Below are 72,089 nucleotides of genomic sequence, written 5' to 3' on the forward strand. Positions count from 1 at the left end.
CCAGTGGCAAAGTGAGCAAAGGACTCACGTCTGAGCATATCCTGCCACACTTATGGCGCCAAAAGTGGTACAAAAGGGGGTGGTGATGGACAGAGCATCTGAATCAATCAAACACTCACACCCAGTCAAAAGATCTGGGTTTAATCCATCACCGTTCTTTAGCCCACTCTGCCACCCCAGTTCAGACATGGCTATATGCAAATCAGTCTGATCCTGTGTCTCATGGGAACAGTCCAGCCCGAACTGCCAAGCCATGTCTTCCCTGGACCGGCAACAAGCTCCCGAGGACCGGTTTCTGGCATTCCAGCCATCTTCACCCTGGCTTGCTTGAATCCAGTGGCAAAGTGAGCAAGGGACTCACGTCTGAGCATACCCTGCCACACTTATGGTGGCCAAAAGCGGTACAAAAGGGGGTGGTGATGGACGGAGCATCTGAATCAATCAAACACTCACACCCAGTCGAAAGATCTGGGTTTAATCCATCACCGTTCTTTAGCCCACTTTACCACCCATGTTCAGACATGGCTATATGCAAATCAGTCTGACCCTGTGCCTCATGGGAACAGTCCAGCCCGAACTGCCAAGCCATGTCTTCCCTGGACCGGCAACAAGCTCCCGAGGACCGGTTTCTGGCATTCCAGCCATCTTCACCCCGGCTTGCTTGAATCCAGTGGCAAAGTGAGCAAGAGACTCACGTCTGAGCATACCCTGCCACACTTATGGTGGCCAAAAGCGGTACAAAAGGGGGTGGTGATGGACGGAGCATCTGAATCAATCAAACACTCACACACAGTCAAGAGGTCAGGGTTTAATCCATCACCGTTCTTTAGCCCACTCTGCCACCCCAGTCCAGACATGGCTATATGCAAATCAGTCTGACCCTGTGCCTCATGGGAACAGTCCAGTCCGTACTGCCAAGCCATGTCTTCCCTGGACCGGAAACAAGCTTCCGAGGACCGGTTTCAGGCATTTCAGCCATTTTCAGCACGGCTTACTTGAATCCAGTGGCAAAGTTAGAATGGGACTCACGTCTGAGCATACCCTGCCACACTTATGGCGGCCAAAAGTGGTACAAAAGGGGGTGGTGATGGACGGAGCATCTGAATCAATCAAACACTCACACCCAGTCAAAAGATCTGGGTTTAATCCATCACCGTTCTTTAGCCCACTCTGCCACACCAGTTCAGTCATGGCTATATGCAAATCAGTCTGACCCTGTGCCTGATGGGAACAGTCTAGTCCGAACTGCAAAGCCATGTCTTCCCTCGACAGGAAACAAGCTTCCGAGGACTGGTTTCTGGCATTCCAGCCGTCTTCAGCCCGGCTTGCTTGAATCCAGTGGCAAAGTGAGCAAAGGACTCACGTCTGAGCATATCCTGCCACACTTATGGCGGCCAAAAGTGGTACAAAAGGGGGTGGTGATGGACGGAGCATCTGAATCAATCAAACACTCACACCCAGTCAAAAGATCTGGGTTTAATCGATCACCGTTCTTTAGCCCACTCTGCCACACCAGTTCAGTCATGGCTATATGCAAATTAGTCTGACCCTGTGCCTGATGGGAACAGTCTAGTCCGAACTGCAAAGCCATGTCTTCCCTCGACAGGAAACAAGCTTCCGAGGACTGGTTTCTGGCATTCCAGCCGTCTTCAGCCCGGCTTGCTTGAATCCAGTGGCAAAGTGAGCAAAGGACTCACGTCTGAGCATATCCTGCCACACTTATGGCGGCCAAAAGTGGTACAAAAGGGGGTGGTGATGGACAGAGCATCTGAATCAATCAAACACTCACACCCAGTCTAAAGATCTGGGTTTAATCCATCACCGTTCTTTAGCCCACTCTGCCACCCCAGTTCAGACATGGCTATATGCAAATCAGTCTGATCCTGTGTCTCATGGGAACAGTCCAGCCCGAACTGCCATGCCATGTCTTCCCTGGACCGGCAACAAGCTCCCGAGGACCGGTTTCTGGCATTCCAGCCATCTTCACCCCGGCTTGCTTGAATCCAGTGGCAAAGTGAGCAAGGGACTCACGTCTGAGCATACCCTGCCACACTTATGGTGGCCAAAAGCGGTGCAAAAGGGGGTGGTGATGGACGGAGCATCTGAATCAATCAAACACTCACACCCAGTCAAAAGATCTGGGTTTAATCCATCACCGTTCTTTAGCCCACTTTACCACCCATGTTCAGACATAGCTATATGCAAATCAGTCTGATCCTGTGCCTCATGGGAACAGTCCAGCCCAAACTGCAAAGCCATGTCTTCCCTGGACCGGAAACAAGCTTCCGAGGACCGGTTTCTGGCATTCCAGCCGTCTTCAGCCCGGCTTGCTTGAATCCAGAGGCAAAGTGAGCGAGGGACTCACGTCTGCGCATACCCTGCCAGACTTATGGCGGCCAAAAGCGGTACAAAAGGGGGTGATGATGGGCGGAGCATCTGAATCAATCAAACACTCACAACCAGTCAAAAGATCTGGGTTTAATCCATCACCGTTCTTTATCCCACTCTGCCACCCCAGTTCAGACATGGCTATAGGCAAATCAGTCTGACCCTGTGCCTCATGGGAACGGTCCTGCCCGAACTGCAAAGCCATGTCTTCCCTTGACAGGAAACAAGCTTCTGAGGACCGGTTTCTGGCATTCCAGCCGTCTTCAGCCGGCTTGCTTGAATCCAGTGGCAAACTGAGCAAAGGACTCACGTCTGAGCAATCCAGCCCGAACTGTCAAGCCATGTCTTCCCTGGACCGGAAACAAGCTCCCGAGGACCGGTTTCTGGCATTCCAGCCGTCTTCAGCCGGCTTGCTTGAATCCAGTGGCAAAGTGAGCAAGGGACTCACGTCTCAGCATACCCTGCCACACTTATGGTAGCCAAAAGCGGTACAAAAGGGGGTGGTGATGGACGGAGCATCTGAATCAATCAAACACTCACACCCAGTCAAGAGGTCAGGGTTTAATCCATCACCGTTCTTTAGCCCACTCTGCCACCCCAGTCCAGACATGGCTATATGCAAATCAGTCTGACCCTGTGCCTCATGGGAACAGTCCAGTCCGTACTGCCAAGCCATGTCTTCCCTGGACCGGAAACAAGCTTCCGAGGACCGGTTTCAGGCATTTCAGCCATTTTCAGCACGGCTTACTTGAATCCAGTGGCAAAGTGAGAATGGGACTCACGTCTGAGCATACCCTGCCACACTTATGGCGGCCAAAAGTGGTACAAAAGGGGGTGGTGATGGACAGAGCAGCTGAATCAATCAAACACTCACACCCAGTCAAAAGATCTGGGTTTAATCCATCACCGTTCTTTAGCCCACTCTGCCACACCAGTTCAGTCATGGCTATATGCAAATCAGTCTGACCCTGTGCCTGATGGGAACAGTCTAGTCCGAACTGCAAAGCCATGTCTTCCCTCGACAGGAAACAAGCTTCCGAGGACTGGTTTCTGGCATTCCAGCCGTCTTCAGCCCCGCTTGCTTGAATCCAGTGGCAAAGTGAGCAAAGGACTCATGTCTGAGCATATCCTGCCACACTTATGGCGGCCAAAAGCGGTACAAAAGGGGGTGGTGATGGACGGAGCATCTGAATCAATCAAACACTCACACCCAGTCAAAAGATCTGGGTTTAATCCATCACCGTTCTTTAGCCCACTCTGCCACACCAGTTCAGTCATAGCTATATGCAAATCAGTCTGACCCTGTGCCTGATGGGAACAGTCTAGTCCGAACTGCAAAGCCATGTCTTCCCTCGACAGGAAACAAGCTTCCGAGGACTGGTTTCTGGCATTCCAGCCGTCTTCAGCCCGGCTTGCTTGAATCCAGTGGCAAAGTGAGCAAAGGACTCACGTCTGAGCATATCCTGCCACACTTATGGCGGCCAAAAGTGGTACAAAAGGGGGTGGTGATGGACAGAGCATCTGAATCAATCAAACACTCACACCCAGTCAAAAGATCTGGGTTTAATCGATCACCGTTCTTTAGCCCACTCTGCCACACCAGTTCAGTCATGGCTATATGCAAATTAGTCTGACCCTGTGCCTGATGGGAACAGTCTAGTCCGAACTGCCATGCCATGTCTTCCCTGGACCGGCAACAAGCTCCCGAGGACCGGTTTCTGGCATTCCAGCCATCTTCACCCCGGCTTGCTTGAATCCAGTGGCAAAGTGAGCAAGGGACTCACGTCTGAGCATACCCTGCCACACTTATGGTGGCCAAAAGCGGTACAAAAGGGGGTGGTGATGGACAGAGCATCTGAATCAATCAAACACTCACACCCAGTCAAAAGATCTGGGTTTAATCCATCACCGTTCTTTAGCCCACTTTACCACCCATGTTCAGACATGGCTATATGCAAATCAGTCTGACCCTGTGCCTCATGGGAACAGTCCAGTCCGAACTGCCAAGCCATGTCTTCCCTGAACCGGCAACAAGCTCCCAAGGACCGGTTTCTGGCATTCCAGCCATCTTCACCCCGGCTTGCTTGAATCCAGTGGCAAAGTGAGCAAGAGACTCACGTCTGAGCATACCCTGCCACACTTATGGTGGCCAAAAGCGGTACAAAAGGGGGTGGTGATGGACGGAGCATCTGAATCAATCAAACACTCACACCCAGTCAAGAGGTCAGGGTTTAATCCATCACCGTTTTTTAGCCCACTCTGCCACCCCAGTCCAGACATGGCTATATGCAAATCAGTCTGACCCTGTGCCTCATGGGAACAGTCCAGTCCTTCCTGCCAAGACATGTCTTCCCTGGACCCGAAACAAGCTTCCGAGGACCGGTTTCAGGCATTTTAGCCATTTTCAGCATGGCTTACTTGAATCCAGTGGCAAAGTGAGAATGGGACTCACGTCTGAGCATACCCTGCCACACTTATGGTGGCCAAAAGTGGTACAAAAGGGGGTGGTGATGGACGGAGCATCTGAATCAATCAAACACTCACACCCAGTCAAAAGATCTGGGTTTAATCCATCACCATTCTTTAGCCCACTCTGCCACACCAGTTCAGCCATGGCTATATGCAAATCAGTCTGACCCTGTGCCTGATGGGAACAGTCTAGTCCGAACTGCAAAGCCATGTCTTCCCTCGACAGGAAACAAGCTTCCGAGGACAGGTTTCTGGCATTCCAGCCGTCTTCAGCCCGGCTTGCTTGAATCCAGTGGCAAAGTGAGCAAAGGACTCACGTCTGAGCATACCCTCCCACACTTATGGCAGCCAAAAGCGGTACAAAGGGGGGGGTGATGGACGGAGCATCTGAATCAATCAAACACTCACACCCAGTCAAAAGATCTGGGTTTAACCCATCACCGTTCTTTAGCCCAGTCTGCCACCCCAGTAAAGACATGGCTATATGCAAATCAGTCTGATCCTGTGCCTCATGGGAACAGTCCAGCCCGAACTGTCAAGCCATGTCTTCCCTGGACCGGAAACAAGCTCCCGAGGACCGGTTTCTGGCATTCCAGCCGTCTTCAGCCCGGCTTGCTTGAATCCAGTGGCAAAGTGAGCAAGGGACTCACGTCTCAGCATACCCTGCCACACTAATGGTAGCCAAAAGCGGTACAAAAGGGGGTGGTGATGGACGGAGCATCTGAATCAATCAAACACTCACACCCAGTCAAAAGATCTGGGTTTAATCCATCACCGTTCTTTAGCCCACTTTCCCACCCCAGTTCAGACATGGCTATATGCAAATCAGTCTGACCCTGTGCCTCATGAAAACAGTCCAGCCCGAACTGCAAAGCCATGTCTTCCCTGGACCGGAAACAAGCTTCCGAGGACCGGTTTCTGGCATTCCAGCCGTCTTCAGCCCGGCTTGCTTGAATCCAGTGGCAAAGTGAGCGAGAGACTCACGTCTGAGCATACCCTGCCACACTTATGGAGGTCAAAAGCGGTACAAAAGGGGGTGGTGATGGACGGAGCATCTGAATCAATCAAACACTCACACCCAGTCAAAAGATCTGGGTTTAATCCATCACCGTTCTTTAGCCCACTCTGCCACCCCGGTTCAGACTTGGCTATAGGCAAATCAGTCTGACCCTGTGCCTCATGGGAACAGTCCAGCCCAAACTGCTAAGCCATGTCTTCCCTGGACCGGAAACGAGCTTCCAGGGACCAATTTCTGGCATTCCAGCGGTCTTCAGCCCACCTTTCTTGAATCCAGTGGCAAAGTGAGCGAGAGACTCACGTCTGAGCATACCCTGCCACACTTATGGAGGTCAAAAGCGGTACAAAAGGGGGTGGTGATGGACGGAGCATCTGAATCAATCAAACACTCACACCCAGTCAAAAGATCTGGGTTTAATCCATCACCGTTCTTTAGCTCACTCTGCCACCCCAGTTCAGACATGGCTATATGCAAATCAGTCTGACCCTGTGCCTCATGGGAACAGTCCAGCCCGAACTGCCAAGCCATATCTTCCCTGGACCGGAAACAAGCTTCCGAGGACCGGTTTCTGGCATTCCAGCCGTCTTCAGCCCGGCTTGCTTGAATCCAGAGGCAAAGTGAGCAAGGGACTCACGTCTGCGCATACCCTGCCAGACTTATGGCGGCCAAAAGCGGTACAAAAGGGGGTGATGATGGACGGAGCATCTGAATCAATCAAACACTCACAACCAGTCAAAAGATCTGGGTTTAATCCATCACCGTTCTTTATCCCACTCTGCCACCCCAGTTCAGACGTGGCTATAGGTAAATCAGTCTGACCCTGTGCCTCATGGGAACGGTCCAGCCCGAACTGCAAAGCCATGTCTTCCCTCGACAGGAAACAAGCTTCTGAGGACCGGTTTCTGGCATTCCAGCCGTCTTCTGCCCGGCTTGCTTGAATCCAGTGGCAAACTGAGCAAAGGACTCACGTCTGAGCAATCCAGCCCGAACTGTCAAGCCATGTCTTCCCTGGACCGGAAACAAGCTCCCGAGGACCGGTTTCTGGCATTCCAGCCGTCTTCAGCCCGGCTTGCTTGAATCCAGTGGCAAAATGAGCAAGGGACTCACGTCTCAGCATACCCTGCCACACTTATGGTAGCCAAAAGCGGTACAAAAGGGGGTGGTGATGGACGGAGCATCTGAATCAATCAAACACTCACACCCAGTCAAAAGATCTGGGTTTAATCCATCACCGTTCTTTAGCCCACTTTGCCACCCCAGTTCAGACATGGCTATATGCAAATCAGTCTGACCCTGTGCCTCATGAAAACAGTCCAGCCCGAACTGCAAAGCCATGTCTTCCCTGGACCAGAAACAAGCTTCCGAGGACCGGTTTCTGGCATTCCAGCCGTCTTCAGCCCGGCTTGCTTGAATCCAGGGGCAAAGTGAGCGAGAGACTCACTCCTGAGCATACCCTGCCAAACTTATGGCGGCAAAAAGTGGTACAAAAGGGGTGGTGATGGACGGAGCATCTGAATCAATCAAACACTCACACCCAGTCAAAAGATCTGGGTTTAATCCATCACCGTTCTTTAGCCCACTCTGCCATCCCAGTTCAGACATGGCTATATGCAAATCAGTCTGACCCTGTGCCTCATGGGAACAGTCCAGCCCGAACTGCCAAGCCATGTCTTCCCTGGACCGGAAACAAGCTTCCGTGGACCGGTTTCTGGCATTCCAGCCATCTTCAGCATGGCTTGCTTGAATCCAGTGGCAAAGTGAGCAAGGGACTCACGTCTGAGCATACCCTGCCACACTTATGGCGGCCAAAAGCGGTACAAAAGGGGCTGGTGATGAACGGAGCATCTGAATCAATCAAACACTCACACCCAGTCAAAAGATCTGGGTTTAATCCATCACCGTTCTTTAGCCCACTTTGCCACCCCAGTTCAGACATGGCTATATGCAAATCAGTCTGACCCTGTGCCTCATGAAAACAGTCCAGCCCGAACAGCAAAGCCATGTCTTCCCTGGACCGGAAACAAGCTTCCGAGGAACGGTTTCTGGCATTCCAGCCTTCTTCAGCCCGGCTTGCTTGAATCCAGTGGCAAAGTGAGCAAAGGACTCACGTCTGAGCATATCCTGCCACACTTATGGCGGCCAAAAGTGGTACAAAAGGGGGTGGTAATGGACAGAGCATCTGAATCAATCAAACACTCACACCCAGTCAAAAGATCTGGGTTTAATCCATCACCGTTCTTTAGCCCACTTTACCACCCCTGTTCAGACATGGCTATATGCAAATCAGTCTGACCCTGTGCCTCATGGGAACAGTCCAGCCCGAACTGCAAAGCCATGTCTTCCCTGGACCGGCAACAAGCTCCCGAGGACCGGTTTCTGGCATTCCAGCCATCTTCACCCCGGCTTTCTTGAATCCAGTGGCAAAGTGAGCAAGGGACTCACGTCTGAGTATACCCTGCTACACTTATGGTGGCCAAAAGCGGTACAAAAGGGGATGGTGATGGACGGAGCATCTGAATCAATCAAACACTCACACCCAGTCAAGAGGTCAGGGTTTAATCCATCACCGTTCTTTAGCCCACTCTGCCACCCCAGTCCAGACATGGCTATATGCAAATCAGTCTGACCCTGTGCCTCATGGGAACAGTCCAGTCCGTACTGCCAAGCCATGTCTTCCCTGGACCAGAAACAAGCTTCCGAGGACCGGTTTCAGGCATTTCAGCCGTTTTCAGCACGGCTTACTTGAATCCAGTGGCAAAGTGAGAATGGGACTCACGTCTGAGCATACCCTGCCACACTTATGGCGGCCAAAAGTGGTATAAAAGGGGGTGGTGATGGATGGAGCATCTGAATCAACCAAACACTCACACCCAGTCAAAAGATCTGGGTTTAATCCATCACCGTTCTTTAGCCCACTCTGCCACACCAGTTCAGTCATGGCTATATGCAAATCAGTCTGACCCTGTGCCTGATGGGAACAGTCTAGTCCGAACTGCAAAGCCATGTCTTCCCTCGACAGGAAACAAGCTTCTGAGGACAGGTTTCTGGCATTCCAGCCGTCTTCAGCCCGGCTTGCTTGAATCCAGTGGCAAAGTGAGCAAAGGACTCACGTCTGAGCATACCCTCCCACACTTATGGCAGCCAAAAGCGGTACAAAAGGGGGTGGTGATGGACGGAGCATCTGAATCAATCAAACACTCACACCCAGTCAAAAGATCTGGGTTTAATCCATCACCGTTCTTTAGCCCACTCTGCCACCCCAGTAAAGACATGGCTATATGCAAATCAGTCTGATCCTGTGCCTCATGGGAACAGTCCAGCCCGAACTGTCGAGCCATGTCTTCCCTGGACCGGAAATAAGCTCCGGAGGACCGGTTTCTGGCATTCCAGCCGTCTTCAGCCCGGCTTGCTTGAATCCAGTGGCAAAGTGAGCAAGGGACTCACGTCTCAGCATACCCTGCCACACTTATGGTAGCCAAAAGCGGTACAAAAGGGGGTGGTGATGGACGGAGCATCTGAATCAATCAAACACTCACACCCAGTCAAAAGATCTGGGTTTAATCCATCACCGTTCTTTAGCCCACTTTGCCACCCCAGTTCAGACATGGCTATATGCAAATCAGTCTGACCCTGTGCCTCATGAAAACAGTCCAGCCCGAACTGCAAAGCCATGTCTTCCCTGGACCGGAAACAAGCTTCCGAGGACCGGTTTCTGGAATTCCAGCCGTCTTCAGCCCGGCTTGCTTGAATCCAGTGGCAAAGTGAGCGAGAGACTCACGTCTGAGCATAGCCTGCCACACTTATGGTGATCAAAAGCGGTACAAAAGGGGGTGGTGATGGACGGAGCATCTGAATCAATCAAACGCTCACACCCAGTCAAAAGATCCAAGTTTAATCCATCACCGTTCTTTAGCCCACTCTGCCACCCCAGTTCAGACTTGGCTATAGGCAAATCAGTCTGACCCTGTGCCTCATGGGAACAGTCCAGCCCGAACTGCTAAGCCATGTCTTCCCTGGACCGGAAACAAGCTTCCGGGGACCGATTTCTGGCATTCCAGCGGTCTTCAGCCCACCTTCCTTGAATCCAGTGGCAAAGTGAGCAAGGGACTCACGTCTGAGCATACCCTGCCACACTTATGGCGGTCAAAAGCGGTACAAAAGGGGGTGGTGATGGACGGAGCATCTGAATCAATCAAACACTCACACCCAGTCAAAAGATCTGGCTTTAATCCATCACCGTTCTTTAGCTCACTCTGCCACCCCAGTTCAGACATGGCTATATGCAAATCAGTCTGACCCTGTGCCCCATGGGAACAGTCCAGCCCGAACTGCCAAGCCATATCTTCCCTGGACCGGAAACAAGCTTCCGAGGACCGGTTTCTGGCATTCCAGCCATCTTCAGCCCGGCTTGCTTGAATCCAGAGGCAAAGTGAGCAAGGGACTCACTTCTGCGCATACCCTGCCAGACTCATGGCGGCCAAAACCGGTACAAAAGGGGGTGATGATGGACGGATCATCGGAATCAATCAAACACTCACAACCAGTCAAAAGATCTGGGTTAAATCCATCACCGTTCTTTATCCCACTCTGCCACCCCAGTTCAGACATGGCTATAGGCAAATCAGGCTGACCCTGTGCCTCATGGGAACGGTCCAGCCCGAACTGCCAAGCCATGTCTTCCCTAGACTGGAAACAAGCTCCCGGGGACTGGTTTCTGGCATTCCAGCCGTCTTCAGCCCGCCTTCCTTAAATCTAGTGGCAAAGTGAACAAGGGACTCACGTCTAAGCATACCCTGCCACACTTATGGCGACCAAAAGCGGTACAAAAGGGGGTGGTGATGGACGGAGCATCTGAATCAATCAAACTTTCACACCCAGCCAAAAGATCTGGGTTTACTCCATCACCGTTCTTTAGCCCACTCTGCCACCCCAGTTCAGATATGGCTATATGCAAATCAGTCTGACCCTGTGCCTCATGGGAACAGTCCAGCCAGAACTGCCAAGCCATATCTTCCCTGGACCGGAAACAAGCTTCCGAGGACCGGTTTCTGGCATTCCAGCCGTCTTCAGCCCGGCTTGCTTGAATCCAGTGGCAAAGTGAGCAACGGACTGACGTCTGAGCATTCCCTGCCACACTTATGGCGGCCAAAAGCGGTACAAAAGGGGGTGGTGATAGACGGAACATCTGAATCAATCAAACACTCACACCCAGTCAATAGATCTGGGTTTAATCCATCACTGTTCTTTAGCCCACTCTGCCACCCCAGTTCAGACATGGCTATAGGTAAATCAGTCTGACCTGTACCTCATGGGAACAGTCCTGCCCGAACTGCCAAGCCATGTCTTCCATGGACCCGAAACAAGCTTCCGGGGACCGGTTTCTGGCATTCCAGCCGTCTTCAGCCCGGCTTGCTTGAATCCAGAGGCAAAGTGAGCAAGAGACTCACGTCTGCGCATACCCTGCCAGACTTATGGCGGCCAAAAGCGGTACAAAAGGGGGTGGTGATGGCCGGAGCATCTGAATCAATCAAACACTCACAACCAGTCAAAAGATCTGAGTTTAATCCATCACCGTTCTTTATCCCACTCTGCCACCCCAGTTCAGACATGGCTATAGGCAAATCAGTCTGACCCTGTGCCTCATGGGAACGGTCCAGCCCGAACTGCCAAGCCATGTCTTCCATGGACTGGAAACAAGCTTTCGGGGACTGGTTTCTGGCATTCCAGCTTTTTTCAGCCTGGATTCCTTAAATCTAGTGGCAAAGTGAGCAAGGGACTCACGTCTAAGCATACCCTGCCACACTTATGGTGACCAAAAGCGGTACAAAAGGGGGTGGTGATGGACGGAACATCTGAATCAATCAAACACTCACACCCAGTCAATAGATCTGGGTTTAATCCATGACTGTTCTTGCCCACTCTACCACCCCAGTTCAGACATGGCTATAGGTAAATCAGTCTGACCCTGTACCTCATGGGAACAGTCCAGCCCGAACTGCCAAGCCATGTCTTCCATGGACCAGAAACAAGCTTCCGGGGACCGGTTTCTGGCATTCCAGCCGTCTTCAGTCCGGCTTGCTTGAATCCAGAGGCAAAGTGAGCAAGAGACTCACGTCTGCGCATACCCTGCCAGACTTATGGCGGCCAAAAGCAGTACAAAAGGGGGTGGTGATGGACGGAGCATCTGAATCAATCAAACACTCACAACCAGTCAAAAGATCTGGGTTTAATCCATCACCGTTCTTTATCCCACTCTGCCACCCCAGTTCAGACATGGCTATAGGCAAATCAGTCTGACCCTGTGCCTCATGGGAACAGTCCAGCCCGAACTGCCAAGCCATGTCTTCCCTGGACTGGAAACAAGCTTTCGGGGACTGGTTTCTGGCAATCCAGCTTTTTTCAGCCTGGATTCCTTAAATCTAGTGGCAAAGTGAGCAAGGGACTCACGTCTAAGCATACCCTGCCACACTTATGGTGACCAAAAGCGGTACAAAAGGGGGTGGTGATGGACGGAGCATCTGAATCAATCAAACTCTCACACCCAGCCAAAAGATCTGGGTTTAATCCATCACCGTTCTTTAGCCCACTCTGCCACTCCAGTTCAGACATGGCTATATGCAAATCAGTCTGTCCCTGTGCCTCATGGGAACAGTCCAGCCAGAACTGCCAATTCATATCTTCCCTGGGCCGGAAACAAGCTTCCGGGGACCGGTTTCTGGCATTCCAGCGGTCTTCAGCCCACCTTCCTTGAATCCAGTGGCAAAGTGAGCAAGGGACTCACGTCTGAGCATTCCCTGCCACACTTTTGGCGGTCAAAAGCGGTACAAAAGGGGGTGGTGATGGACGGAGCATCTGAATCAATCAAACACTCACACCCAGTCAAAAGATCTGGCTTTAATCCATCACCGTTCTTTAGCTCACTCTGCCACCCCAGTTCAGACATGGCTATATGCAAATCAGTCTGATCCTGTGCCTCATGGGAACAGTCCAGCCCGAACTGCCAAGCCATATCATCCCTGGACCGGAAACAAGCTTCCGAGGACCGGTTTCTGGCATTCCAGCCGTCTTCAGCCCGGCTTGCTTGAATCCAGAGGCAAAGTGAGCAAGGGACTCACGTCTGCGCATACCCTGCCAGACTTATGGCGGCCAAAAGCGGTACAAAAGGGGGTGATGATGGACGGAGCATCTGATTCAATCAAACACTCACAACCAGTCAAAAGATCTGGGTTTACTCCATCACCGTTCTTTATCCCACTCTGCCACCCCAGTTCAGACATGGCTATAGGCTAATCAGTCTGACCCTGTGCCTCATGGGAACGGTCCAGCCCGAACTGCTAAGCCATGTCTTCCCTAGACTGGAAACAAGCTCCCGGGGACTGGTTTCTGGCATTCCAGCCATCTTCAGCCCGCCTTCCTTAAATCTAGTGGCAAAGTGAGCAAGGGACGCACGTCTAAGCATACCCTGCCACACTTATGGCGACCAAAAGCGGTACAAAAGGGGGTGGTGATGGACGGAGCATCTGAATCAATCAAACTCTCACACCCAGGCAAAAGATCTGGGTTCAATCCATCACCGTTCTTTAGCCCACTCTGCCACCCCAGTTCAGACATGGCTATATGCAAATCAGTCTGACCCTGTGCCTCATGGGAACAGTCCAGCCAAAACTGCCAAGCCATATCTTCCCTGGACCGGAAACAAGCTTCCGAGGACCGGTTTCTGGCATTCAAGCCGTCTTCAGCCCGGCTTGCTTGAATCCAGTGGCAAAGTGAGCAACGGACTCACGTCTGAGCATTCCCAGCCACACTTATGGCGGCCAAAAGCGGTAAAAAAGGGGGTGGTGATGGACGGAGCATCTGAATCAATCAAACACTCACACCCAGTCAAAAGATCTGGGTTTAATCCATCACCCTTCTTTAGCCCACTCTGCCACCCCAGTTGAGACATGGCTATAGGCAAATCAGTCTGACCCTGTACCTCATGGGAATAGTCCAGCCCGAACTGCCAAGCCATGTCTTCCCTGGACCAGAAACAAGCTTCCGGGGACCGGTTTCTGGCATTCCAGCCATCTTCAGCCCGGCTTGCTTGAATCCAGTGGCAAAGTGAGCAAGGGACTGACGTCTGAGCAAACGCTGCCACACTTATGGCGGCCAAAAGCGGTACAAAAGGGGGTGGTGATGGACGGAGCATCTGAATCAATCAAACACTCACACCCAGTCAAAAGATCTGGGTTTAATCCATCACCCTTCTTTAGCCCACTCTGCCACCCCAGTTGAGACATGGCTATATGCAAATCAGTCTGACCCTGTGCCTCATGGGAACAGTCCAGCCCGAACTGCCAAGCCATGTCTTCTCTGGACCGGAAACAAGCTTCCGAGGACCGGTTTCTGGCATTCCAGCCGTCTTCAGCCCGGCTTGCTTGAATCCAGAAGCAAAGTGAGCAAGGGACTCATGTCTGCGCATACCCTGCCACACTTATGGCAGCCAAAAGCGGTACAAAAGGGGGTGGTGATGGACGGAGCATCTGAATCAATCAAACACTCACACCCAGTCAAAAGATCTGGGTTTAGTCCATCACCGTTCTTTAGCCCACTCTGCCACCCCAGTTCAGACATGGCTATATGCAAATCAGTCCGACCCTGTGCCTCATGGTAACAGTCCAGCCCGAACTGCCAAGCCATGTCTTCCCTGGACCGGAAACAAGCTTCCGAGGGCCGGTTTCTGGCATTCCAGCTGTCTTCAGCCCGGCTTGCTTGAATCCAGTGGCAAAGTGAGCAAGGGACTCATGTCTAAGCATACCCTGCCACACTTATGGCGACCAAAAGCGGTACAAAAGGGGGTGGTGATGGACGGAGCATCTGAATCAATCAAACACTCACACCCAGTCAAAAGATCTGGTTTTAATCCATCACCGTTCTTTAGCCTACTCTGCCACCCCAGGTCAGACATGGCTATTTGCAAATCAGTCTGACCCTGTCCCTCATGGGAACAGTCCAGCCCGAACTGCCAAGCCATGTCTTCCCTGGACCAGAAACAAACTTCCGAGGACCGGTTTCTGGCATTCCAGCCGTCTTCAGCTTGGCTTGCTTGAATCCAGTGGCAAAGTGAGCAAGGGAATCACGTCTGAGCATACCCTGCCACACTTATGGCGGCCAAAAGCCGTACAAAATGGGTTGGTGATGGATGGAGCATCTGAATCAATCAAACACTCACACCCAGTAAGAAGATCTGGGTTTAATCTATCACCATTCTTTAGCCCACTCTGCCATCCCAGTTCAGACATGGCTATATGCAAATCAGTCTGACCCTGTGCCTCATGGGAACAGTCCAGCTCGAACTGCCAAGCCATGTCTTCCCTGGACTGGAAACAAGCTTCAGAGGACCGGTTTCTGGCATTCCAGCCGTCTTAAGCCCGGCTTGCTTGAATCCAGCAGAATCCTTTTGTACCGCTTTTGGCAGCCATAAGTGTGGCAGGGTATGCTCAGATGTTATGACATTCTTCTAGCTGAACAAGACTGACCACCAGAATTTGTCAGGGAGTGGCCACATGGTGAAGACATCATTATGCCAGCCTTCTCCAACCACATTCAAATTCATTTAAAATATACTTATACCAGGAAATAGGCAGTGGCCCAAGCTCCTGCATTATATAAAAATCATGTTGGATGGGATGAGGATTCTCATCACCATAAAATCCAGTTTAAAAATAAACCAACTGCTCAAAGGCAGTACCCAGTTAAGCAAGAAGCTAAAAAAGAGGCGAGGGAGATATTAGATCAACTTGAATACCAAGTGATGATTGAAACATGCACCTCGTCAATGAACAATCCTTTGTTTCCTGTCTCCAAACCAGACAATACGTATCATCTAGTATTGGTTTACAGACATCTAACTCTTGTTGCAAAACTTTTGCATTACAAAATGCACACAGTGCAGCCTTAATGAATAACATTGTGTGTAAAAAGAACAAAACCACATTAGATATTTCAAATGGATTTTTCTGTCAAATCATTGCACCAGAAAATTTGACCGCTTTCCAATATGGGGGCACAGCGTCAATTCTGATATCTCCCTCAGGGATTCAAGAATAGTTCAGGGTTATTTTCAGCTAGAGTAACAGAGTTACTACAAACATAGGATGATGAAGCTTTATAATATGTGGATGACATCTATCTAACAGACAATGACTTGGATAGGCACTTAAACAGGGTGAATACAATTATATTGAGATTCGCCTCTGAAGGGTATAAATTCAATTTTAAGAAATCGAGAATCGCCCACCTCAAAGTCCTATTTTTAGGATATGAAATATCGAGTGAAGGCAAAAGCCTAGCAGCAAACTTTTCTGGAGAAGTGTGCGCTGCTCCAACCTTCAAAAACGCTGAAAAACATAGTCAATTCTAGGTTTCCTAAATATTGGATGAACTTACATTCTAAATTACGCAGAAATGGTTAAACCTCTCTACGAATTAAACAAACCTGATTTTAAAACAGTTATTTGGGCACAAAAACACACAGAAATTTTGCGTTCATTGCAAACAGACATGTTAGCAACAAAACATTTGCAAACACGCGTAAACGTACGCAACTTAGTGATCCGAATCATTCCAGGCAATGCAGATTGGAAAGGGGAGGCCACTCGGTCCCTCCGAACGTATGGATGGGTGCCCCGATCCCCCGGCAAACCAATTATGGGTGGGGGCGTGTCCCGGCTGGTATGCCCGAAGCGGCGTGGCCAGAACACGCTCCTCCCGCTCAAAAAAGGTTGTCCTAAACACCCGCCCGGAAGTCCGTGCACTGATGGGCGTGCTTGAGGCGGGGCCCCGCCCTACCGCAGCTGGATAAATGGTGAGGGAATCCAATGAAGCTTCCTCTTGTTCCTGTGCTCTGAAGGCTGCACCACTCGTCGCTCGTGAGCCCTCAAGGGAACAAGCTGCACTTTTTTGAGAACTTGTAATCTTTGTTTTTCTCTTTCAGTCATCAAGGCGTAGCTGGAGATTGAGTCGCTGCCGTAGGACAGGTCGTGTGGATCGAACACGGACATGCCTGGCAAGAAGCCCGGAAAGAGCTCCGAGATGGAAAGGATGCTGCGCATGTTGGTGAACCAAGTGGCGGTGATGGACCGAAAATTCGGTAAAGTAGACCAGCTAGATTGCGGCTTAGCGGCCCTCAGGAAACAGGTGGAGGCCCAGAATGCCCCTTGGGACGACCTAAGAGGGTCATAGGACCGGCTTTGCCGAACGTCACCCCAGGGGACAAGGGTAAGAAGAGGAAGGGGAAGACGGGTCCCAGCGAGGCCCCAGTTCCAGTAGAAACTCCACCAATTCCAGTAGCGCCAGCGACCAGCCCGGTAAAGGAACCGGATGGGGGGTTGCCTATCCCCGTGGTTATCACGCCGCTGGTGGATGACCAGATGCCCCCGGAATTAGCGCTTCAGTTAGCGGCAGTGTTACCATGGCTAAAGAAGGGAGCGGGGATCTGCGGCTGCGGGAGACCCGATCGAAGAGGCCAGAATAATTATCGAGCAGTTACGGCAGGCAAGGGATGCCGGGACAGCGAATGTGCCTTCTATTTCCCCGCAGGTGGCGTTGGTGGTCACGGCTGACAACCAAGAGAAAACAACGGACCCGGCTGGAAGCACTGCAGAAGCCGGTAAGAGATCGTTACCGATGGTGGGGGAGGGCGCGGTACCCTCAAGGCGGGAAAGTTTGGCTCAACATGTTCCCATGGTTACGAAAGAGATGGTGTGGGCCAACAAGTATATTAACATGTTTTCACTGTTGACTGATCATTGTGAGTTAGAGTATGCAAAGACCCAGAAAGATTTATGGCACCCCAGTGTATGGCGGGCCAAGATGGCAGAATTCAGGGTCGATGAGATGATGATGAACTGGATCAGGGCCTTTTCTATCTTTGTGGCGATTATCGCAGAACGTACACCAGAGGTGTTGAGTGACTTGGCATGTTATCAGAGCAGGATCACAAATTTCCATGCGAAGTATGGGGGTGATGAATGGAAAGGCTATGATATGGCCTTTAGAAAAGCGAAGGAGTTTAACGAGGCCTTGACATGGGATTGTTTGGATACAGTGTCATGGCATGCGCAGCTCTTGCCAGGACCAGCGAGTGCTTCAGGGTCGAGCAAGAACGGCTCCGGGGTATTCCCTCAGAGGCAGTCACAGCCCTTCGGGCGAGCTCCGGGGGGGAGTCCCAGCCTTGGTGGGGCGGGAACGGAATCAAGCAAGGGGTGTGTTGGGGTTTTAACAAAGGAACTTGTAACAGGCCCCAAGGAACGTGTAGGTTCCAGCAAGCGTGCTGGGGCTGTGGAAACTGCTCACACCCGGAAACCAGTTGCCGATCTAAGGCCAATGACGCAGGAGGAAAGGGGGGTCCCAAGCAGGATTGATACGGTGCCTCGGAAGCAAACATCTTTGCCCGTAGATATCTTGGCTTTGACCCCTTGGCTAAACGGATACCCTGATCATGCGTCCGCCGGGACTCTGAGGGATAGCTTCTCATATGGCTTCAGGATCCCAGCGGGCAATTTTCGTGGGAACACTTCCTGTAAAAACCAGTTGTCTATTCAACACAACCCAACAGTTGCCGCCAGAAAGATAGCAAAAGAGGTTAGCATGGGGCGAGTGGCAGGACCATTTGGCAACCCACCAGTGGTAGATTTTGTGTGTTCCCCATTAGGAGTGGTTCCGAAGAAGGACCCGGGGGAGTATAGACTCATTCACAATCTATCGGCCCGAGTGGGGCTTCAGTAAACGAAGCGATTGACCCCGAGGTATGTTCGGTAAAGTATGCATCGTTCGATGACGCAGTAGTACTGTTGAATCGCCTGGGCCCCGGTGCATTTTTAGCTAAATCAGACATTGAATCTGCATTCAGGTTGCTCCCAGTACACCCTCAAGACCAGCCCCAACTGGGATTCACGTTTCAGGGGAAATACTACATGGATATGTGCATGCCAATGGGTTGTTCAATTTCGTGTGACTATTTTGAAATGTTTAGCTCGTTTTTGGAATGGGTGTTCACGAAGGCCACAGGGCACAAACATGTGATGCACTATCTGGATGATTTCCTCTTTCTTGGCCCAGCAAGCACTCGGGACTGCGCGCGGGCATTGCAGGACTTCTGCATGCTCATGCGGGGTTTTGGGGTTCCATTGGCGCCAGGTAAGACAGTGGGGCCGACTACCTCCCTCGAGTTTCTGGGTATAGAACTAGACTCGGAGGAGGGGTGTTTCCGTTTGCCGACGGAGAAGGTTGCCAAGTTTAGGGCTTCCCTGGTACAGTGTCTCCGGACGGAGAAGGTGACCCTGCACCAGTTACAACAGAAAGTGGGTCAGCTTAATTTTGCATTGAGAGTGATACCGATGGCAATGCAGATTCACATACTTAACTTTTAATGAAGGTGAAAAAGTACCAATAGCTTACAAATCACATTTGTACACACAAGCAGAAATGAAATTTACTTTAACAGAAAAAATTCTGACAGCGGTTCAAACTGCAGTAGCAAAAGAGAGAGCCCTCGCACAGAGTAAACAGATTATGGTTGTTACACCTGTACCTGCCTTAGAGGCAGTGACAAAAGCGAGCATTCCAAATGCTAAAGCGTTACATCCAAGATGGATACAATGGGTTAATTCTCTTGCTGCAACAGACGTTGTATATGTTTTTGATCCATATTTGAAAACACAAGCATTTCTACAATACAAACAAGAATGTCCTCTGCCTGCTGAAATTCTGCCTCTAGATCAGTAAGAATGTATAATTTACACTGATGGATCAGCTCAACCAGCTACAGAGGGTAAACAAGCCTGTAGTGCGGCGTGCGCGATCGTTAAAGGTCGTTGGCACGATGGACAATGGTCACTAAAACACAATCTTTAGGAGATTGAACCGCTCAGCGAGCTGAACTACAAGCATTCAAGATGGAGCTTGAGAATATGTGACCGCGAATTCCCCACACTCATAGTGTGCAATTCGTATTATTGTGTTCAATCTTACAATGAATACTTGCAAAACTGGATTCAAAATGGTTACAAAGATGCAAAAGGTGGCACAATCAAGCATAAACTGCTTTGGGAACAAGTAGTTTAGTAATGACAAGGACTACAAAACACTCATGTTATACATACACTGTCAAATCTGCCAAAAGATGAAAGTCTCTACAGTGAAGCATCCTGCGCAAACACCCCTGTTAATTTCATATAAACCATTAGCTTGCGTTTACCTGGACCACTGCGGTCCCTTACAGAGGGATGGTAACTATATATCATGGTCGCAGTGGATTCGTGTTCAAGATTCATTTGGATGCGCCCTCAGCGCTCGGCTGACGCTCAAATTGTTATAAAAGATTTGCGAGTCTTAATCTGCACATACAGAGTTGGCACTCTACATTCTCACCAGGGTCCTGCGTTTAGTTCTCAAGCTTACAAGGAGGCCATGGCCAAATTTGGCGTTGCATTATGGAACTCTAGTCCATTCCATCCTGGGGTAAATTCGGTAGTGGAGAGAAAAAACCGAGACAAAAAGCAATCTATAACAGCTAGGGTATTAGGCTCGGTTGACGGGTGGGTAAAACATCTAATAAGTGTCCAACGTAGTCTTAACAATCTTCCAAGAAGTTCTCTAGGGGCTATCACTCCATATGAAGTCCTTTTTGGGACCAGATTGTTAATATCGGACCTCGATTGTCAGACTTCGGTGGTAGACCAAAAACCCTTTGATATCAAAGACCATTTGGCTGTTTTACAGGACTTAAATGAAATAAGAACGAAACAAAGTAACGTGTTCCTGAAGCCAACCACCACTGAAGAGAATCCGACCGTCCCAGCAAGGCTTGTCTGGATTCCTAAGCCTGGGGATCTAGTCAGAGAGAAGATCGCAGACAAGAAGGAATTTGGGCCTTCTTACAGACAACCAGTATCTGTCCTAGCAATCCACGGATCAAGAACAGTATTACTGTCGCCCTTTGCTGGTAAAAAGGAGAACAGCTTCGTGTCCATCGACCTGGTCAAACCATATCATGTGGCCGATCATAAGCAGTAGACCAAGTGGACTCCGCCAATGTAGCAGATGCCCTAATCTAGCTACTACACAAGAGGTTCAAACTGAGAGACTCATCACGTTTGAAGAATCTGCAGTGAAAAAAGAAGGACTATGCAATAAAGCTATGGTACTTGTACCTCTTGAGACCCAAATAACAGTTTGTCAAGAAACACCTGTCTACAACGAAGTTGCATCAGACTACACAAATGTATCGTGATCAAGTGGTTCCAGCGATTTCAATGAATCCTGATGCAATCCCAACAATTGACAGAACAACCTCTGGTTAACTTTGATATGTTTCATTAACTTTGATATGTTTTCCGAGTACCCCAGCGAACCTGAAACTACGCTAGTAAAAATAACTTTGAAAGAACAAGCAACAGACATTTTTCATGACTTGGAAAAGACTTATCTGGTTTCACTATGGATTGAATTTTGGATTGTGTTGGATGTGCTATTTCTTCTACTTTTGTTGACTCTGGTAATAACTTGGGGACTGCTGATAAATCGAAGATATGTTAAAAAGGACACAGCAAGTAAAAACATCAACTTACTACTCAAGCCACACATATCATCTCATTGTGAATAAAGAGACTTGTCATCAGTGAACATCACAGCCGTTCCTATACCTGGTGGTATAGCTTAGGACAGAACTGACTATGACATTTTTGGCACGTCTGAGCTGTTGAAGATTCCACACCAGTTCAAGATTTCATTGAATGACTGTTTCATCTAGTACCTTTTCTGATCATTGGGACTTCAAGACTGTTAATAATATGATGTCAGACTTAGAAATGTCTGCTGTATTTGCAAATCGTGAATACTTAGAAGGTTCATCAGATAATGAACAAATGTACTATTATAATCACTATGGTCATCATTTCTTGCACAAATCTGCAGACCCTAGAAATGTATTGATGTATAACCATTGGGAACATTGTCCTATGCCACCAAAGGGTAGCTCAAAAACATTTTTGGGATAATGTCCATACTTTTTAGGTTTTAATGTTTCAAATCCAGAATCATTTTACTTTAAAAATATTAATAAGACAGGAATGAAAAGTATGTTGACAAATACCAATCAAATGTATTCTGCAGCCTTTTATGCTCAGCTGTCTTCACTAGGTTTTGACTTTTGGAAAGACAGCATTGAGACAAAAACTGTCTGGGGCACAAAAGATTGACAAGTGCAGGGGATAAAAGCTTTATTTAGAGCCTGTATCATCCCTGAGCAAATTATGTTTTTGAATGGCACTGTCCAGAAGACATTTTGTCTTGGATTAGCCAAGATAAAAGACCTACAAATCTGTCCATACCTACACCTACACCTAATAGCAATAGCACTTCAGAGGGGGAGGTCGACGTACTATTTTTCATCACAACAGAACAGATCCAGATTGGAAAAAAATGGTTAATCTGGCCCACAGACACAAACAACTGTCAAGATAGATTACTGAATAAAACACAGGGTTCACATTCGCTAGGCCAGATCCATGATATGTTCAGAGAAAGCATCCAGGAATAGTTGCATAGATCTACACTTAGGGATGTTAAACAACACTTATCTTTACTTAAAGATGGCGATGATCTTGGGGAATTCTTGCTAGGAGCAAGAAAACCGCATCATAAACGTTTTATATATGCCGGTATCTATGCTGCTTATAATGAAGCATGGAATATTACACAAGCAGAGACTGCAGAAGGAATACGAGAAACTGATCATATTAATTTAAAGAAAACTCTCTCTGTAGTTGACAATGGGTTAACGACTCTGTCGTCCAGGATCTATTCTTTGGACAGCATAGAATCCTCCACCATAGACATCATGGAACAGGACCTGGTCATGTTGCAACATGGTCAGTCGCAATTACGTTCTATCATGCTATTAGGTTGGACGTAACAAAACCTACATTCAGGCTATCTGCCTTGGCGTTTAATCAATACTACGTCACTGTTTTCAGAATGTAATCTCACTGATAAACAGATAAAACTGGCACAGAGGGGAGCAGACTATACAGTGCTGAGCCACAGAATGGATTAAACATGGAACAATCACTCTGCCTGTTACAATTTTCCATTTTCAATATTGCCTAAAACACATTCCAGCAGGCACATATGAAAGGTTGGGTAAATAATACATCAAGACATCCTGGGAATTACCATCCACACACAGATGTTGGAGTGGGGGAAAAGAAGTGTTTCTCAGTGGTAAAAATTGTGAAAACGCACTAAGTTGTTCTCTCCTTTGTCAGGGTATTAATTTACACGGGGCCTGCAACAGTTCCTTTAACAACTTATCCTGCCACCTGCAAGGTTCACCAGCTGCAGTGATTGATCCCATTTTTGGACAGCTTTCTAATGGAAGTTACCTCAGGTTGAGCAATCATAGCTGCTGTGTCAAGTTGCCAGGTTTACCCTATCTCGTAACTGTGTCAGCCAGGGTCACTTGCTGTATGCAAGTATTGTTTTCAAAAACCAAAACAAACTGGGAGTTGCCTTTATGGCCTTCACTGAACATCTCTTCTATACGAATGTGATACTTTAAGCAGAATTAAAGTCATTCTTTTACAGAAAACTGTGCCACTGACCTCGGCCAAAGAGACCTATGATCTGCAAGTCGCAAGGACTTCTGCAGAGATACATGCCCTCTTAACTACAAATTGCCCTATACATTTCTCGGAAATGCTGAGTCGTATCTTAAACATGTCTGATACAAGTGGTATTGTACATTTATTTAAGACAGTTTTTTTTGGGTCTGTTAGCACCCTTTGAAGCAGTCCTAGGAATATTTCCAAACTTCGTGCACTCTGTGTTTGGCGGATTGCCTCTCATTTTGGGACTCGCTGCAGGGATACTATTTTTGCTCCTACTGCTTCGATATGGCAAGCCAATCCACAATCAACACCCAGTTCACCATGGAGACAACTCTACTGGCGATGAAGTGCACCACTACTATTTATGTTGAATTTGTTTGTTGGTTTTAGCACTCTGTGCACTCTCCTACTGCTAGCCATTGCTAAAGTGATTCTGCTCTTTCCTTTAAACATGGTAAAATACACCTGTGTGGCATATTTAATTTAGTTATGTCACTTGTAGAGTGGTATAGCATATACTCTGGGTATGCAAATTAAATGCTACTGGTGGGCCTGCAGCTCCTATTGAACCACCCACTTATTTAGCCCTGTAAAACATGTCCTAGGCCTGCAATTGCAGAGTGCATGGAGTTTTAAACTTCCAATTCGAATTTGCAATATAACACCCTTGCCAAGCCTTAAACTTCATTTTCATTGCATATATGTTACCCCTAAGGTAGTCCTTTGGTAACCCAGAGGGATGGGTGCATTGTGATTAAAAGGTCGGACATGTACTTTGAAGTTTCACATTTCCTGGTAGTGAAAACTTCTTACTTTTGTTTTTCACATCTGTGAGGCCTACCAGTGCCATAGTATAACATTGTGTTGCCTTATTACATTTATTAAGTGCTAACTGTAGATTGGGAACAGGTAGGCATTTCGGTACTTGTGTTTGAGAAATTGTAATGGAAAATCCTATTCCATGGCAAAATTGGATTTGCAATTAAATAAAAATTTTGAAAATGTAACTTTTAGAAATTTGGAATTTTCCTGCCCCTGTTTCTTGGTGTCTCTAGCCTGTCCTCGGTTACAAGACTGGATGTAGTTGGCAGCTGAACTTTGTGAATGCCTTCAAAACAGTCACACAAAAGAAGGGTTAGGTGTACCTGAATTGGCCATCTGCTGGCAGGATGGGGATGGCAGACCTGGGCACAGATCCACTTGCAACTGTATATAGGCCGTGCTCAGCCTTCATATTAGGGGCTTTTAACCCCTGCATTATTCCTGCAGCCAGCTTAGAGCCAAAGCAGAAGAGCCAGGACATACCAAACACTTCAAAGAGAAATCTCCAGAAACTAAAAATAAAATAGAGTCCTCATACCCCACTCTTCAGTACTCTTAGAGAAGAGTCTGCTGCTTTGGCCTGTTGTCTATTCAACAAGACTGCTGTACTGCTCATGAAAGGACTGTGGTGCTGAGTGGAACCTGCATTGAACCCTCAGAGGCCTGCCCTTGTGCTTGAGCCCTGATTCTTCACCTGATCCCAGGACTACCAGAGTGAACCAAGGGCTAGTTGACATGCCTCCTCTCCAGAGAGGCATAACAGGCTCCCACCATCTTGGACCTGCACCTGGACACAGCATGAGAGAATCCTAGCCCCCCCCCCCCCCAAGTGGTGCCCCTACAGTCCTGGTCCCTTGGTGGTGGTTCTGAAGGTGCCCAGATAGCAAAAATCCAGAACTTGGGACTTTTGGAAAATATTTGGCTAAAAACTGCTCATAGAACTGAGTGAAGAGTTACCTGGACCAACCTGCTCATCTATCCACCTTAGGTGCCTCACAGGTCAGTCTGACTTGACGGCTGCTTCCACTACGTTCTTCTCCACAGCAACAAATCCTCTTTAGTGGTCCTTCGCTAAAGGGGCCTCTGGCCTCCTGAAACTCTCATTAGTTATATCCTCTAACTGTGCCCCACAGACAATTTTGGACTTGTCTAAAAAGAGACTTACATCCTGATTACGAGCTCCCGAACCTGTGTAAGAGGTGCAGTGGGGGTGGTGGACTGCAACACCAGTGGTCTGACTTACGTGTGTGGCAGTTGATCAGTGAGGGGACCGGTGCAACCATTAGCAGTCCACATTCCACAGCAGTGGCGAGCCGGTCCTGCGGTCTCAATATGCTTGCTGATGTCGCTGCAGCACTGCAATACATTTTACAAGTTTCCTCTCAGTCTCACTTTTCAAAGCAGTGAGCTTGTCAAAAAAAGTGAGGAGAGGAGGAAACAAAGGAGGCCCTACATGGTCCCCTTGAGCTCTGGACCTAAGGATACATACAGGGGGAGATATGGTGTGTACCCCCTGTGTGCATGGACCCCCTGTTCCTGCATGCTGTGTAGAAACAACCTTTAACATTCCCATTGCGGTGCCTTTTTGAAAGGTACCGCCATGGTAATGCTAAAGGACCACCCTCCAAACTACAAGAAACACTCTGGTGGGCGGCAGTGAGCTTTGGTGGTATGGGAGTAGGGCAGCAGTGTGGTGGTCCTCTCCTGCACCACCAAAGTCGTAATCAGGCCCTAATTCCAAGCAAAGAAATCTTCCCTACAAATTTATCCAGCGGCTCCCTGATGATAACACCTCCTCCTTGGATACCACCTGGGGCATTGCCCCACTGAACCTTACCTTCGCAGTCCAAAGGTAACCGTTGACCAGGCCCAATCCTCTGTTTTTATCCGACCCAGAGTCCATCGTGGTCAGCCATATTTTTTTCATTTACCCAGCTCTTGTGCAACTAGAAAGCTTATTACGCTTAATATGAGTCGAGCAGCCTTGGGACCACTGTAGCCACCAGGGATCAGAGGTCCTTGGCTGTAGCACTGCAGTATTGATGCTGCAATTCGCTTGGCGGGCCACTGTGGCCCCTGCAAACATTTTACAAGTTTCCTCACAACCAAACTTTTCATGGTGGTGCGGCTGCCATGAAAAATGTGGCAGTGCAGAAACAAAAGGGTGCCTACTGGACCCCTTCTATCTCTGTGCATGGTGTGCATGCAGGGAAGCACATGTTGTGCCCCATGTGTGCATGCACCCCAGTACCTGCACAGCATTGACTGCAGCAGTCCATGGCAGGCAGGTACTGATTCTGACGCTCCCATTGCGGGAACTATTTCATAGGTACCGCTGAGAGAATACCAAAGAACCGCCCGCCAGACAGGAGAAAACTCCAAAGCTGGTAGGCAGTTCAAACACAGATTTGGCGGTGCTGGAGCGGGCGGTCCCGCTCCCACACCACCAAGTTCATAATAAGACCCTAGATGTCCATGGTTGGAGCTTTATCTTCTAAGTGCTAGGTTTAACTAAAAATGTTAGGAATTTACAACTCTGGTTATACTGATTGTATTTCTACTTCTTTTTGTGTCAAATAATTAACTGCATTTTACTCTATTGTTTTTCGTTGGTGTGGAATTTCTTCATGTGGTGTTTTCACTCTGTTGCTGTTTGTGTGCTGCATAAATACTTTATACATTGTCTATAAGTTAAGCCTGACCGCTTTTGTGACAAGATACCAGAGTGTTAAGTGACAGGGGTTTTGGCTGTTGCAGCAGCGGCCTGTGCAGGTAAGAGCGATGGGGCAGTGGTGGCCAGGGATTTCGTAGAAAACGACAAATAAACATTTAATATATATTGAATTTTCCCTTGTGGTCATCTGTCTAATTCCCCCCAACCCAGGCCCACCACTCTTATCTGCATGGGCAGTGGTTGGGCTGTTGATTGAACAGTCCTCCCCCCGCTATTGTTTTTACCAGCAACCCAATTTCTCTCAGACAACCAGGCCTCCGATAGTAAAAAAAAGCATTTGGGGGCTAGCCACCAAAAGGACAATTTAACATTACATTTCTACATGTCCTACTCTAAAATATCATGCCCCCTGCCATGTGGGTGATAAGGTCTACATAGAGTTTACTTATAATATTTAATACAGATGTTTTGACCTTCCAAAAGAGTTCTTTTGACTGCCTTTTTTACACTGTTCTAATCAGCCAGCACTAGTGGATGGCACAATGCAAGCTGCAGTACAATAGTGGCATTCAACTTCTAGACCTTGGGTGCTATTTTCGCCATATACTAGGGAGATTTCTGATAGACAATAAAAGATGTATCAACATATTTAAACCAATGAAAAATATATTAAAAATATATAGCCCATAACTTGCAAAAATACAAATAAAATATAAGCCATCCACTATGACCAAATAAAGTCTAGGGGAATGAATGAAAACCTAAACAACATTTAAAAGGCAAAAACAACACTCCTGGAAAACTGCCAAAAACAAGGACAAATAAAACATTTGATAAAACATATTCAAAACTATTTTTGGTAATAAAACACATCCACCATTCAAAAATAAAAGTTATATTTCTTTAAAAACACCTGTAAAAGACAACACAATGCAGGTAAATAAAACAAAATAAAAATAGAAAAAATGTAGCATACTTTATAGCAATAAAAAACACATCCAGTAAAACAGAACTAGGCCCCACTGCATGCATATCAAACTACAAGGAAGCCCCATACTAACTATAAGCTAAAATACCTCTAAGCATACTATTACTGTCAATCTACCACTCTCAACATAGAAGGTACAGAAAATAAACTAAAACATACCTTTAACAGAGAATAGCAATAATGGACTGCTAATCTCGGGAGTCCCTAGAGTCCAAAACCAATTAAAACAGATTGTATATATAAAACAAATAGCAGAATAATTGAAAAGAAAAAATGTTTTCCTAATATATAGACAAATGAAATGAATACATGCAAATAATGAAAGTTGTCTCTAAAAATGAACTAAATGTCTAAAAACTAAAATATAATTTATATTTGTATATATTTTAAAATATATTATTGTTTAATAAATGCCTTATGAACATTTTACGTATAAATATAAAATACTAATAAAATAAATACAAATGAATTTATTTACAGCATTTTTAATAGAAAGAATAACAATAAAATGAATACACATGTAAATGCGTATTAAATGTCAAGAAAAATAATTTAAAAAATATAAATAAATATGTTTTACGGCTACTTCTTGAAAAACGTTTAATAAATAAAGCATATTAATTTCAACACAAATATTATAATAAACAGTGCTTTTTTTAAAAAAGGTTAAAACATGGAAAACATTTTACAGAACAAAAATTATGTTCCACTTTTAAATAAATACAATTTAAACTATTTTCATTAAAAAAAAATCCAATTAACAACAATTTTGGTCCATTACAGTAAGTATTCCCATTTCAAAATTAACACAGTGGGGAATGTGTTGATGCGTGGGTTTATCAAATTTGGTTATCAGTTAAGGGGAGTACTAGGGCGAGCACTAACCACAATCCTTGTCAAGGTGAACCACCAAAGTCATTAAATGAACCTGAAGTCTACCCCCTGGTATCTAAAGTACAGAGCAGAAATGCTTGACTTAGAGGCAATGTGTAACATATTTATGCAGTACCAAAGAAGTTAAAACACTATTATAAATTGAGGAAAATAGAGTAAATGTTTTTTAAAATGTTAAAATGTTAAAATGTTAAAAAGTAGCACCAAAAAGCGATAAGCAGCAACTGTGGTCAACTGGTTGTGATGGACCTGAGCTAGGGACGATTATAGGCTGACTGCGATGATGCAAGGATTGGATACAAGGCTCAGGTTCGAACTGGTCCAAGGTTTTACCTTGGGTTTAAAAATGGAAGCCAAAAATCTTCAGTGATTTAAGGCAGCAGGTTGTTTCTAAAGAGACCACCACGAGGCAGGATGGCTGTTGCATGAGGTTCTGGTGAAGCTGAACATTTTTGACGGGAAAGCTGCATGTTGAAGAAATATGAATATTACACTAAGGAAAGGTCCCTCAGAGGCCGAATACTTTTGGTGACTTCGCCAGTGAAAATAACTTCACTCGTACTTCGCCACCTTTTGGAGCTTGGGAACCTTCAATTGGGCAAGCTGGATGCCATCTCTCTGAGGACCCACTGTTGAGGATTTTCTGCCTCAATAAAGCTCAGAGAGGGGAAACCTGCATTTTTTGCCAAGTGGCTTAAAAAGTTTTTGGAACCAAAAACGTTTATATGTCCTAAGGTTTTCAAGGGCTGTAGGAGAAGCTCACCAGACCCTCCCAATGGTACAAGGACATCAGAAATAGCACTTGGGGTCAGGCCAGTTGGGCAGTTGCAGAATGGGCTTCTCTTAGCTTGTTGAGTCTATGTAGTCCATGTAGCTTGAATTGGTGGTCAGATTTATGACCCTTGGAGTCCAAGTCTGTGTCCTGGGTATATGTAAGAGCAGTTACAGTCCCCCACGGCTCGTCTCAGGTCTCAGACTGCAGGTTCAGTCCCCTTTTCATCTTCCTTAGGTCAAGGAATGTTCTGAGGAGGACACTAGAGACGGCACAGTTATGCCTGGCACCAGCTTGTTGGAGGTGTTAACTTCTGGCTCCTCCATAACCATTTGGGGCAATAAACAATTCACCAGTCACCTCTCTGCGAAGACCAAGAATGGTGAAACCCTCTCCCCTAGCGCAGAACTTGCAAGCCTACTGCAGAGGTGTTGCCAAGGAAATGAGTAGCCCTTTCCCTGTGGTCACTCCAAGCCACTTCTGAATGTAACTCCCTCCCTGCTGGGTTTGGTGCTTATGTGATTAGGGGAACAAAAAAAGAATCCCTTCCAGGGGCCGTATTATGGCATGCAACTAATTTTCCTGGTTAGGGCTACGCGTATCTTTCAAAAAGTGCGTTCAGTGCTACCCAGGAAATATGCCACAAAATAGTAAATGCACTGCTCCCAGGACAGCCCCAAAGTTGCATTGTCCTGGGGCAAGCTCATTCAGGTGGAAAGCAGAGCAGCTGCTTTGAAGCCACTCTATGCTTCTCTGTGCAGGCAGCAACCTGCCTGCACTTTAAAAGGATTAGAGATCCACTTGCAGGTGGGTGCAGTGAGGGACACACCCTAAAACCTAGGCTTTTGTCTCTGTTCTAGGAGCAGTTTTCCCACCCCATTTGGGACTTGGACCCTTAGAGGGTTTCTGTCGGAGGATACTCTAGGCAGAAAACAGTAATTTTTAAAAGTCCCTTTCCCTAAATATTTTATAAAAAAATCCAACTTCAACATTCAGTTGTGTTTTTAAATGTTTAGCTGTGCTTCTAGTTGTCCCCTACCCTGACATAGCACAATTAATGTTTAACATTGCTTCCAAGTGTTTCGCTATGAAACCGACAATGCTTGCCATTAACTTTCTACATGTTCTATTTTTAAATACCATGCACCCTGACGTATGGGCTTTAAGCCATACTGACTTATTAATATTTAAAAGGAAGGCTTAGACCAGTGAAAGTGTTTATTCCGACAGGATGAATTGCAGTTTTTACACTGTTTAAGTCAGGCTGCAATGGTAGACCTGAAGCCATGTTTATAGACTGGCACTGTTGTAGGCGGTGCTTCAGTCTACTAGTTGCCTTTAACTTACAGGCTTTGGTTACACCTTTTACCATATACTAGAGTCTTATAGGAAAGTTAAATATGTCAATTAGAAGTGTACTAACTCAATGAGATAAAAAGGGGGAGCACAGATACTTTACTACTGGTTGGCAGAGGCAATGTGCACATAGTTTCCCATCCATCAAAAAGAGGGCTCAGTAAATAGTAGAGAAACATAGAGTGACCGCAAAAGAAAGGTGGATTTCCTACAGTTATACTTTTAGGGGGGATTTAGTTTACTATACCCACCCCAAAGTTAGCTGCACTGGGGACAGTGGTGGACTTTGGTGGGGAGAGGGTTTCCATACTATTCATACTCAAAACATATTAGGGAAAGTGTTACATTTTTTGGAAGGTGGGTTTCAATGTACTATATCATCTCCAAATAAAAACACATTGAAGAATGTGTTGTTGCGTGGGGGACTATCTTTACTAATTCCACTCCAAACTCAACAACTTGGCATCTTTTAGCATGTTTCACCTGAGTTTTTGCTTTCTGACCTCCGGGTTTTGACTTTGTTTTTGCTGGTGTAATGATTCTGTGCACTTTCCTCACTGCTGACCAGTGGTAAAGTGCAAGTGCTCCTGTGGTAAAGTGTGTTATGGATTGGTGTTTCCATGATTGGCCTATTTGATTTAGGTGTCAGTCCCTAGTAAAGTGCACTGCACGTGCCAGGGCCCATAAATCAAAAGCTGTTGGTGGAGCTGCAGCACTGGATTGTGCCGCCCACGCAAACAGACCGTGAAGTGTAACTCTGGCCTGCCATTGCAGAGCCTGTGTACAGTCTGGGACTGCCATGTCAACTTGGCAAGTGCACCCAATTGCCAGTCCCTAAACCTTCCCTTTTCTACATGTTAGTCACCCCTAAGGTTGGCCCAAGGTACCCCTGTGGGCAGGGTTCATTGTATGTGAAAGGTAGGACATTCCCTGGTGTGTGTGTGGCATGTCCTGGTAGTGAATTACAGCCAATGTAGTTTTTCACTATTGCAAGGCTACCTGTTCTCATAGGCCAACATGGACAGTTTGATTATAACATCTTATAATCCTAACTGACCTAGGGAACATGGTAGAAAAACGAATTTAGTATGGTTGAACTCAGAATGATATACAATGCATCTTTTAGTGAAGTTGGTTTTAATATTCTGTGTGGGAAAATACCACTTTTAGAAAGGAGGTATTTTCCATCCAGCCTGCCTCTGCTAGGTTGTGTATTGCATGTCTGGTTAGTGAGTTACAGGGGCTGAGGTAGCTCCAGGAGACAAGGTGAGTCAGCCCATGGCTGAATAGGCCCATCTGCATGTAGACAGAGGACAATAAGATTTGATGGTATAAATATTGGGGCCCAAACCCCAGAACATTGAAACTCTTTTGGATAAAGAAGACTGCCAAGAAGAAGAGCTGGATAAGCTGTGTGGAGGAACTACCACTTGGCTGTGTGCTTTGCTGTGTTGGCCTGCAGTGGCTGCTTCTGTCTTGGGCAGTGAAAGGACTGGCTTGAACTTTCTGCAATCTCTTTTTGTGAGTTTCTCCAAGGGCTAGAGGTAGAGATTGCCCCCTATTCAAGAAGTCTCAGGAACAGCAAAGACATTAAGGTCTTCTACCCTCAGCACTGGGAACTGTGTTTTTGTGCTGCAACAGAAGAAAAGCAACGTTGACGTCTACGTACTTCATTTGTTTTTATCTGCACCTCTCTTGCCTCTTTCAGCGCATGTGTTGCTTCTTTCTGTACTTCTCTTGCCTCCCTCTACACCTCTTAGTTAGAGGTAGTTTTAATCCCCCTGCTCTATGATGTACTAGGGCAATACAGGGGAGGTCATGCCATTCACAGGCGTACCCCGACCCATAGGGTACCCTAGTGTGTTTAGGTGTTTTCACTTTATTCAAAATGTCTTTCAGCATAGCACTGACTCAGGGCCTGGTTAATCAGAGTCAGTTACCACCAGTACCCATCAGCAAAATGTTGGGGCAGAGAATGACTTAGCAACAAGGCCTCGTTCTGCTCGTCTCTTGGTTCTTTGTGCACATCTTGTGCTTCTTTCTGCTCCTTTTTTCGACTTTCTGGACTTCTGTTGCCTCTTTCTGCATTTTTCTTGCTTCTTTCTGTGCGTTTCTTTCTCTTTCTGCACATGTCCTACCTCTGTATGCATGGTTAGAAATTAGCATTTAGAAAAACCTTTGAAATTCACTGACAAAAACCATAGGTTTCATGGACGTTTTAGTTAAAAATTAGCATTTAAAAAACCTTTGAAATTCGCTGACAAAACTTTAGGTTTCAAGGACATTTTAGATAGGAATTAGCATTTAAAAAACCTTTCAAATTCACTAAAAACAATAGATTTCAGAGACATTATAGTTAGAAATTAGCATTTAAAAAATCTTTCAAATTCACTGAAAAAACCATAGGTTTCAGGGACGTTATAGTTAGAAATTAGCATTTAAAAAATGTTAGAAATTCACTGAAAAAACATAGGTTTCAGGGATGTTATAGTTAGAAATTATCATTAAAAAAACTTTCAAATTCACTGAAAAACCCATAGGATTCAAGGACATTATAGTTAGAATTTAGCAACTAAAAAAACATAGAAATTCACTGAAAAAAACACAGGTTTCAGGGACGTTATAGTTAGTTGAACATTTCACTTGTACAAAACCAGAGAAATTCGACCTTTATAGTTAGTTGAGCTAAGTATAACTTGCGACCCCGCAATGCACTGCTGATGACATCATATATTACATCATGGTCAATGACATCACTGATAACCTCACTGATGACATCTCAAATGACATCACTCATGACATTTATATCCTCTTCATGTTGTTTCAATTTGAGATTGCCTCCCACCACTTTGCCATTTCTGACGCAAAACATCAAAAGGATCCTAGCTTTACTACTACTAAATGCTTTTTGTTAATACCAAAAGTCGTAAAAGTTAGTATTTTGTCCCAGTTTAGTAGTAGTAAAGTTAGGAATCCAACCTTACTTCTACTAAATCCCTTTTGTGAATACCAAAGTGGTAAAGTTAGGATTTTGTCTCAGATTACTTTTGTGAATTGGGCCCCAAATTTGGGAGAAAGCTAGCTATTTGTCCAGAAAGAGTAATTTTTAGTATTTGGTGGAAATCCCTCTAGTCATTTTAGAGTTAATAGAAGAAATCCAATTTTGGATATCTAAGGACGAGAAGCCTCTGCAAACTCTCCTGATCACGTCCTGAGATCTGATTGGCTGCCAACACTTCAACCAGGAAGTGTTGGCAGCCATCTTGTGACTCAGCTTCAGCCGTGCCCCAGAAAAAATATTTAAAAAAGAAAAGGGGGCAGGGTAGGAACACCTTGACCACTTAGCTCTGGTCCTGGAGTCTCAGATGGACCCTACAAGAGGTAAAAAAGCACTTTTATAAAAGTTTCTGCTGCAAGATCGGGACTGAGCCATCAGTCCAATGCAGAAAAAGCACAAGCATGGTCTCCTGCTCTTGTTTACATTATAGCCCCCAGGTGGTCCAGGTCCCAGGGGCATCTGGGTATTTAAAAATAAATGGAGGGGGGCACATGGATCCTCCCAACTAGGCCTGTTTTTATCCCTGGGAACCACCACCTCCCAAGGGTTTATTTTAATATTGAATGGGGACCATGCAGGCCCTCCTCCTGAGGCTTTGATATGCCCCAGGGACCACCACCTGCTTGAGGCAAATTTTAATGATATGCGGGAGGCCATTTGGACCCCCTGGGCATGGGGGACTGCCACCTCCATGGGAATAAATTCTAAATATATACTTGGAGGTTGCCGCCCATGCACAACAAAGGAGGGGGGTCACCTGGTCCCCCTCCTGGAGTCATATATGGCCTTGGGGACCGCCTCCCCCAGGGCCGAATCCCTATGTCCTAGACCAGGACATAGCTGTTTGTTCTGGCTTGGCTTGGGGTTTTAACAGCTCATGCCATGACAGAGCAAACACAAACTCCACTCCCAGCAAGCTGGAGCTGTCAAACTGCTCCTGCTTTTTGGAAGCAGACGAAACAGATTAACTAACTTCTCTCACACGCAGGGAGCTTCATGTTTAGCATCTCCTCATGTGTGAGAGCAATGCCAGCGCCCGCTGGAGGTGGGGAGCCAGCAGGGACCACGGGGGCAGTCCCCAGCGCTGCTGGCTGGGTGCTCTGGGTGGGCTCCAAGGCACCTATTTTTTCAAGGCTAAGTCATGGGAGATGGGGTCCCCGGGGCCAAAATCAGCTAAAGTAGGGGGGAAGTGAGGCCCCCTTCCCAATTCATTTGCGACCAGGCCCGGGGAATGGGGAGCCAGGGGCTGAAATCTGTCCTTGGAGGAGAACCGCCCTACCCTTCTACTAATTGGGCGGGCACCATTGCTCACCTTAAGAGTATGTCAAGGATTTCTTGCCTTTTGCCAGGTTGATGGACAGCTTACTGAGGAATAGGAGGACATCTTCACCAAACAAAGAAGCACTTACTTCATAAAGCTAAGTGGAAGTACCCTTGTTTGGTGAAGATTTACCTCTTTGTAGTCTCGTTGTCCTGACTATATCAGGATTCATGTTATCACAGATTTCTGGAAAAAGACGCAGAAGAATCAATCACATTGCCCAAATGAGCACAAGGTCACTAGAGACATTTCCTTGTGGTCCATTACACAGATGTAGTGTAGAATACACAACGGAATTTTACCCAATGAGGTAGCAGTTACTAATTAACCAGTACTCTGCTTGAGAAGAAATTTTGTGCAAAACTGTGGGCTCTTCTTTGATAAAGGGGCAATTGCAGATCCGTGGAGGACAAGTCACTTGCACATCCACTGAAAGACCCACTAAGACACTCACAGACCCACTCACACCCACTCACAGACCTACTCAGACACTCTCATATGCACTCAATGCATATCCACTCAGTCACTCTCACACTCACTCACAGACTCACTTACCCATTCAGACACTCATGCACCCACTCACAGATCCACTCAGACACCTACACCCACTCAGAGATTCACTCAGACACTCATGCACGGACTTACAGTACCACCCATACTCTCTCACACCCACTCACAGATCTATTCAGACTCATGTACCGGCTCACAGACACAATCAGAGACTCACATGCCCACTCACAGATACACTCAGAGACTCACTCACTCACTCCCAGACCCATTGGGACACTCATACGCCCACTAATAGACCCACTTAGACACTCACACACCCACTCACAGATTCATTCAGACACTCATGAACTTACTCAGAGACTACCTCAAACACTCATGGAGGACCTCCCAAATGAGATCAGACACTCTCTCACCCACTCACAGACCACTCAGACGCTGACTCATGCATCTACTCAGACACCAACTCTGACACTTACACACCCACTCAGACACTCATGCACAACCTCAGAGACCTACCCACCGAATCCACTGACCCAGACGACACCGCCCACAACCTCAGACACTGGATCGATTACTGCACCAACACCCTCGCCCCGCTCAAGAAACCCGCAGACAGCCGCACCAGCAAGAAAGCCACCTGGTTCACCGAAGAACTACAGACCTCAAAATGCACCTGCCGGAAACTGGAGAAGAAATGGCTCCACGAACGAACACCGGACAGCCACACAGCCCACAAAGACGCCACTCGCAGACACCACCACCTCATTAGACTCGCCAAGAAATCTTCCTTCAAAAGCCGCCTGGACAACATTGCACATGACAGCAAAGAGCTCTTCAGCATCGTGAAGGAACTCTCCAACCCCACCGCCAATGCCAACGATATCCCACCCTCCCAGGAACTGTGCGACTCGCTGGCCACCTTCTTCCACCGCAAGATCATTGACATCTACAACAGCCTAAACACAATGACCAGCCTGACAACTCCTGTTCCCACATCACCTGCGACCCCCACCCGCCTCAACAGCCTAAACCCGTGGACCAACATCAACAATGACAAAACCCACAAGGCAATGAATTCCATACAGTCAGGATCGCCGTCTGACCCCTGCCCCCACTACATATTCAACAAAGCCGACGCAGCCTTACACCCCAACTTCTAAAAGTGATCAACACCTCCTTCGAGACAGCCACATTCCCAGAAAGCTGGAAGCACACTGAGATCAACGCCCTCCTCAAAAATCCCAAGGCAGATTGGATGAGGAACAGCCGACTGAAGCTTAACTCAGACAAGACGGAGGTCCTCATCATAGGCTCCACCCTCTCAATGTGGAATGACTCCTGGTGGCCGACACCCACCGAAAATGCATGCAATCTGGGTATCATCCTCAACTCCTCCCTCTCCATGTCAAAGCAGGTCAACGCCGTCAATTCCTCCTGCTACAACACCCTCTGCAGGCTAGACTACGACAACGCACTCTACGGAGGAATCCAGGCCAAACACCAACGACGAGTGCAGCACATTCAAAACGCCTCCGCCCGGCTGGTCCTCAACGTCCCTCGCCGCAACCACATCACCCCCACCTGAGAGACCTACATTGGCTCCCCTTTGAAAAGAGGATCACCTTCATGTTACTCACCCATGTTCACAAAGCCCTCCACAATACCTGACCAGCCTACCTTAACAGCCGACTCAGCTTCTACACCCCCACCCGCCATCTCCGCTCCGCCAGCCTCTCCCTAGCCGCCGTCCCCCATATCCTACAAACGACCGCCGGCGGAAGATCCTTCTCCTTCCTCGCCGCCAAGACCTGGAACACCCTCCCCATCCGCCAGTGGCAGACCGAAGACCTCCTAACCTTCAGGAGACTACTCAAGACCTGGCTCTTTGAACAGTAGCAGCATCCCCCCAGCACCTTGAGACCCTCACGGGTGAGTAGTGCGCTTTATAAATGCACTGATTGATTGATTGAGAGATCTACTCAGACACTCACACCCACTCAGAAACCCATACAGCCACTCACACACCCACTCATGGGCCTATAGAGCAACTCAGACCCATAAAACCATTTACACACCCAGTCACAGACCCATACTGCCACTCACCAACCTATAAGCCACTTACACACACACTCTCAAAAGTTACATGTTACAGTTAGGAAATTTAATTTTAAAAAACCCTCGAGATTCACTAAAAACCCCAAAGGTTACAAGGATGTTATAGTTAGGAATTAACATTAAAAACCTTGGAGATGCACTGAAAAAAAAAACATTACAGGTATGTTATAGTTATAAATTCAAAGATTTATAACATTTACAATACCTCTGCACACCTATGATGCATTAGAAACATATGCGTTTTATTAACACTTGCACTCATTAACTGGATACAGGCTGTACAAAATAAGGTAGAAAAGTAATATGGAATTTACCCACCCCTATTTAAGCTATAAAACAAACTAAAGCACTCATTGGATGATGCCATCAGTGATCTCATCAATGATGTCACAGAACATGTCATGAGTGATGTGATAAGAGGTCATGAGCAGTGCATGGCAGAGGCACAAGTTAGGTGAATTTCTGTTTTTTTAGTTCCAAACATTAACGTTGAGATTGACAAATTCACCTAACTATTATGTTACTTTATCCTTTCATTATTTTAGGGAATTTTTAATTTATTTCTTATTTTTTACCGAAAACAGATCTTTTTTCACACCTGATTATGACGGTATCTTAAACTTTGTTTTTTAAGTGAATATATATGAAACTGCTGCCCTTTTATCCTTCCTCCTCATTATATGCTTTTGCCTTCCACTATGGCTTGATGTTGGGATGATTAGAAATTATTTACCTCTTTGCAAGTTTGTTTCTGAAAAGCAAAATGTTTGATGGACGACCATTGAAACTGACAGCAGGCTCTCACCAAACCTTTGTTAAATGGAACAGCTGTGATGCAGTCTCGGCTGGCGATCCAGGATGGTGGAGTGAGGACGCTAGCGGGAGGTAGCTAAGTGGGAGGCTCTGCTTTTGCTACTGACGGCTATTTGGGAAATGAAAGAAATGCACCTTTGAGACAAGAAAATTAGCAAAAAGGAACTTTACTTACTGAGGTGATTGCTGAGTCTTGGCGGATGCTCTGGTTGCTCCTGGGCTCTTTGCGGGTCACTCGTACTGCGATCTCGCGGCTGGCCGGTGGGTCATGCTCGGCTGGACTGGGCTGCGATGGCATTGATCTTCGGTTGTTCCGATCTTCCTCGCAGATGCACTGGAGCTCCGAGGGATGGCGCCGAAAACCTTTCTAAGGAGTACCCGGGCTAATAAGAGCACACTGGGGACGGTGGCAGTCTCTTTCCCTACAGCTCCTGCAGCGGTCTTAGCGGTTTCAGCAATTCCCACTATTCTGACCGCGACCGTGACCACGAACGCAACTGCAACCGTGAGTGATTCCACCATTGGGGCCGGTGTGTCTGTTGTCTCATACGGAGGAGCAGACTCATTGCTTATGGGTAAGCCGGTGCTTTGACCCCCAACTCTGCTAATTCCGGGAGGTTCCATCAATAAAGGCACCACAAAGGAAAATAGTTTAATTGATACAGTGGTAGTTGCTGTACCAGGGAGCAACAAAGTAGCTATTTGCGCAGAGCAGTCAGATATAATGGATACCCCAGTTCAAGAAGAAAATGAGAGGCCGGTTAAAAACAATGTTAATGCTGCGGTTGAGGGAGGGTTGGGGTTAGCTCTATGGTCAACATACGTTGAGCCTTTATACCCTGTTACTGTAATACCCACTGACCCTATAATTATGGCTGGTAATGATATATGTACAGCCCCCAGGCTGGTGGAGGAAGGTTTGGCGGGGAATGGTGAAGCAGGCTCCACTGAAGAGTATGAAGAGGATGCTGATGAAGAACCCGTTAATTCCATTTCAGACACAGCTAAATTTTGACGGGCAGAAGGAGCAAGGCTAAATCTAAGTCTAAGTCCAAAATTAAAAATAAAAGAGGGAAAGCCCCTGTTGCTGTTAATATGCCGGCAATACCGAATCCCTCTGCCTCCAGAAAGATACTTATTGAAAAAAGTCCCTTAAGGAAGTGTATTCAGGTGCAGGGGCTCGTGAAAAATATGACTTTCCGTTTGTCAGGTACCAGCCCTACGGATCTCGACTCAACTAGTAACAGTCCTGGTTCACTTGAGGATTCCTCTTTCAATGACACTGTTGACACTCTCTCGATGCCCTCCATTAACTCTATTTTGCCATCATCGGTTGCGGTGCCACTCTTATTTACTGGCTCTGTCCCAACTTCCCCTATCCCCTTCGCTGTGTTGGCATCTCCAGGTGTTGTAAACAAAGTACCCAAAGTCATTGCAAGCAATACTAATAAAATGTCTATGTTAAAATCTATTACTCCCCCTGCTTCAATTCTTTCTGTGCAGGTGCAAGCACCTGTGTTATCTGATATACCCAACACAGTTACAGCTAGGATACATGAGCAAGAAGCTAACATCTCCCCGCAGGACATTATCTTGCAAACTTTAACCAGCCATTGATTAGAAGCACAAGAACATTTTCTACAGCTGCGGGAGAATAACAGCAAGCTGCAGAACTCTTTGCAAGAAATGACTCTCAAACTAGGAGGGGGTGTCAAAAGATATAGAGGATTTACAACAGCGGGTGGTAAATATAGAAGAAGGGTCAATTTGCACTGAATTTGCCATGAATCAACATGATGTACAGATTATTTCTTTACAATTGAAGGTTGAGGATTTAGAAAATCGACAGAGACGGTCAAATCTGACACTTTTTGGGATCCCGGAAGGCTCAGAAGGGTCAGATCCTAGGTCCTATCTGGTTAAGTTATTTCAAAGAGCCTTCCCAGATTTATCCAACTGGGATTGGGTTTCCCAACTTCAAAGAGTCCACCGTTTACCTTTCATTCAGAGAAACAAGGAGAGTAAATTTGCAAGGCCTTTTCTCATTTGCTTTGGACATTTTTTATTAAGGCAAGCAGTTTCGTTGAAAGCCCATCCCAATGCCCCTGTCACTTTTGAGAATCTCTCCTTTTTTTCACTCTGATCTTAGTAAAGCTACTATGGATAGACGGTGGAAATTGCGCAAACTCATTGACCCGTTTAAGTCTAATGGGGACAAGTGTTTCTGCAAGAACCTGCCCGCCTCAAGGTTATTAAAGGCGGTCAGACATATTTTTTCACTGACGAAAAAGAAGCTGAGCTGGCACTCTCTAAATTTGTTTAACATCTGTCTTATTAAATATGGGAGAAAATTCAGATCTTTTGGTTAAGAGGCTAGATTTTTCCTTTTTCCTTTTTCTGCTAAGACCAGTGTTTATTTTTCTATTCTAGGGTTATTTTTTTTTCTCTATCAGTAGGGTAGTAGGGCTGGTCCACGGCTACCTATCCTTGTAACTGCTCAACCAGCGGCAGCTGAGGTTCAAGGGGTGTCCCCCACCCCCTGGGAGGGAGGGGGAATGGGGGGTCGTGGGTGGATGTTTCAGGTTCTCCATAGCGTGGTTCTGTGTGTGGGGTAAAAAAGCTTTGGAAAAAAACAACTTGAGAGAGAGATGTGTTGGAAAGGATAAAAGGGAAATATATTCATTTTTTTTAGCAGAATAACTATAACCGTTTAAATCAATGTTTTTTTTATGTATAAACTAAGATGTCTGGCATGGAATGTTGCAGGGTTAAACAGCAAGAATAAAAGATGCCTAGTGTCGGAAGAGCTATGACTTTATGATCCGCATCTTTTTTATTTCTCTCCGAAACCCACATCGCCCATAAAGAAAAGAAATTATTCGGCCAACTTGGCTACGACGTTATAATTTGTTCTGCTTTGGGTGTTTCTATTAGAGGGGTAGACGATTCAGAGCAGATACTCTCAAAACTGCCTATGATAAAGATGGAAGATGGGCCATTGTAAAATTAAGCATTGAAAAATGTAAATATGTATTTTGTGTGGTATATGGACAAAATACGGACGAGTTTATTGTTTTTGATCGTTTAAATGTAAAGCTTTTGGATTGGGAGGGGGAACTTATCATAATGGGAGATTTTAATTGTATTATGGATTATCAACAGGATACTACAAAGACAAGGGGCTTTCCAACGCATGTGTAAATCACGATCTTCAATTTTAGAATTGGGCCGCATTCATAACATTGGGGACATTTGGCGCAATATTTATCCTAATATCGCTGGCTATACATACTATTCTGCGCCTCATAAATTGTGTTCCCGTATTGATATGGCTTACGCCACTGATAATGTACTGAAAACTAGCTCTATTGAGGTTGGCCCCCGAGTTACCTCGGACCATAATCCTATCTTGCTCACATTTTCCATCCAACAAACTCATCCCGGTTCTAGGCAATTCTCCTTTCCTAGATACTTACTGTCCGATTTACGACTTATATCGCAGCTTAAAAGCCATAAAATAGAATTTATTAGATTTACCTCAACTCTACGTTATGCACAATGGTTTGGGATGCCTCCAAGGCCAGTATTAGGGCGTTCACTCAAGAATTTGTTTTTAGGCAAAATTCTGAACGACGTAAAATGAATACATTGTTGACTTCTTATATTGTATTACAAGAATTATTGTTGGCTGACGCCTTGTGTTTAAATTCTTCTGATACGATTGAACTAGGGCTGAAATTAGGACAGCTAAAATCAACTTTAAAAACAATACTCGAAAAAAGCAGTGCTAAAGTGTGTAAATTCAAACTAGCTCAATACGAGAGTAGAGATAAGATTGGCAAAATCTTGGCTTACAAAGTTGCGGATGATAAAGCCAATACGGTGATTAAAAATATTTGCGGCTCTGATAATATTTTAAACGAATAGCGTGTGGAGATACTAGAACAATTTGTGGATTTTTACCATACTTTATATACTCCGGAGACCTATCCCAGCACAGCTACAATACATGATTATCTAAACGAAAATATCAGAAACAATCAATCCACTTTAGAATTAGATCAATTGTCGGGAAATATCACCTTGTTGGAGGTTAGACATGCTATTGTTTCTTTACCTTCTGGAAAAGCTGCAGGGGAAGACATTATTCCAGTAGAGGTATATAAAATCTGTATTGCAGTGGGCACATGTTTCGGTCTCCTGAAAATGCTCCGTAGCTTTTTATTACCTATCTCCCACAGAAAGACGGTAACCCAGGCCCTTATCACCTCAAGATTGGATTATGCCAACGTCCTCTACTTAGGCCTTCCTGAGTTTCTTCTCAATAGATTACAAATTGTGCAGAACGCGGCAGCTAGGGCAGTACTGAACCTCAATCCAAGAGACCGGATTTCCCTTCATCTGAAAAATCTACACTGGCTGCCTGTCCAGTGCAGAATACTTTTCAAAGCTCTGGTCCTGGCTTTTAAAGCTCTGCATGGCATGGGAGCAGAGTACATCCATAGAAGAGTCTCTTACTATGTACCTGATAGGTCCCTCAGGTCAGCTCACCATCACCTAATGGTTATTCCTAGATCTTTTAAGCCTGCTGCGGCGGTCGCTGGTTTCAGGTGCTAGTGGCTAGATCCTGGAACAAGCTTCCACTCCAGCTCAGGCAGGCTAAAAATGTATTGGCTTTCAGGAAACAACTAAAAACTTGGCTGTTTCAACAAGCGGGATAATGATCTGGCACTCGGGCCTGATGCCCCCCACTTTTCTCCCTTGACCTCTGTATCTTTCTGTCTTAGCACCGGGACACTCTGCAGAGTAGCTGTGCGCTCTACAAGTCCTTTTTAACATAACATTTTGTAACGTAACATAGTGTTCAATAAAAGAATATTTTAAAAGAAGAATGGGCTTATTTAACAACGATTTCAAGAGACATGTGATGCCAATTCCAGTAATGTCACTGAAATATTCCTTGCTTTTTTTTTAGGGCAAAGTGTGCAGAGAAAGTTGAACAATGTAGAGCCATCATTCAGGTACTAAAGGCAATTGTCACGGAGAAAGGCCTAGTGGCTCCGAAGACCTTGCCCAGGCTCACTGTGTTAATGCTAATCATTGGAGTGTCTGTGCCTAGACCGGCACTCATTTATCACTACTGTGAAAAGGTGGGAGGGCGTTTGGTGTTGCAGGTGGTTTTAGAATGCACATATTCCTTCACTGGCACGTTTACGTTTATAGGGGCAGATTTATGAAGGGCTTGCGCCACGTTTACGCCGCCATTGCGTGACGCAACGGCACAGAAATGTGGCGCATCCCTGCGCCCTATTTACAACGTGACGCATCTAGGAGATGCGTCAGGTTGTACAGCACTGCGCCATGAGGAGGCGTTCCTGCGCAGGGGGGGCGTTCCTGCCCAGGAACGCCTCCTGAAAGTGGCTGAGTGAAATCTATGAGATTTCACTCAGTCACTTTCAGGGCAATGCTGCGTCAAAACCCTGCGCCTGCTTGAAGCAGGCGTAAGGCTTGAGGCAGCATTGAAAGAATAGGCCCCCCCAGAGTATTGCTGGAGCTGCGTCGCGGTTGCGACGCAACTCCAGCAATGCGCCACATTTCCGGCACAGATGCGTCACGCATCTGTGCCGTTTTTGCCCCATGGTGCGCCGCATCATAAATGCGGCGCACCATGGGTGGCGTAGCTGTGGCGCACTGTGGCGCATGTTAACTGGCGCATCCCTCGGGATGCGCCATTTAACATAAATCTGCCCCATAGTCCTTTACAGTGAATAGGAATTTGTCAGACAAACTGTAACTGATCTCGGATCATTGAGCAGGTTGAACGGATTCCTAGAGTCACCGACACAGTCATTTTACCATGGATGTCTCAAGTACTTTGATTTTGGCAGCCGATAAATAAATGGACGTGTAATCACATCTGTAGGCGATAATCAATTCCCAAACTGCTTTGCATAGCATGTGCCTTTTCAGCCATTAATTTTTGTCGTCAACATTGTTAATTGCTTTTTTTTTCATGCTTCCTTGTGGATGTACATCAGTCTTTTAGTAAAGCAATTTCTTAGAAAATAAACTAATAGAATGATCTTCAGACAGAACCAAACCATATTTAACGCTAATTCCTAAGGAGTATTGTAGTTAAAATGTATACTGCAATAGTAATACAAATATTAATTGCCACTTTTTCAATTGTAGTTTTTATTATCAGATTTATAGTATGGACTTTGTCATGTTCATTTTGAACAGAATGGGAAAGACAAAATAAATAATCGACACAGCAATAAACTTTCTGGCTGAATCAGGTATGTGTAGCATAACCCAGCAAACTGATTCGTGAGTCAGTTGCAATGTTGACGACAACTTTTATTATTTTACTAAGTCTTCCAAAAACCACCCAGTAATAAGCTTGTCTTCCAGGGTATTGCCATGAAATAGGTATAATAACGTCAGCTAGCTCTTCATGCATCTAGGACTCCCAGGGTCATCCCCAAGGTCATGACGAAGTAGCCATGGCTGGGGTAAAATAGAACCTTTAAATGTACTTAAATTGTAAGGGTGTATGCCTGTTTTATTTTACTGAAATCTGTTTATTAATTGGGAAGCAAAATAACCTTTGCTCACCAGTGATAACCTTCTGAATGTCTAGTTACCTACCATTCCCAGCGGAGTTTAATGGCCGCCAAAAGTCCAGTAGTTCCATGCAGGGCATACAATCGTGAAACAGTGTTTGGAACTGACGTATCAGATATGTCATCAACGCAAAAGAGTCAGGTTTGCCAAGGGGGCTGCCAATAATATCCCCAAGCATCTCATAAGAAGGGGAGTGATTTAATTAAGGGCTCTGGAGGCTGGAATCAATATAACTCTCAAATGCAAAAGTACCTCCCAAACCATAAATTAGAGTGATTTGCACAGAGATGGAACCTTAGTATTGTTCGTCTTTCAGTCTGTAAATGGACTAGCTTTACTTTAGCAGTTTCGGTGTAACGTGCGGCCCTGGATATTGTTCTTGTGAATTTGAAAGAATTCACGTTAATTTGTTGTCAGGTGCAAATTTTTCCTTTTACTCATTATTTAGGAGAAAACATTTCTAGAGTTTATTTCACACACAATCTTCTATACATTTGAGAACATAAAGACAAAAGAATCAATACTTAAACAATACTTAAATGTGTCTCAAATGAAAACATTACATAGACATTACATAAACACATATGCATTTTGATCAAACAAGAGTATTCCTAAAAACCAAGCGGCTGACAAAACATCTTTTCAAGCCACAAATGTTACTACCTCATCTCATTTGAGAGTAATTCAGGATTCATGAATGGAATGACTTAGCCTAAAAGGTTTCCTAAAGTTTGTTTTTGTGTGGACCTTGGCTTATTAGGTCCTCCCTACTGGTAGTGTATCCCACTACTAGTTGCCCTATCAAGGTCAGACCGTAATTGGTGTATTGGGGTTGAGTCGCAAATTACATCTCGCACAGTGCACTGCCACTATGCACTTGATGCTTCAAAATATGATCGCTCTTGGCCGGGGTAGTGTTTGCGCCGACACGTTTCGACCTACTGGGGTGCGCCTGTGCACGTGTTTCAAGGAAGGTCTTCTTCATCGCCGATGACTAGGCGGACACATTTTCCATTCCGAATATGCGTGGCCTACCTTCAGTCAATGCATGGGGTCCATTTTCGTGGGTGGATCCTAAAAGTGGGTCTTGATATAGATCTTCTGTATTAAAGCTTCGGAGTTGATCTGTTTTTAAGCTTCTCTATTCTTTCAAGTCCTAGAATGCCGCAGTGTTGCTGCCTGCACATCCGGCAATAAAAGAATATATTGAGTGCTCTGGGGGCCAGGTATTGTACTTGGATCTGGTTTTATGTCTTTAATTTGTTTTCTCAAAATCAGTCTCCCGTAGTTGCTATTTGCAAGGTTTCTAACGGGTCACAAACTCCTCCCTCAAGACATCCCGTAAGGCACTCACTTTGGGGTAATGTACAGCAATGCCTCTTGTTTGTGTTTAGGGGGGGCATCTCCATGCATGTACAGTGGTGCTGATCAGTTCTAAAGAGCCGCACTTTCAGGTGGAAGAGCTAAAAACCACAGCCTCAAGCAGCGGGTTGAGGCAGCACCTTTTTTCAGCCAGAGGTGTGACAAATAAGAAGGGATTATTCAACAGGAATTGGTAATTCATCAGTTTCGCCGATGTGATGACTAAAAATAAGTTTTTTTCAATCACCGTCCAAGACAAAGGAAAGACCTCCCTGACAGCTAACATGGGAGTGGAGAGAATGTTGCACAGTGACCAGAGCTACTGACTTGCAAGCTAGGGATCCTGGTTCAAATCTCAGTGGCGTAACATCCTGTGATTCTGGGAAAATCACTCAGGGCCCAATTTGAATGTCAGTCTAAGCCTCCAACCGCTTATTGCAGGGTTAGCAACCAACATCCTTGGTTCGAACTCCGACCAACATATTTTAATGGCAGCAGTCGGAGTCAAAACCAGCCAGTCAATTCAAGTAGATCCCGACAGGCTCAAGGAGACCGTTAGCCAGTCCAGAACCTCACATAATCACTTTAGGCCGGTGTTTCCACCATCGGGATTATGATGTCAGTTTGACAGGCTTTCTATTTTGGGCTTTCTTACATGGAAAGCCTGCCTGAAAGTGACTTTGGGGGCATGTATGGTGCTTCCATGAAGATCCCTGCATTGTGTGGCAAGCACCTCACAGTGCCAGACACAGTGCAGGGATTTACAGAAACTCCAATTTCTCCATGGCAGGTTTCTGATCACCGCACAAGCTCCCATAGAGAAATGGGAGTTAGCAACCACACCATGCGCGGTCGCACCATAATTGCGGTGTCGGGACAACCAACTTGAGGTCAGTTGGTTCTGCAACCGTAGAGATGTCGGTCGGAGGCAACTCTGAGCAACATTATCATGAGGTCCATTATCTTTCCTGGCAATAAATCTGATGTAAGCCGAAAAAGCAGGAGAGGCCCATGCAGGTAAGAGTGGTGGGGCTGGGTGGGGGGGATTGGACAGATGATGCAGAGGGAAATTAATTATTTATTTATTGTCCCGCATCATTATTATCTTTCAAATCACCCCTCCAGCCCCACAGCTCTTATCTGCATGGGCAGCTCTGCAAAAAAGCAAAATAAGACAAAACATTATGAAAAAATGGTTCCACCGAGGCAGATATTAACAGTATTTCAGCTACGAGAAACTGATACCATAAGCGGGCAAGTAACAAGCACTGATAAATGCAGGAAAATATGTGACAGCCGATTGAAATGGAGGAAAAGTAAGTGTCCCTCAGGAACCAATGAAAATCCAGGAAAGAGAGGGGGCAGGATGGGTTGTAAACCCCTTTTAAGTTTATGCTAAAAACAATAGATTTCACAAGCACAGCCAAGCTCTGTGCAGGCGAAACCTAAAAAGACTTTGTCAGTATGAAATGCCTCTACATGGGTAAGCCATAGCTGCAATCCCTCTAATACCAAGTTAATAATATTTGGAAATGCTCTCCTCAATCCCATATGATTTATTCCTCCAATAACAGCCTTAAGTATATTTTGAAAATCCAGCCATTTTTCCTAAAAAAATTCAGCTCATGAATTCTGAAAATAAACACATTTTCACCTCAAAGAGACAGTCTCAATTTTGGTATAAGTGATTATTTTAGCCAAGCAATAGCTTCAAATTTAATAGGGCTCGGCTACACCCAGGCGAGTCACTTCCAAGTAGCTGGAGAGATACCAGTAGCTCACAAGCTACTCGGAGAATCCTGACTTAGTCCATGCTTCACATAAGAATAGAAAGTGAAACCAGCATGAGCTGTCCAATGAGGAAGCAGAAAATAAGATTGTCAATGAATGGTAAGCAAAATAAAATGTCTCACAAGCATCCGCACATGAGCTGTTTCAGGATAAACTTAAAATTAATTGCATTGGGCCTCAGACAGTGCTTGGAAGTGCTTGTTTCAGAACCAAACACTAGTGCACACTAATCCATGTGGTTCAGTGTTTAGCTGAATGTGCTGATTCTTTTCTCCCTAGCACTCTACCCACAACCTAACCTTGCTCAGACACCAAGGGCGAGTAATTTAAAGGTTTTTAGCAATTCAGCCTTATTGTCGTATATTAAGTAACCAACTTAGCTCAATGAATAAGGATCTGGCAGTGGGACTGACTTCTAATTACGGAACAGGAGTCAAATGGCAATCAATCGGCTCGCAAGAATACAATGCTCTGGAGAACACTGCCAGATCCTTATTCAATGGGTTAAGTTGGTTACTTATTATTCGAAGGTAAGGCTGATTTGCTATATACTGAAGCAAGTCTTACTGCAACCATCCCTTCTGAAATTCATTCTATACCTGGATAGAACAGGTACCAATTGAGGGCAGTCTGGTCCTTTGGAAGGTTTGCAACTCCCTAAACCTTACTACTGATGTTTGGATGATTGAACAATATAGTACCTTTTGGAATATATGTAAGTGCCTTGGCCCACATAAGTCACGTTCATTGTCTTTTCATAAGTATGTAAATAGTGTCAATGTACAGTGTAGTTTGTGAAAGTATAGTTTTTTTATTAATCATTTTGTAATTGCAAATTAATATCATCCACTTCGGCTGAAGTGAGTGTTGTAAAAACATTATGTTGGGCTGTTTCTCTCCAGTCAAGTGTTTCTCTCCAGTCATAGATTAAATGGAACTTTAAATAATGAGAATTATTTTGAACACATTGACTGTATCATTTGTTGATTGATTAAATCACTGCAAGGAGTTAGAAATGGGGGAGGAGCTACAACAGCAAACAAGATGGCTGCTTAGGTTCCCGGCTCCGCCGACCTCCGTATTCCGCCACAAGATCCTGTACGATATCCTGATCTTACGCCGAGCCTCTGCTTGGATGAAGTGTTCCTCATTCCGATGGTGAAATCCCCAACTTTTTATCGGCTGATTTCATGAACTTACACCGAGTTGAAGATCGTGGCCTGTTCCAGCGGTGAAGCCGGGGCCTCGAGTAACTGCACGGCCAGGCTGCAGTGCAACAACATCGGCTGAGAGACCCTGGCAGGGTCCGGTCAATCGTAGTGGAGACTTTGTCTACGCCCGAATTTGGTGGCGATTGCTTTCTTTGCCCAGCGTTGAGAGAGAGGTGACCTGCTCCTGCTGATTGTGGGTGGGGATCCCCATCCCACGGACCCGGTATAGGTTCCTGCCGGGGTTCGGTGGGTCGGGACCCCGGCCTGCGGTGTTGCGCCGGGTTATTGCGGCTGTGGATAACGACGGGTCGCCGTCCACGCTTGCCCTTTCGTGATCCTGTTCGTTCCCCCCGAAAATGCCAGATTCACCCGGGGAGTTGATTGTGACTGGTACCGAACTTGATACCATGGATCGAACGGCGTCTGGGCTAACGCTGAGATCAATATTGGCAGAACTTTGGGAGTTTCACTCGCAAGTGGATGTGTTAATGACTAAAATGGATGCAGGTCTGACTGGGATTCTGTTCGAGGTACCGGACCCTGCCCCACCGTTGAACCAGCAAACTACAGCCATTCAAGCCGCGGCAATTTTGACTTCGTGCGAGGACCCCGTGAGGGAACGAGTATTGAAGCGAATATCGAAACCAACGGATGGCGCCCTGGAAGATGGTGTCCCCGAGGCCGCGAGTGTATCACCGTACCTTTCATCACCATTGACTTCGGAGTTATCGAATGGCGTTCCCCCCCTCCCCGGAAACCTGTGTTGTAAACTCTTCTCTCATCTTGTGGTTGTATCTCCCTTTTCTGGAGATTTTACGATCCCGGGAAAAGAAACATCGGGACAGTCCAGCTAGGAGAGGGAAACTTTCCGCGCTTGAAGTTCTCATGGAGTTACTAGCTACATGGGGTAATGGATTGACTTTCGATGCTTTCCCTCTCATCTATGACTTGTTTGTGTGCTCATGGGTTTCGCTAGGGAAGGTTTGTGTGCTGGTTCGAAAGGGTCAAGGTTAAGTCAATCGAATCGAGATGGTTTGGAACAATTATAATAGATGCTTGTGATAGAGCGCGCAGTTCACCCGGGTCACTAGTTTACCAAATTTCCACGCACTGGGCCCTGGCGTGCATATGATGACAGTGTTTCGCGTGAACCAGGTGATTCTTACACGCTACTATGAGTAATTCGGAGGGCGACTTTCTCACCACTTGCTATTCATGCACCTGACTTACCACAGGCACATTACTCCTGATGGATCAGGAGCTAGCAGTGGACAGGTGACAAGATTTCTAAACGGAATAGAATACCTTACACATATAGTACCTTTAATAACATTTGGTGATGTATAATGACCACAGACACCTGATGGGTTTTGAAAGTTTTATATAAGTAAAGTTCAAAAGGAATATGCCAAGATTATAAGGCATATACAAATCAGTACATCAATTATTATTATTAATGCCACAATATAACTATGGATTAGGGCAAATATCATTAGTGTAATTGGGAACTCTACAGGGTATGGACATTCGGGAACACTGCAATTTAGTACGAGTTTAAACTAAGGCAGGGAATGTGCGAAGGACCTAGTATGTGCTCAAAATCAAGCTTATTACTATCCCTATGCTATTCTTACTAATCTTAAGGCCAACCGCACTAAAGGGAAGGGAATAAGGGAACAAGCTGAATAAAACAGTCAGTAAACATATCCTATAGGTAAGGGAAAAAGTGGAACATTACTAATAAACAATTGCATGCAAATTCTCTTCAGAGGTAATATAAAAATATCACAGGCAAGAGTGCTTTATTAAGAAAAGAAGGAAAGAGTGATAGAAAGACGTACACCCACGGTTTAATATTTACCTAAGGCAAGAATGAGGACTAACCCTGGCCACGGGTCAGTTGGAAGGACGGGGACAAGGACCCTCAAGGATTGGAATACCAGAAAGCGAGCCAGTACCGCTCGGGAATAATCAGGACAGGATACCCCTCAGGTTTCAGGTCAGGACTGGGTTCACCAAAGGGCACGACCAACCCTTTACAGCTTCGGATGCAACGCCTGCGTTACCCCCTCCTCTGCACGGAATCCGCCAATAACCCCGATTGGGTCTTCGAATCTCCCAGCAAAGTGCTTCGCCAGCACTTTAAGACTATTTCCACCCCTTGGAGTTTGCGGAAAGTACGGACAGAGTACTCCGCAGTGCTCTGTATCAATCACCTATAGAGTTCGTAGGGTCTGTGACAGGTCTGCTACTCGGACAAGTCGTACAAATTTTCTATGCTAAGCTAGACTAGTTATACTTTTCTTGGACCCCTGGACCACCCACAAATGTTGCAAGTGACAAGGTCCCAACTTATGATTGGTCAAGCGAGGAGGTTATGTCATTGTCACCTCCTAAAATTTAGTGTTCCCATCATTAGTATGCAAGTGACAGTACCCACCCCTTATGTTTCAGTTCCCAGGGTATACGTGAGGGAAAGACAATAGGGTTCACAGTAGAATGAAACAAATGTAACAATTTTTATGGTACAATTCAGTATGAGGTGAGTTCCCAGGCGCATCTTGCTTCAGAGGCCAGCTGGCTTGTTTCAGCTTCTGCGCAGTTGGGTTTCTCCCACATCACATGACTGGGTTGAGATGAGCTTCAATATGGAGCGGCTCCCCGTCCCCAGGCACATGGATACGCGATACATGAAAAGTAAGCGAGAACAAATTAGGATCATACGAAAAAATGAATACACTGTATACCAGGTAATGCTTCACTGCACCCCTTACTTTATAATATTTATAGCTTTAAAGGTTAGTGCAAAAAGACAGATATGCAAAAGCAGCAGGAGCTGGCAGAGAGCATGGTTAAAGATAAGCGGCCATTTTTAGCGACAATGCGCATGAGCAACTATATCCCTCCAAAATTGCGAGTGCGTCACATCACGTGGGAATGACCGACGCATGCGCAGACTGGATTTCTGCGAAGCGGCCATTTCCTTAGTGCAAGCATGGTTAGGATGAAAAGACACATAGGCAAGCCTCCTAGGGACACCTGCGTGTTGGGAAAAAAGGTAAAATAAATGACGGACAGGTTGAATTAATATGATTATAAGTTAGGCGAGGTTCTTGAGTAGGAACAAGTCGCTTTACGTGCGAATCCTTGCTCCATCACTTGAACTGTAACTGTTTGATTAAAGAGGCTGGGCGGTGTATCACGGTGCTCCCTATTGTCTTTTGAAAGAGTAGCTCTACATCCTTCTTTTGCGACAGGGGGTGTCTGTTTTTGGCGGGTGGGGCCAAGGGGCCAGGAACATCGTACGACTATGCCCTCCTCCATTCTTCTTCTTCTTCCTTCCTTTAGGGTTTAGGTTAATGGGGCGACAGGCACGCTGCTAGTGGGGTTAGGCTATAGCCATTGGCAGGGGTGCAGGGTGGGGGGTTGGAGGTTTTTTTTTTATTTTGCCTTTTTTATTTTCTGTGGCCTTTTTCTCCCTTCCCTTTATTCCTTTAGGATCAGTATGGTCTGTGCTTTATTTTGATTCCATTGTGATCTGAAATTTAGTGCCCATGCTTCTTACATTAGTCGAACTTCTGGGTGGGCAGGCCCTGGGAACTGGCGTTCACGAAAATGTATATTGTCTTGTTGTTTATTCTGATTCATAAGCATTAACGCCAGAGTCCCACGAATGGCTGTTTCTATATGCATATCCTGTTTTCTTGGCCTGTCCCCCTTATCCTATTGTTAGATTGTATGGCACCTGATAATATGAAATAAGACCTTTATTATATCCTGTGACCTATCAATGCGTTTTAATACAAGATCCATCCTGAATCGCTGCCGGACCTCAGGGTTGTCGGCTGGAGAGCTGTGTTGTATTATCATAAATCGGGTTTTACTTCTGTTTAGCGGCCGGCCCCTGCGGTTGTAGGCCCATACTTGTACTTTATGAATGCTGCAATAAAGGTTTTTTAAAAAAAAAAGAAGTTAGAAACTTGTGAAACTTAAAAACCGTGAATTCCTTGTGAATAATTATGCTGAAACTGAAGGGAGGAAAACAGGCCTGGTCTTCCCTATGCATTACCTCAACAGAGTGCTGACTTTGGTGACATATGGGTGCAAAAAGATGAGCACAACATTGAGTCCACCAACATGGCTGTGGGCGGACACCCATGAAGCAGCATACAGGGAAATTGCTGGACTTTTGGAGACAGCTGGTAAGACACATTGACAAAGAGGTAAAGAGCATGCGGTAGTGAGATAGGTTGATTAAAGCAACCAGACCAGAGTGTGCTCCTCTTCCTCCCCTCTGCCCACTGCCTGGTGAATTCTTCTTCCTCCTCCACCACCATCCCACCTTGCCATCTCACCAAGCACCAAGGATAAGAGAAATAGGCATAATGGAACACAGCCATGGACATTTGCACAATAAACTCAATAAGTAAGCAACTAAAAGACCTAAGTACAAGGCCCCTAAACTATGAAGACAGCAACTTCACATGGCTAAAGTTGTCATTTATTCGCTTGAACAGAGTCTCTGGCTACCCCCTAAACTGGTGCTCAGCACCTGAAGGGGATGACAGCAGTAAACAGTTGGCTGCTTGTGCTTCTACCCAGAAAGTTGAAGGTAGAATGTAATACTTAAAGCAAAGCCAAAAGCAGAAAGAACCTACAGTTGGATCAGCGTATTTGCCTGCAACAGACATAGACTGAAGCCCCAAAGCTCAAACATGGGGCAACCGTTCAGAAAATGGAAAAAGCCAGAAGTGAACAAAATTGCCCTGCTGTCTTCAGTTACGCTCCAGAATGTGACAAACCCTGCACTTAGTGCAGAGTTGAGTGACCAGATTGAAAACGTTTGCACCTCAGCTGAACCGATTAAGCTTGACACCATATTGGAGACAAAAGGAAACACAAGGAAGTCCCTGAAAGCAAACATGGACTATTTAGCCATTAACATAAGTCCTTTAAAGGAAGACCAAAGGAAACTTGCAGAAAAGGTGATCTAGACGGAAAACTGACTACAGTCACTGCACCCAGAAACAAAGGAGTTGCAACAAAAAATACAAAATGTTACTGACTTAGCTTGCTTCCTCGAGGGGAGGGGAGAGCATGCAAAGAGGCATGAAGAGTGCAGCAACATAAGTGTGGTGGGTATGTACCTGAGGGAGAGGAAGGTCAGGAAATGGTCATGTTCTTGGAGATTTAGGTCTCAACTACATTTGCTCTGCAAGCAATATATTCCCTTTACTCAGTTGAAAGGACCCACTGAATGCCAATACTCTGCCCTCCCCGAACCGCACCACCCAGACTGATAGTAGCCAAACTATTCCACTTCAAGGACTACAATGCAATTTTATAGAGATCCAGGAAAGCAAGCCAGCTCAAAATAGATGACAGTAATTTATCACCAGATTAAAATATGCACATCCAATATCACAGGGGTTCCTTTATAGGAGTGGTACGTAAATTTTGCAAATAGGCTTAACATACGTCTTGGTATTTACAGCCAAACTGAGGATAATACTAAATCTAAGTTCATATTTTTTCATTTAAGTAGAAGTGGCATGTGACTGTGTAGAACCACATGGAACAGCAAGTCAAGTGGTTGCACCACATTGACGGCAAAAACCCCAAACCAAATTCAAACTCAAGATACAGATTTTCAGAATGTACACTCAGCATAGACAAACTCGTGTACCCACCCTGAAACAAATACTGGACGACATGAAGGCATCCTTTGGAACAGATGTGACTGGTAATGAAGATGGAGTGGCGCTGTCTTTCACCTAAGTGAAGTTTCAGATCTACCTAAAGTGACTCCAAAATTGGCAGATTCTCTAATATAAACATGTGTTTGAATCTAAATCATTCCAAAAATCTGAAACTAGGTTCTTATGTGAGGCAATACTGGTCTGCTGGACACCAGGGTGGGGTGAGGCCTGCATTAAACACTGTTGGCATGAATAGAAAACTGTTAAAGGTGATCCCTATGTACTAGGCATGGCCATGCCAGGCTCAGATGTCACCAAGGGAAACCTGACATAAGGTGTAAGGTTCACATAAGTGGGTGACCTTGAGTCAATCACATAACTTAACCCTGTTGCCTTCCACCCCACTTGAAACCAAGAAGCACATGTATGTGAATTAGAGTTGACAAAACCCAAGATAATCAAAATACAAGTGCGAATGGGCAGCAGTTGAAAAAAAAATAGGCTGCACAGCACTGCGCTCATCATGTAACATAATTTAGTTTAAAAAATGGGCCATTTTGGAGATCCCTTCATAAGCGCAGATGGAGAGAGACTGAAATGCAGGCGCAAAGGAAAAAATATACTACAATACATGCTAAGGGAATTGTTTGGGAGTCCTGATATGGGAGTGCACAGTGGTCACCTTATGATGGAGAGGCAGATTGTAGAGGTAGAGTGCAGCAACATATATGTGAGCTGGCACTTAGATGGCATACAAATTCACCAGCTAGGCCTCTACTTCCCCAACACTGAACAGGTGGCCGTCTATGACATAACAGTTTTGATGGCTATGGCTTCACAGGAGTTGCTTCTGACTGGAGTGGACTTTAAACTGTGCAATGAACATAGACACATATAGATCGCACCCCCCATATACAACTGGAGGACAACAAGACAACTTGGCATTATAGGCTATGGGATGGTACGCAATAGACACATTGAGCATTGCCTACTCAACACACGGGGAATATTCACATTGTTTCCACATTGAGGAAATAGAAATTTTTAGGTAACCAATGTGTCCCCCACTCGCACCCCATCCATGCACCCATGTTCCATGTATGTCGTGTAATTCCCTTCCCGTGTCTGTCATGAAGACGCATATGCATTTGCGTCCATTGTTAACATGTCAGTTATTCAGTTCTCCAAGAAAACCACGTTAAATTGGCTTTTAGGCCTATGGTGCCAACGTCTTTACATGATGCACTTTTAAATAATGCGAAGCACACGTTTTTCTGGCTCAGACGAGCCAGGCCCTTAATTGAGGCTCCGAGTCTCTTCTGTCTCTGAAAGCTGCAGTTTAGGTATGCATCCCTGACCTCTACCTTACTTCCTGCCCAGGCGAGCGGTGCCCGGCTCGGCCTGGCCTGCCTGCCAAGACGGTATTTTGCCTACAAGTTATCTGCTCAGCCTCCGCAAAAACACATTCCAGTCTAGTGAAATAGGTAAACATATTTCCAGCCTGCAGAGCAAAGGGCCCAGCTTTCCTGTCTCCTTGCACGTAATTTACTGCACCCGTTACCATGGTAGACCCATGGCCCGCGCATTGCATGAAGAACCATATGCACGCACTAGCATTCAGTATTGAACGGCCTCTGCCCAAGAGACCTTTTACTTCAGACAATACATCCTCCAAACATAAGATATCAGATATGTTATAGGTGCAGGTCGTTCTGACACCCCAGACGCCAGACTCCTCTACTAGTGCTAAAGTCAAGCCCCCAGCTCTCCCCAGTTACACGTCATACTCAGTTGCGCACACATTCAGGGTAAATGTTTCTGCTGACCCTGCAGAATTTCTCTATGCATCCACCCACCTATGACACTTCTATGACGTTTTCCAGCACACACCTCCGTGTACGCCCTTGTACACGCCTTCTTTTACGCCCATGTGTTCTTATCGCTTCTCTTTTCACTTGTTACGCCTACTGTATTCATTTCAATTATACAGTTTTACTATATATAATGTGTGATGTTAATAAAATGTTGAATATCCCTTCCTGAACCTTAGTGGTGATGGAACTCGATGTCCAGTATCTCGAGATACTTAATTAAAGCCCGTATGAGATACCACGGACTCTGCCTCTCATTTCTGAGCTATCCTTATTGTTATTTAATGTATAGAAAAGTAGTCCGGTAACTTTATTTACCACATAAATCTGGCGCCTGAATAGGGACCCCTCCCCCTCCCCACGTGCCGGCGATGTAACGCAGGCCCCTGACCCCTTCTACAGCCGTGACGGACTCCAGTGCACACCTGCGGGTTTTCCTGCTATCTCCCTCAGGCCCACGGAGGAGACGGAGACTGCGGTCCGGCATCCAGACGAGGCGGTGAGGAATGTGGAGGATCCCGACCAGAGCCCAAGCCGAGAGAGCAAGGTCCGAGGTATCTGGAAGCCCACCTGTTCCGAAGCGCATGCGTAGTAGCAGCCAGACGCCGTAGCAGTCCAGTCCAGTCCAGTCCAGTCCAGTGCCGAGTTTCCGAGGCCTTCAGTTCTGTTTCCCGGTGAGTACCGTTGCTGGGGAGCATCTAGACGGGTTCATTAATTTGTGCCCAGTCAAGACGGGTCTGGGTACACAGATCCGGTCAAGACGTGTTCACTTAGGTGGATACGGTATGACGTGTCTCTTTATGGGACCGGTATGTCTGTACTGTTTTAGCAGTGCATCTAGCAATCCAGTATTCTAGTAATTGTTTCTCGAGATTTTCAGAATTTATGTTTTTCTATGTACCAGGTAGTATTCAGTCTGAAATGTTTTAATGTGTTTAATGTCGTGGTATGAGTGATTGTTTGCTTTTCATTACTGTGTTTATTGTGTTCACGTTCAAGTAAATTCAATTATGCCGCTGTTTTCGAAATTACGTCAGATAGGAACTAGGAAAGGGATACTCGAAGAAGCAGTTCCTGTCCCTCCTAGGGACACTCCCGGACATTTTATGTACCACAAGCATGGCTTAGATGCCATACTGTACTTAGACTTGTGGGTTGATTATACCAAGAATCTGGAAGAGAAGTACAGATGGCCTGTCTCAGGGACATGGGATGCTGATTGCATCATGAGAGTAGAAGAAGCACTTTGGAAAAAGAAAGCCAGACAATCCCAGAAAGATGCCATAGAATTATGGCGTAAAGAATCGCATAGAAGAACCGAGAAAGAACTTATAAAAACAGAGAAACATAGACAAGATTCAGAAAAAACCCAAGAAAAAGAACTACTAGAAGAAGGTGAACGAGTTAGAGCAGAACAATTAGACCGACAAAGAAATGCCCTTATGAAAGGCATGTATCCCCTTCTCGCCGAGGGTCTACCTAAGGCCACCTCGGAAGTACCCAGTAATTTACCGCCACCATTGGTTCCAACGAAACTCCGTCATAAACAGACAGCAGCGGAAATTTTTCTTTCTTCTTACTTAGATGACACGGTCCCAGAATATGCCAATACAAATCCTCCTCGAAATATTACTCCCCCCAACCCTGCTCACGACACTACACCCTCCACTGTTCCTCCTGCCACTGGTCCTGGCAATACCTTTACGCCAGCAACCCAGGACCAACCTACTACTACTACACCTACTCTACCAGCTCCATTACCGCCACCAGCACATCCAGTAATAGTTGACGATTACACTTCAAGAGGAGCAGCAGGAGGTACTGCTATCACCCCGCCTCAAGTAAAACGAATAACATTGAGAAGCAGCATTACAACATACACCAAAAGTGACTACATACGCCGCCCTTAAACAGTACCTCACTGATTGCAGATATGATCTTGTACCAGGTGAAGACCATATGATACTACATTCAATACGTCTATGACGTGTTACAAATTATTTGGCAACTATGCCAGAGATGCGGGAACATTTAGACAACATATATCACTTTATTAGAACGGGGGAGAGATCAGAAAGTATTCAAGAGGCCATGGCACACAACAAGGTGGAGACTCAAAATATGATCTTACAGTTTTTGATAAATTGTTTGATGAGGGAACTAGACCAGCCTGGTTTTAATAAGGAGGAAATGAAGGTTCTGATGAAATGGAGTGACAACATAGCCGATGGCAAACATAGTAAACAGGCTTGTATAGAAGCCATGTACAGAAAGATTCGTACGGTAATTTTAGACATACACGAAAGGGAAAGAGCAGAGAGAGAGGCCGATAGAGAGGTTGATGATGTAGTTTCAGAAGACGATGATATACGAATTGAAAACCCTGATAACCCAGATAAAATAGCATACGTAGGTAGGGCAAGACCTTTTGACAAACCCATACGCCTAGAAAGCAAGAAACGTTTTCCTTCTCCCATATCAGAACAATGTTCTCTTGAGCATCTATTCCAAGCCACTGATAAAGTCCTGAAACAACGAATAGCTTATAGTGAACTTAGCACCATGCATGAACAGGAACTAGCCCGGTCAGCAGTACAATGGGCTGGCAATACTAACGTATATAAAGAAGATTCCGTAGCGCAAACATTTTTGAATCTTTCCCCAGACGAACAGCGATTGGCTGGTATGTACATGATTCAACATCTCATTACATTGTATGAAAGTCAGCATTCTGATCCAAGTCCCCTATATAATATACTGGACGAGTTACTCCTAGGTAGATGGAGAGGCCTAGGTACTGATTTAATTAATGCCATTCTAGAACAGCGACACAAGTACAGAATTTTCCTGACTCCACATTTTGTTCCTGTTCCACCCCCAGTAAGGAAACTGTTTTACATAGACAGACAGAACCCCTTACGAGAAGTTCATCCTGTCCGGAGAGCAGATGATACGCTTGAACGAGTATTCGTATACACACCCTTAACGAAAATGGAATTATTGGAAATGAAAAAATTAGTACCCTGTCACGATAAAGATCCAACAGGGTTTCACCGTGAATTAAAAGACATGCTCCAGATGGGGGAGTACACGTATCCCGATATCATTAAAATGCTGAAATTTCTATTGCCTGCTGGCATTTACGAAAAACGTAAAGAAAAAGAATGGGAGGTGGGAGATAAAAAGATTGTTTGGGCAGAATTAGAAGACGAAGAGAATACGCGAGTCCCTGGTACTGGTCTTGGGGACAAAGCCAAAGCATTACCAGGATTATTAGTACAGGTTTTGCCGAGGTTATTGACAACTAAAAAGGAAGACTGGGATGCAATCTCAGCCTGCAAACAGAAACCAGATGAAGACACTAGTGATTTTTATTCCAGATTCGAGAAATGTTTCATTATTAATAGCGGCCTGAAAACAAGTAGTGAATCGTACCCACATCTTTTTGTGACCAAATTAGTAGAGAATTCCTTACCACAAGTTAAAAATCGAGTACTAAAGGTAGAGAGTACCTGGCAAGCTAATACCCCTTCCCAAATGTTACAGTACCACCAGAACCGAATTCGAGAAGAACATGAACATGAAAAGAGACGTATAAAAGACACGAAAATGAAAGTACTAGTTGCTCAGTCAGTCCCAGCTGATGGTCAGAAGAGGGGTGTGACATCGTTCAGTCATCCTGCAGCTCCTGTTAAAGGGAACTGCAACTACTGTAAACAGCCAGGTCACTATATAAATGAATGTACTGTCCTGAAATACAATATCGCTACAGGCAAAACGAAAGAAAGACCGCGTCCACCTAGACAAGAACATGTTCCACAAAATATTCCGCAGAATACGCAACCTCCACAGAATCCACAACAGACAGTAGCAGTACCCCAGCCCCAACCTATTGCTGCCACACAACATGTCACGCAACAAATGTACCAGTATGCTCAGTCAGATTACCCAGAATATCAGCAGTACTCATGAAACAGCCTAGAGAGGGAGGTTGGCTTGCCCCTTATCGAGGTTCCTGTAGATCAAGAGGGTCCCTATGTACATAGTCAGGTATTAGGGAAAGACAGAAAATTTTTGATTGACACAGGGGCGAGCAGAACTACCATCAGTCATGACGAGGTTCCAGGGGCACCCCTCTCAGGCTCACAGAATGTTTCCCTGGGATTATCAGGAAAGCCTATTGTTAATGAAGTGTCAAAACCAGTTCCCCTAGAAGTTGGCCCGTTATCCCGTACCACAGACTTGTTGCTTACGAAATCATGCCCTGAAAATTTGCTTGGTATTAAAACGTTGAAAGCACTAGGTGCAGTGATTTGTTGTTCTCCGGAAGGAGTGAGATTGTTTTTACGTGATTTTAAAGGTCATTATGTGTTGAGAGATTTTGATCCAAGACTTCAGAATGTACCACAGCATTTGTGGGCACAAGGCCCGACTGACGTAGGTTGTATGCACATTACACCATATCGTGTCACTCTCAAACAAGGAGTTGTACTGCCACGAATCCGACAATACAAGTTACCACCTGATGCTGTAGCGGCTTTACTGAAAATTGTTGACGAGCTCATTGCACAAGGAGTGGTTGTAGAAACTGACTCCAATGTATGTAATTCCCCTATCATTCCGATTCTTAAACGAACTGACCCAAATGCACCACCGGTCTACAGACTGGTGATTGACCTTCGAGAATTAAATAAATGCATCATACCGCAGTACCCTGTGGTCCCCGACATTTCATCTCTATTGACTGCTATTGACTCAGAAGCTGCGTTCTTCACTGTAATCGATCTCAAGAACGCCTTCTTTAGTGTCCGCATTCACCCGGAAAGCCAATACCTTTTCGGATTCTGTTTAAATGGCCGAAGCTTCAAATTTGCACGTGCTCCTCAAGGATTCACAGAAAGCCCTAGTATCTACAGCCAAGCACTGAAACGACAACTAGACAGTATTCACATGCCTACCGACACTGCCCTACTCCAATATGTTGACGATCTGTTAATTACAGCACGGACCGAACGTGACTGCGAACGCGCATCACTGACTGTCTTGTATTTCTTGGCCGAAAAGGGGCATAAAGTGTCCCCTTCGAAGCTATAATTCTGTGCCCAGCAAGTGGTATACCTTGGACACTTGCTGTCCAAGAGGGGTAGACAGCTAACACCTGACCGTATCCAGTTAATTGCACATCTTCCACAACCCAAGACACAAAAGGAAGTACGGGCCTACATTGGCCTCACTTCTTACTGCAGACAATGGATTCCTCAGTACGCATATCTAGCAAAGCCACTCATACAGTTGACAACACAGGAGGCAGCGACTTTGACTGTCCTCCCTTGGACTCAGGAACATACACAAGCTTTTGACGAATTGAAGAAAGCTTTATGTCAAGCACCTGTTTTAGCGACACCATGTTACAGCAAACCTTTTACACTTTTTGTTACTGAACGCGATGGCACAGCATTATCTGTTCTGACACAAGATCAAGCAGGAAAACACAAGCCTTGTGCTTATTTTTCTAGTACATTGGATCCAGTAGCCCAGGCTCTGCCTGCGTGCCTGAAATCAGTTGCAGCGACAGCTCTAGCAATCAGACAAAGTGATTCCATAGTATTAGGACATCCCTTGACAGTACAGGTTCCACACTCCGTGGAAGTTCTCCTAAACAGGACACAGACTCAGCGCTTGACCATAGCTCGACTGACAGGATATGAATTGACACTGTTTCAGCCACACATAGAGATCAGACGTTGCAACACATTAAATCCTGCTACACTTTTACCGTCAAGCACAACAGACCCTACACCACATGACTGTGTGGAAGTCATTGACACGATTACGAAACCAAGACAAGACTTGACAGATATTGCCTTACCCGATCCAGACCTGACACTTTATGTGGATGGTTCATGTATGAGAACAAGTACAGGAGAATTAGTGGCCGCATATGCAGTGACCACTGAAACTGAAGTCATAGAAACACATCGTATTGACACACTGTCTGCTCAAGCAGCAGAGCTCATTGCTCTGACCCAAGCCTGTATACGAGCCAAGAACCTGAAAGTAAACATATACACAGATTCACAGTACGCATTCGGAGTCGTACACGACTTCGGCGTTCTCTGGCAAGAAAGAGGTTTTTTGACCTCCCACGGAGCCAAGATACAGCATGGTCCCCTCATTCAAGCACTGTTAGAAGCAATACATTTGCCTACAGCCATAGCCATCAAGAAGTGCAAAGCACATACTAAAGTCACAGACACTATTTCCCAGGGTAACGACCTGGCAGATCGAACAGCTAAACTTACCGCTCAGACTCAAACAGACATACCGACTGACATGACAAAGACTGAAGTAACTCCACTGACACATTGCATGGCAGTCAGGGATCCCACACAAGATGTACTCAACATACAGACACATGCCACTCCGGACGAAATCAAGAAATGGACTGAACAAGGAGGGATCCAGACAGATCAGGGATGGTTGACGAAGGGAAAAGCCACATGGTTTCTCCCCGACTCTATGGTTCAAGTTATCATTAATACAGCACATAGTCCAGCACACTTAGGAGAAAAAGCCATGTTAGACAGTATCCAGAATGTTTGGTTCAACAAGCATTTACGTGCAGCAGCGAAACAGAAAGTGCGTACCTGCATGATCTGTTGTCAGTTCAATCCAGGCAAAGGCATTCCCGTGGAACAAGGTGGATTCCATCCTCCTGACCATCCTTTTGAAGTCATCCAGATGGATTATATCCAGATCGACAGATGCCGAGGATTCAAGTATGTCCTCGTAGTTGTATGTGCCCTTTCCCGATGGACAGAAGCCTACCCAGTCCCAGATTACACTGCTGTAACCACTGCCAAGCAGCTGGTTCGTGAATTTTTCCCACGATACGGCTTGCCCCGTGTCGTATATTCAGATAATGGACAGCCATTCTCGTCCGAACTCATGAAACAGGTATCACTCCTGTTAGGTTACCAGTGGAAATTCCACTGTGTACGACACCCCGAAGCAGCAGGTCTCGTTGAGAGACATAATCAGACCCTGAAAACACGTTCAGCGAAAGTCTGTGCAGAAAAAGGTGTAGATTGGATGGTAGCTTTGCCGGTTGCCCTCTTTTACATGCGAATGGTAGCTCATTCCAGAACAGGGCTATCCCCGTACGAAGTGGTCTTTGGCAGACCACCGAATATGTGGGGGACGCCTATGCCGCGTAGAATTACAGATGTTAACTGTAATCTGTTGACAGATTACTTGGCTTCCTTGATGTCTGCACTACTATCTTGTTGTTCACAGGTCGCGGCTGCCTTCCCGGACAACACCCAAGTGAAACCGCATGAAATCGTTCCTGGAGAATATGTACATATCCGTAACTTTGACCGTTCAAGCCCTCTGGAGCCCAGGTGGAAGGAACCGAAACTGGTGTTGATGACCACGAGGACCGCAGTGAAGATCGAAGGGAGGAAAGGTTGGATCCATTCCAGCCACATCAAACGCTTTCATGGACTGAATCCAGAGACTTTCCCCAAGGACTGCCCTGCTCCCGATACAGACTCTAAACTCCCCCTGTTAGAGAAAACTCCGCAACAGGAGTATAAATTAAAGTTGAGGTCTAGTAAGTCAGACAGCGTTTAATTGTTTAAGTCCCCCTCGGGTGAAGCGGTTAGACAGGTTTCTGACATGTATAAGATAGACCCAAATAGTCAGAGAGATAGACAGAAAGTCAAGAAAATGAAATACCGTAAAGATCTTCGGAGCAGATGCATCATAACATTGCTTTTTATGTTTTTTCTGAGTATTACGATCATCATATGTATAAGCTGGACGTTACATGTATTCTTTCCTCTTGGTTCACATGTACATTCTTCTTCCAATGACACCATCGAGCATACTTTTAGTGACCTGCCACCACACGAGCTGTCCTATCGTTAAGCACTGCGCAACAACACTTTTATCCGTATGTTACACCATTCTCATCAAACCAGCAATGCCACGAATTGCTGGGTATGCGGACGACTCCCTCCTTATCAGAAATACAAGGGAGTTCTGCCCCTCTTTCCCTATCCGTTTACACATAATGGTTCGTGCGGTGCATGGTTTACTTTAATGTCCTCTTTAGATAGTGAGTCCCAAGTTTCCCAAGGCAATTGGATATGGTGAAATCTGAATACAGTTATGAATCAAGTATGTTTCCCAGACAAAGACGGTCTTCCCAAAAGGACAGGGACCGATCTAGAAAATGAAGTATATGGATTAGGAAATTTTACCCTTAACCTCATGATCCTGAACGTTCAGTCCGAGACTAATTCGGACTTGCCGTTTATAACAGTTTTACCAGTAAAAGGCGAATTATTCGTTAGAAAGAATGGTTCAGTACACCTAGGACACAGTGATTGTAATACTGTGGTCGAATTCAGTGATAAAGGAAAGTCTACTTTCAAAGCTTCCCGCCATTCTTATTTTATTTGTGGGCAGACAGCCTATGTACATCTGCCCTTGGATTGGGATGGAACATGTTATATTGCATTCCTATTACCACCTGTTTTTCTAGCCCCATCCGATTATCATCGAAATTCACATCTTGTGCATATAAGACATAGAAGGGAGATCAAGTCCCCAATTGTCGATCAGACTGAGACAACGTGGGAACAATATACAGATTTCAATAAAGGATTCTTTTTCTTTGTAGGTCCTGTCCAAAACAGTAAACTGATACGCAAATTGACCAGAACTTTGGAAGCAGTAGTGAATGAGACTACTTCTGCTTTAGGTAACTTGACCGAAGAGCAGTCTGCTATGAGACTTGTTGTTCTTCAAAACCGCCTTGTCCTTGACGTCATCCTGGCCGATAGGGGTGGGGCTTGTAGAGTGATCGGATCTAGTTGTTGTGTGTTTATTCCTAATAACGCACCGTCAGTATACAAAGCCATTACAAGGCTACATGAGATAGCTCACCTGATACATCAGAATCCAGGCACCTGGATATGGTCTGGTTGGCTCTGGAGTGTGATATCCAGTTGGGGATGGAAAGTACTGTCATTTCTAGGAATAATACTGCTCATAGTATTCAGTTGTTGTCTCTGTCTGCAATGTGGGCCAGCGATTTGCGGCTTGTGCGCCACGTCTTGTATTCCCCGACCTAGTCCACGTTCCCGTTCCCGAATGAAGAAAGATGAGCAAATGATGTTATATGAACAGATAGATGGTCTCATGAAAATAGATATATCCTGAAAGGCGCCGTAGGGGCCAAGGAGGGAATGAGGAAATAGAAATTTTTAGGTAACCAATGTGTCCCCCACTTGCACCCCATCCATGCACCCATGTTCCATGTATGTCGTGTAATTCCCTTCCCGTGTCTGTCATGAAGACGCATATGCATTTGCGTCCATTGTTAACATGTCAGTTATTCAGTTCTCCAAGAAAACCACGTTAAATTGGCTTTTAGGCCTATGGTGCCAACGTCTTTACATGATGCACTTTTAAATAACGCGAAGCACACGTTTTTCTGGCTCAGACGAGCCAGGCCCTTAATTGAGGCTCCGAGTCTCTTCTGTCTCTGAAAGCTGCAGTTTAGGTATGCATCCCTGACCTCTACCTTACTTCCTGCCCAGGCGAGCGGTGCCCGGCTCGGCCTGGCCTGCCTGCCAAGACGGTATTTTGCCTACAAGTTATCTGCTCAGCCTCCGCAAAAACACATTCCAGTCTAGTGAAATAGGTAAACATATTTCCAGCCTGCAGAGCAAAGGGCCCAGCTTTCCTGTCTCCTTGCACGTAATTTACTGCACCCGTTACCATGGTAGACCCATGGCCCCGAGCATTGCATGAAGAACCATATGCACGCACTAGCATTCAGTATTGAACGGCCTCTGCCCAAGAGACCTTTTACTTCAGACAATACATCCTCCAAACATAAGACATCAGATATGTTATAGGTGCAGGTCGTTCTGACACCCCAGACGCCAGACTCCTCTACTAGTGCTAAAGTCAAGCCCCCAGCTCTCCCCAGTTACACGTCATACTCAGTTGCGCACGCATTCAGGGTAAATGTTTCTGCTGACCCTGCAGAATTTCTCTATGCATCCACCCACCTATGACACTTCTATGACGTTTTCCAGCACACACCCCCGTGTACGCCCTTGTACACGCCTTTTTTTACGCCCATGTGTTCTTATCTCTTCTCTTTTCACTTGTTACGCCTACTGTATTCATTTCAATTATACAGTTTTACTATATATAATGTGTGATGTTAATAACATGTTGAATATCCCTTCCTGAACCTTAGTGGTGATGGAACTCGATGTCCAGTATCTCGAGATACTTAATTAAAGCCCGTATGACTCAGATACCACGGACTCTGCCTCTCATTTTTGAGCTATCCTTATTGTCATTTAATGTATAGAAAAATAGTCCGGTAACTTTATTTACCACAACATACACACACTGCATACTTAAAGAAGTATGCATAAACAAAACAAACTTACAAAGGTTGACCCCTGATCAAGTGGCTGACTTGGAAATTCCGATCTCGGTGGATATGATAAAATTAGCTATGCAACAGCTGCTTACAATGAAAACACCTAGAAGTGATGGGCTTCTGTAGAGGTTCTATAATAAACGCCAAACCAAGTTCTCAAAGTGTTTACTTAAAATGTAGGAATAGCCAGTGAGAGAGGCCGTTCTCTCAATGTCTCAAGAAAGGAATATTGAAGTCCTCTTGAAGGCGGCTCATGATGCCCTCAATTGCACCTCATATTGTTCACTGTTGATGCTAAATATAAACTGCAAGATATCAGCAACCGTATTGTCTAACTGCAGCAGTGAGGCTTAAGGAGGGTAGTAGGAGAGTGGACCATGCTTAAAAAGAATTGCTGAGAAACATTTTCTACTCAAACTAGTCTCTTGCTTTCTGTATTTATACATATTTATTTATCCATATTTATTTTGTTTTGTGAATAGATGATGTGATAACTTGTATATTTCCACATATACAGTACTACGTTCTAGACATTTTTGTAAGGAGGGGATCCTCATGCCTGAAATTTTTTGACAGGGGGGTCTCGGCATCCAAAAGATTGAAGACCTCTGGTCTAACAGGATCCAAAGGGTCCTCCTGAATCTATTACATACTGACTAAAATCGATGTGTTCCTCAACAAAACAACTTAACAAAACATCCACAGACTTTATCATGTGATGGAAGAAACTCCAGTTTACTTCATTAAAGTGGCAGTGTCCTCCATAGACACAGAGAAAGCATTTGATATACTTGATTGTGGATAGCTTTTTAAGGCACGCTGAGGTATAGGTATGGATGCAAATTTTGTACACGAACACTGGAGCCAGTCAAAACAGAAAAAAACATTGTAGTACTCTTCACAGGTACAGAAGGGGACCAGACAAGGGTGCCACCATCCCTAATGATGTTTTTCCTGCTCGCTAGCCATGTGTGGTGGGACGAGTCTCATCTGGCACTGCACATTCTGGGGTGCAATATATCTACAAGATGAAATGGAATGCCTACCACCAACATAGGTGAGACTAGGAGAGTGTGAGAGGGCCTCAATGGGATGGATCATTGGGCTAAGTTATGTCTTTTCTCACTGAAGAAGGGAAGCAAAAATCCCATAATCTTAATAAAATCACAGCATCTGACCAGGGCACTGCACACCTTCAAGGACATAGTAATTATGAATTTACTAAAAAACTGCAAAAATGATGGTGGGTAACCAAAACACAGGCTAGGCCCTGGTCAGAGTAGTAACAGTCATTTGGAAAAATCGCCACGCTATTCAGGGAAAAGTAGTGCTCTGTAAAATGATGCTTCTGACCCATATTCTCCATTTATTTGTGACAAACCAGTGATATTTACCAGTCCCTTCTTTTGGGACTTAAATACTATAGTGCCTGAGCTGATGTTGGGTGCAGGCAGATGCAAGATAGCGCTAAAAAATCTCTTCCTGCATGTTAACGAGGGCAGTCTGGAAGTGCCTGACTTTCAGGCTTATCATTTGGTGGTACAACTCTAATGGGTGGCACAATAGCTGAGCTCAAGTGCAATGCCAAAGGTTGGGTATGTTCAGATGACATTTGGTAATACTCCAGTTGCCAAAATCTCCTACAGAAACTACATTTGCACCAACCACAATCTGTGTTGTTACAAACAGACAAATACAGCTGAAGCGGGTATCGTCAAACAAACGCAACATGTAGGGCCTAGTCACAAGCATTGCCTTTATACTGTAGACAGATTTAAAGGCATGGGACTTATTTTAAATCAAGTGATATGGGGAAGGGCATTACTAGGACAAATGTAGAAACTAGGAACTCTCTGATCACTTGTGGAACTTGGGGAAGAATATGAAGTCCTGGTACGACAATACTAGTAACACATGGCGATCGAGGAGAAAACATGGCGGCCAGCTAGTTTGCCGGTCGCGGGTGGCTGAGACGGAGGTGGCGTGCTAGGAGAAGCAGTGCTTCTGCACGGCGAAAATCATGGCGGAAGGAAAGGGGGGCAGGTCTTACATGACTTGTGTGGTTCTGCGAGTTATTCCGGAGTAATTTGAGACCGCGTTGTGTAGCGGTGCATGCAGGCAGTGTATCGCGGTTGGGAGCGGGGAGAGCTCACTGGGGAAGGCGGAGTCAGAGTCACCGGCGGGGAGCGAGCTCTGGAGCAGAGCAGCAGCAGAGGTAGGGAGAGGCAGGCGAGCTGCCTCGAAGATCCTGTTTCGTGGTGTGGGGGCTCCAGGCAGGGGTAGAGGGGGAGCTAAAGAGAGGAAGTTGGGAAAGCCTGTGACCAGCATCCTGCAGTGGCCCATGGTTCAGAAAGCATCAGAAGAGGTAAAGAGGGTAGAGGAGGGATAGACAGTTTGGCTGCAAATAAAATTGGGAACATTACACATAGAAAAGAGGCTACAAGATACATTTTAAGGAGTGCAGGCAGGGGGGCATGAGGAGTAAATCTAGCCAATTCAGTCAGTCCACAGACGAAAGAAGTTGGGGTTTGGAGAACCAAGGCGCAGGTACAGGCGGAAGGTAGTAAGGAAAGTACATAAAATAGAGGAACTAAGCCTAAACATAGAACACCATTAAAAGATACACCAAGCAAGGCAATAAGGCTAGCAAGTCTGGTAAGGCGAGTATTCTAGACCAGAAGGTAAAGATTACCCCCTCCCTTACTTCCTTTTTTAAAACCCTGCCCAGAACTTTGTTTTTGCAGAGAGAGTCTTTCCCTGCCACTCCAGCTGCTTTAGAAACATCTAAGGGCAGACAGAAAAGTCAGATAGAAGGAGGGGTTTGTGATCAACAGGGCACCCCGGCAGAAATTAACCTGTCAGACTGGTCAAGCTATTTGAGTCCTAACAGATACCAAGTCCTTGAGGCGGATATGGAGGGGGAGAACCAAATCACTGTGAACAAGGCAGACGAGGGGGAGAGTATGGAAGGTAGCATAGAGCATTTGGTCATGGGTGATGAAACCTTCCCACCCCCCGGAACACCCCCTGGAACGCTGGGAAGCAGGGGTACATCAGGAAGTGAAGAGAGAGTATTGAAGAGTCCCTCAGAGCAGGAAGATTTGGACGTCTCGGTTATTGCACTTTTAAAAATAGTTGGACATAGACATGCATAAGGGTTTTGAGGAATCTAAGGCAAATCAGGAAGGGATCAGAGAGGCTTGCAGCCTACTGGAAGCTAAATTTGATTAGCTGAATCTGTGTACAGTGGCGTTGGAACTGGAGGTTAAAGAGATTGGAGAAAAAGTGCTGGAAAATAGCAAAGAACTGGAAAACGTCAGGTTCAGGGATAGGGAGCATGAGGCACTGCTAGAAAGTTTGGAAAATATGCAACGCAGAAACATTAAAAAAAATTGAAACTACCAGAGGGGAAAGAAGGATCCGATTTAAAAGGGTATGTGGTACAGCTGTTAAAGAAAGAATTGGAGCTAGAAGAAACTGAGGAGCAGATTGCAACAGATATTCAGAGGATACATCGTGATCCCTTTAGGTTGAACCCAAACCGCTCTAAGCCCTGGAGAATTTTGATACATTTTCTGGCATATAATTTAAAGGAGAAAATGTTGGCGGCTGCCCTGAAAAAAGTGCTATAATGGTGGATGGAGGTAAAGTGGAGGTCAGGTCAGACCTGTCAATTGTAACTGCGAACAGGCAGTGGGAGTTAGGCAAACGGATTGAGCCTTTAAGGAGCCTGGGAGCCACTTTACAGCTGAAATTCCCGGCTGTCTTAAAAGTTTTTGGGAAGAATAAAATGCACTCGTTTCGGTTTGTTGAAGATGTGGATGGCTTCCTGGAGCAGTCTCAAAGTGAGTGTATGTAGTACAGGTAGTTAAGGCAGGTTAATGTGATAAACTAATAGGAAGTATGCCGCGCAGAAGTATATCTTTTAAAGAAGTGAGTATAGGTTATACTTGTAAGAATTGTCCACCGTCCGTAGCAGGCACCCGAAAGGGCGGGGGCTTTGGGGGGTGGGCAGAGGGAGAAAATGTGAAAAAGTCCTTAGAAGCTCTCTCTCCGCTAGGCGGTTTGAGATTAGTCACTGGGTGTGTTATGAAAGGGGGTAGTCTGTCGGAGTTAACATTTCTGTCATGAAATGTGAATGGTCTACAAGTAAAGTCAAGGAGGGACCTAATTTTGAAGTATTTGAGAGACTCCTCAGCTCATAT

Source organism: Lissotriton vulgaris, chromosome 2_1 (genome assembly GCF_964263255.1).
Source record: "Lissotriton vulgaris chromosome 2_1, aLisVul1.2, whole genome shotgun sequence".
Lineage (NCBI taxonomy): Eukaryota > Metazoa > Chordata > Amphibia > Caudata > Salamandridae > Lissotriton > Lissotriton vulgaris.